General features: G+C 41.7%; 1 protein-coding gene across 1 annotated transcript; it reads right to left on the reverse strand.

Annotated features, from left to right (window-relative positions):
* Positions 1 to 12,074: 12,074 nt before the first annotated feature.
* gfra3 (GDNF family receptor alpha 3) lies at positions 12,075 to 41,735 on the reverse strand. The gene is made up of 8 exons (XM_020611272.1): positions 41,587 to 41,735; positions 40,549 to 40,886; positions 30,723 to 30,794; positions 27,781 to 28,135; positions 26,407 to 26,516; positions 25,463 to 25,597; positions 23,950 to 24,080; positions 12,075 to 13,503 (listed from the first exon to the last, which is right to left on the reverse strand). Exons 1-8 carry the CDS (start codon positions 41,733 to 41,735, stop codon positions 13,288 to 13,290), a joined length of 1,506 nt encoding a protein of 501 aa, XP_020466928.1. The 3' UTR covers positions 12,075 to 13,287.
* Between the last annotated feature and the right edge of the window lie 12,861 nt (positions 41,736 to 54,596).

Here is a 54,596-nt window from a genome sequence, read left to right on the forward strand (position 1 = left end):
CTCCATCTCTAAGGCTTGCAGGAGAAGATGGCAAAGGCAAAACCCCTCTGGAGGACACGTAGGGGGCTGACAACAAATCCCCCTGGAAGATGAGTAGGAGGCCGGCAATGACAACGAAACTTCTCTGGAGAACAGGCAAGTGGTCTGCTGGGAAGGTGGGACCGGTTTAGATGATGGGCAGGTGACAATCTTGGTCTCAAGAACACTCTCAAGACCACTTTCTGAAGGTCTCGGTCTCAATCTTGTCTTGGTCCCAGACAAAAGGTTCTCAAGTTTATATTTCAAGACCAATCAAGACCACAACTGTGGGGAAATAGCCTGTGATTTGTTAACATAATTACCAATGTTTTCCCTACTATATAAATATTTAGGCGTAGTGCTTTAGTGTTTTTGTGGAGCGTCTTAAGTTGAATAAACGCAAAAAAAAAAGGCAACATACTCTGTCACAATGACAGTAAAAACAACATGTTTTGAAAAAAAAACTTAGAAAAAATCAGCTGGACTAGGTTTCTAGGTCGAACCTAGACTTCAACTTTCTTTCGACCTAGAAACCTAGTCCAGTTGATTTTTTCCAGCTTACTATGACCTGGATGACTGAGAATCTGCACAGACAACTCTGTTTTGAGATCTCTGCCCAAATATGCCCACCAGGACAATAGGCGTCAGTCCAGAGGGGAGGATTCAAAGACAGGTAACAACGCTCACAGATACTAGGCTATAATGACTCGTTAGGGGACATTGTTGGCCTTCAAAGGACTGAAACACCACTGATGAGGATAAATATCTCCGACTCAATGCCAGTCAGGCAGAACTGATGAAGCCTCTTGGATGAGAGGTGAAACATCTTTGACCTAAAAACCTAGTCCATTTGATTTTTTCTAAATGAAACATATGCTGAAAAAAAGAACATTTTGCTCGATGTTAGTTTGTACCCCGTGCCCCCCTATTCTAAACCCCTATCATAAACTGCTCCTAACCACTCTTTGCCCCTCTTGTCATGTCCTATTTCACTGTAATGACATGAACTACGGATGCATGATTTGGGCAAACTGTACAAATTGTAGCACAATACTGTGTTGTACAATGCTGTACAACAACCGATTTACAAATAAATTTGACAATCCAGTAAAGTGCTCCAGTTATTGCTTATGTCACACAAAGCACTAACATTACACAAAGTTTAAATTACTTCAAAGTTAAAAATATATTAATTTACTATAAAGGGAAAAATAATGGCCATGCTAGTTCACTGTTAACAAAACAAACACTTTAGCTTTAGATGCTAACACATCAAGAAGGAAGAACACCACATCTGAATCAAACCTAAATCCTTTGGCTGCTTTTAATTCTTTCCATCCCAAAAACCCTGGTTTTTGCTCTTTTTTTGTCACACTGTGCAAAAACTTCACTCAGCCACCGTTTCAGACTTTCAGCTGACTAGAGGTTTCTTTGTGACAGGATATTTGAAATGTTCTACTCAAGGCTCAAAAAACATTTCATAATACCTTCTCTAGGTAGCAGACGATGTTGATTTATAGACCAGACTTTGAATAACAACAGTGTGTCATGGAGGGGATAGTACAGAGGAAAAACATCACGTCCTGTCCCATTTTCACTTGATTTATCAGACAGTGTGTAAACTCTTAGTTAATGCACCGAAGGTGCCTACCTTAGACTTAAGGTAGTTTTGGTCTAAGGTAGTGAATGTGATTAATTGAAGGTTCTTACAAGTACAGCAATGCAACCGCATTTCTGCAAGTGTGTGTGCGTGGTTTTGCTTGTTTTCCATTGTGCCAACATCAAATGAGTTTTTAGATATCAGTGTGTTTTCATCAGTCTCACACTGACAGCCTCTATTAAAAAACCCCTTGGACTCATTCCCATCACAGTTTGACAGGAGTAATTCCCATGGCACACAGGATGACAAGATGAGGAGCAGACAGGAGTTAACACAGATCCAAAATTAATATATTTTTATTAAATTTGATTTATTTACCACATAAGGCCAACATTAACATGCAGGTTCTTGGAGGTAAATTGAAGCTACAGGACAAATACTTCACAGCATTGGACTGAAGCTGCCAAAAGAGCTCCACAGAGTTTTTTGGTCTCAGAACTAGAATGTTTAGTGAATTGAAAGCATGAATGAAGGTATTGTCACTGAGGCTTGGCACTTGCTGTATCAGGCCATTTGTGTAGGCTGCAATCTGTCCTGTACTTAAAACTACAGCCTGAAGGAAAATCAATCTGCCTGTAAAGTCAGTTCAAATTACAGCAATCTTTGCTTGTACTATGTGTGCGTTGTTATGTATGTGCATGCTTATTACTGTGGCCATATGTTCGAACAAGCGTCTTCCCCTGTGAGTGTGAATATCACTCTGCCGTTTGGTGACTTGATCAGTGCGGGCTTTGCAGATGCATAAAAAGGTTTAGTCCTCACTGTCTATCTGTAAGCACCGTGTCTAACTTGTTTATAGCAATAGTTAGTGTGTCTGTCCCTGTCACAATCCTGCAGGTGTTATATAGTCACAGTTGGTCCTGAAATCCTAATGCTCTTTCTCAAAATGTTTTACTATTTAGAAAATAGAGAAAAGCAGTTTTGTTATATTTTACCACTATCTGATTCATGAGACTGAGTCAAGAATAATAAAGAATTAAAATTTAACTATTAATGACCTCATTAGTTAAACCTACATTAGTTAATTTTTCAGCTACAAAACAAATAAAAAAGGAACATAATATCACTTATATTTGCAAAAATATGTATTGCATATGCTGACGATATGCACTAATCACATCCATTTGGAGTGTGTGGATCAATGTGATTCCAATATTCACTCTCTTTTAGCTCTGCTTTTGGTCTCCACCAATTCCAGAGGGTAATGCATAGCTCATTCACTGCTAAACGCTCCACTATGTGTACCAGATAGTCTCTAAATGTGTCTGATTGCTGTTTGCGTCTGAACAGTAATAGATCACAGGGGGTTATCAGTTCTTTTTCACTGGAAACAGCAGCCATACATAGAAATAGATGATAACTCTGTATGGGGTCATCACTACAACTGACCTCTTTTATTTTACTACACATAATTATTTGATAAATTTTTATATTCAAATAACGATTATTGCAGCTTTAAGATTTTTTTTTGCCTTCCTGCTTTGTTTGAAAAAAACAAAACTAAAACTAAAACTAAATGTTCCTGAATAGCCAGCTGCACCTCTGTCTGACTCCTCCTCTAATATAAATTTATATCATCACTGCTGTACATATTATGCAGTTATTAGGTTTAATCGTTTTTTACATTCACATGGAATAAACAACGTAGAGATTGTAGCTCATTATACATAGTCTTTGAGTTTTGGGAGCCACATTTTAATGGACGCCTACAGTGCAGATATGAGTGAAATGCTTCATCTATGGTTTACTGTTTTAAACATCCTTGTATTTGTAAATTAGAATGTGTGTTTCTTTTTTTGTTTTGTTTTCCAAGAACAAATTTGGATGCTTCACTTCAAGTTAGATGTTGAAGCCCTAAACAGGCTATATATGAAATCCAAACACCTAAATGTACTGAGCTTACTGTATATATGAGCAGTGACAGCTGCACAAACTCCATCAGCTGAAGTATGTGTTTGTCTGGAAAATGCTAGTAAGTGGGCTTTGAGTTGCACTGAGCAACTCAAGGACCTACTTGAAGAGGGTGAATATTTATCCTGCCAATTACTTTTTAATAAAGATTCATTTATACAGATTTGTTTTCATATGTTTTCTTGTTAATCACTATGGGTGCAATTTTGGTGTGAATATTTTCTTACTTTAAAGCATCAACTCTATATCTTTTGCTTTGTGAATGAGTAAAATATGAAGCTCAGCACTTTGCCTCAAAACATTTGTGTGGGTGTGAACCTCAAGTGACACTTTAACCTCACAGTTACTTTCAAATCCAATGTGCTGCAAATTTGAATGTAAATCTGCTACAAGAGGTCATTAGACAAGAACAAATAAACTGGGAGTCAAGGTAAGGAAGTGTCAGCTTGTACATTTATTTGACTATTCACAGGTGAACACAGCAGAGGCATGGAGTTTTTCATATCCCCTCAGGGGCACATTCAGCAGGGCAAAAAGTCAATGAGTCATTAGAAATAGAAGTATATCATGTGGGGCCATACTATTCTGTATATGCCCCCACTGTTTAAAACCAATCAACCACTGATCTCTAATGATGGGAGTCAATGTTACTTCTGTTTATTAATTTAGTTGGAGGTCATGTGCCAAAGGAGCAACGTTTCACCAACATTCCAACAGGCAGAAAGCACAGGACAAAGGAGCGCTGGATGGATGGCACACTGAAATGGGAGAGAGTGGGGAAAGCCCTGTGTTAATGTGCCTCCCTCACTCTGGCACTGTACATTGACATGCTTTACACAGGAAGGGGTGGGGAAGGGGGGGGTTCAGCCTCTGTCTTTAAATGGAGTACATTTTTCTCCACCTGCTTGCCTCCCGAGTCCAGGCTTTAGTTCAGAATTAAAGGGAAATTTACATTTGACAGAATGAAAGAGAAAGAGAGATCTGTCCATTTTCACACAGAGGAATGAAAGAGCGGAGCAGAGTTCCCTTCAAGTGACAACTCAATCCATGCGGCTGTCTCCTTTTTGGAGAGACAACTTTTCACTGAATCAGTCTGTGTAGCCGCTTGCTCATGAAAGCAAGTCTCATTTCTGAGTCTGTGACTGTGTGTGCGTGTGTGTATGTGAGAGAGTGTCATCGCCTCAATCTCCATGGGGATGATGTCCCATTCAGCCAGGCACCTGCCAGGATAAGAGGTGAGGGAGGAGGGGGCTCAGTCAGTCAGTCAAGCATGTGGGGAAAAAAGCATCAACATGACTGTTGTGCCCTCGCCAGGTGTCAGTGCACTGTAAAGGATCAGACTTCCAAAGATCATTCAGCTCCATTTACCTTTTGGAATCACCCACAGTGCAGCAACCTAGGTGAGACTAGGGTAACCATGGCAACACTTGCGAACGCTTGTGACAAGCTTGTACATCTGCGTCGGCTGGAAAAAACACTCAGCTACAGACAAAATCACTTTGCAGAAACACATCTGAAACATCAGTTGAGACGCAATGTAGGAAAGTGATTTTCAAGTCCCATGAGTCCATGAAAAGATGCCCAGAGGGTCCTAGAGGAAACTCCAGGAAGATCCAAACAATCCATTCAATACATATTTAATTATACTGAAATGGTTCCAGTCAGCATGTACGTGAATGAGGCAGTTATACAACTGTATATTGAAGCATAAATATTCTTATATGGGTTATGGAATTCAGTGAAATTATACAAAACAATGCAAATAAATTAGCAAATGAGAAGGCATTGTACACACACTGTGACACCAACAAATCAAAAGTGCAAATCTGGCTGATTGACAGTCCTGCTTCACATGGAACACCAGAGCTTGGATTAACTGATACACCTAGTCGACAGCGACCAATAAGTGTGGGCTGACTCTAAAATGACAAAGCTACTTTTTTCTCATGTCAGATTCCCTAAGAAAATAAAGGTTCAGTGAAACCTGCATCACCCTTAAGAGTCTACCTAGGGTGCCACTATGTTGCTTTTGAAATAAGACTTAACACAATTCCTTCTCATCAAAAAGTAAAATTTTGATTTATTAGAAATAAAACACACACTTGATTAGTTCAGTTCATTCAGTGGTTTTGTTGCTGCAGCCTCACTTAGTCTGGCATGACCAGTAGCTTGTGGTGGCAAATGTTAACATTTGCTGTGTTACCCACGTTGTGCAGGCCCTTTACAATTTGATCTCAGTATAACTGGCCGCCATAGTGACCACTGATAAGCAAAAATTACATAGTCGAACTTAAAGTAGTATGGCTTTCAGTTGTTGAGTGTTTCAGAGGTGTTATCCTAACAAGAAAACACTGTGGATACTGTGTGACATTTAAAGAATAGAAATGTAATTTATATATATATAAGACAAGTGATTCAATTGAGCTTATTCTAAATAACTGGGATTTTTGTGTCTGGACAGATGATTTGCTTTCTGTGCCACAGTCACGTTTCTATTGATCTCCATTGCAATGGGATGGAAAGTGAGGATATTTTCACCTGTCCTTACTTTCTCATGTGAAAGACAAGTGTGTCTCTTCTTGTTCTTGCTATATAGTGAGGACCAAAAAATATATTTTTGTACACATTGAGGACATTTTGGCTGGTCCTTATTTTCTGAAACACCTTTTTGAGGGTTAAGGATTCAAGTTAGAATTAGGTTTAGTATTAGGGTTAATATAAAGGTCAAGGAATGCATTATGTCAGTCAGTGTCCTCACAAAGATAGCAGTATAAGTATGTGTGTGTGTGTGTGTGTGTTATGTAGGCATTAAATAATTCTGCCTCCTAACTGTGGTGTTCAGTAATGTCCTGTGATACATTGTATCACCAAAGCTGTTTCAAAGACCACTTAAATGTTTGAGGGGACTTTTTCTTTAACTTTCCTTGAACCCATTGTAATGGATTGAAAGCAGGGAACCAAGAAGCAGCAAGTGTCAATGGCAAAAACTGCAGGAATTTCACTGTGTGGCTGAGCATCTTTGTTTATCTGTGTGCATAAATGAGAAATGAACAAGTGTGTGTATGTGTGTGCGCGCACACATACCTAGTATTACTCAAACTGTGGGGACCGAAACCTGTTTTCACACTCACATGGTGGGGACTCAGCCTGCTTTGTTGGGGCCAGATTGCTGGACTCCAACATGTAACTCATAGAATTTTAGAGTTATGAGTTGGTTTAGGATTGAGGTAAGGTTAATGTAAGGTTAACAAGAGGGTATGGGTTATGATTAGGCAAGCAGGTCAGGTTAAAGAAATGAATGTAAGTCAATATAAGGACCCCATGAGAGATAAAAACAAGTGCACATGTGTGTGTGAATTAGAAAAAAAGAGGGACAGAGCAACCGTGTGTGTGTGTGTGTGTGTGTCTTTGAGTGCCGATGCGTCAGGACCTACAGAGTGTGAAATGGAGCAGGGAGGTTCAGGCTTCAGCCGTGACACACTGCAACACACACACACACACATCTCTCTCTGTCTCTATCTACTGCTCACTCACCCATCCCCCTCTTTCATTTTCCTCTCCCATTCTGCTTTTTCCACTTCCATTTCCACACCTTTCCTCCTCTTTTTTCTGCCTCTGCTCTTTTCTACTTTTTCCCTCCCCTCCCATCTCTTCCACTTCCTCCATATCTCTCTGTTTCTGTTTTATTCCACCACCTTATCTCTCTGGATAATGCTCCCCTGCTACGGAGTTTGTTTTCTCCCCTGCTCTGTCTTTATCTTCCGTTTCTTTGCCGTGTATGTGGAGTAGCATGGCGAGAGAGAGAGAGAGAGACAGACAGAGACCCGAAGAAGAGAGACAGCATCCCCATGTCAGGCCAATGATGGATTAGAATACTAAAATACTGGAGAGAGAAAGCAGACACTCTAGACACTCAAATCTGACATGGTGTGTGTGTGTGCATGCACTTTTGTGTGTGTAAATCTCCCGCACGGTAATAGAACAATAAAAAGAAGGCTTCTTTCCAAACACACACACACACACACATCCTAGTCCTCTCTCACGTTGGAGGCTTTCTTTCTCTAGCTTGCTCTGAGTTGATTTAATGCATGGCTTCTCTGCTTGTTTATTTCAGTACATATTAATGTAAATCACTGGTGCCCACTCCCTTCTCGCACTCACTCTCCGCTGTCCTCCTTTCTCCCTCTGTCCATCCCTCTTGCCGTCCTGCCACCAGGTGTCAGCCCCGATGACAAACAGTCGAGACAACAATTAAAATGAACAACGGGGTCCGTAAAAGGCCATCACTCTGGCCCCCGTCGGCCATGTCCATCACACACCCACCCTCCCTTGCTGATCTCAATTAACCCCTACTATTGGGTGGCAGGAGGTGGGGCTGTTGGGGGTGACCTGGCTATCTACAGGACAGAGAAGGATGGGTGGAGGGAATGATTCTGAGTTCAGAGCAATGTGCTCATTGCCCTGTGAGGTGATATTCTGTACACCATATGCTCACTTCTGTCAAATTTAAAAGAGAACTACCTTGTTGCTAGAGACGGAGCTCAGTAACCACTGCTGCTGCCCTTGAGCAAGGCACTAATGTTCACCTTCAAAAATAGTTCCATCTGCCAGCCTATGTGGAATGCATACAGTGATGATACTGGACATCAAGGCTCCAACCTTGTCACACCCCACAAGGAAATACCAAGATCACCAAAGCAGAGAGAGGGGAGTGACAATAACAACTTGTCCCCAATGGGAATGAAGACTCAGAGCTCACAGGTGGACGCTGGGGTGGAGGTAAGACTTTTGAAATGCAGTAGGAGAAGTGTCAGCATAGCTTTCAGGTGAGTGGAGTGGCAGCAAAAAACTGAGGGCAGCACTGACAGCTTCATGTGTCGACCTGATGAGCAGGGTGTGATAGATTTATCTTAAAGTGGGAGGAGTACGCCTGTGCTATGTTAGCAGCACACTTAATTTGACTGCTTGCAGATTTCACTTGTGTACACTCCCATTTTCAGTCAGTTTGAGAATTTGATGTGGTCACAGTTTTTCAATTACATTTATCACATTACCTTCATTTTCTAATAACTTCTTTCAAATACTGAAAAGCATAATTGTTGAAACATCTTAAAGACCTGATTACTCCAAAAACAGCTAAATTTAACTGTGCATTCTCACGAAAAGGATGGTGCTAAAAGACCAATAGTGTAGTGACTCTCGTGGCTAGGTGGCCAGCTGGTTTAGCTGGTGAGCAAACTGCTAGTCAGCCAGAAGCATGATTGGGTTTGTCAAGTCAAGCTAGGCCAAGCTAGCTGGCTTGGTATAGTAACTGTCAGTCAGTGTTATAGCACTCAGGTCCTGGTGTCCTGATTGTCAGGACTTGTGATTCGACTTATGAGGACCCGTACTTTTGTTGTTGTTGTTGTTGTTATGTTTTGTAATAGGGGTAACACGAACTTGACTTGCATTCCACTCGGACAATTATGTGGTTCCTTGAACTTGACTCAGACCCAAACACTGGGGACGCGAGATCCAACTTGGACTCAAGGTTTAGTGACTCAGCTACAACACATCTGTCTGTTAGCAGCAAGCTAGGTGACTTTGTTGTTACCTAAGTGATTTGCTTGGATTTGGTTCAGCTCTGTAAGCAGGCTGTGTCAGGCCTCCATCAGTTCATATCTCAGCCTTTAACAAATCTGCTCCGATGAGTCTTGTCTAACCAAATACCGCCAAACATTTTGGTTAATGGAGATTGTTGGAATGTTACACAGCCTGATGTCTGTATACATAAAGAGTAATCACAATATACTATACTAAAACATACAGTATAATCAGTAGAAATGGCAGAATTCTTTTTAGTTTAAATATAGGGCTGGGATTATTTGTCTCATGAAAGGACCATCAGTGTGTTCTCTCAGTACTCTCTGCCCACTGCTCTTACACTGAAGATGTAAATGTTTTAAAACAAATAAATGCTCAGTACAGCTGATTGCTGTAGTTTTAAAAAAATATATTTTACTTGAACTAGTGAACTTGTTGGGGGCTATTTTCAGTGGCGGATTAATTCACATTCTGTGTTCTGTCTAGCTTAATGAAAAACAACGGCGACATTTGCAGTCACTACAGTGAATGAATATTTCATTGTAATCAGTATTCTCTGTTAGATTACAGTGCCTGATTGCTGTTTATGACTCTTAGGTAATCGGCAAACTCCCCCTCACAGAACATCAGTATTTACTGCTCAGGCTGCAGAATGCTTAAAGATCAGGAGAGCCGACAGAGCTTCACTCTGTTTCTTATTGCTGTTTCACTGACTGACAGATGCTTTGTCTTAAGGGTTTGTTCAGACAGAAACACCTTTGAGTTGGCAGTTGTATGCAACAGCAGTGGCTGAGGTACAGTAAAAGAAAGAGAGGTTAAAATACACCACAGACCTGTCGCCTCTACCTCTCTGTCTCCATCCTTTCATTTCCTGTGGCTTCACAAAAAAGCCTTGTCCTCCTCTTTACCCTTTCTTCTTATCACCTTTATCTTTGCTCCTGCCTTCACTTTCAGTGATCCCCGTTTGTTTCTACCACTTTCTACATTCTTCCTCTCCTTCTGTTCTTCCATTTCTCTAAACGTTCTTCTTTCTCCTCTTTGTTATCCTGTCTTCCCAACTTCACTCTCCTCATCTCTACTCCATTCTTCTTTTCTCTCCTCATTTCCTTTCTCATTCCTTTCTTATTTCTCTCTCTCTCTGTTGCTATTTTCATAAGCTGTATCAGTTTCCTCTGTCTTTCTTGACTTTGGCCCCTTCTTTCCTTGTTCTCATCCTATGTCTCTGGCTGTCCTTTTTTGTTTATTCTCCTTCTTTGCTCTTCTTTTCATCCTCCTTTTCCATCTTCCTTCCTCTCCTTCTGCTCATTCCTCTTGGCTTTGTGTAGCCTATTCTTGATGTTCGTTTTTTTCTTCCATCTCTCACATCTTCTCTTTTGCTATTTCTTCTCTTTCATTCCCTTAGATTTATCGATCCCCTCATGTTTTCTTTGCTCCCTTCCACATTTCCCTCTTCTTATTCTTCTTCTTTGCCTCTAATTTTCTCTCTTGTTCTGTCCTCTTTTTCTTTCTCTTTCTTCTTCTTTCAATCCATTTGTCCTTATTTCTTTCCAGTTTATTTCCTACTTTGCTCTTTTCTTTCATGTTTCCACTTTTACCTTTTCTCTCTCCCTTCTTTAGTTTTCTCCTTTTTCTTCGCTTTTTGAAGCTTTCCTCTTCCCACTCCCTGTCCTCCAATCTGTCCTTTCTCCTGTTTCCCTCTCTTTTCTCCTCTCATCTCTTTCTTTCTCTTGATGTGCCCCCCTCCCGTCGCTGTCTGCCTCTCTGTCTCCTTGCCCTTCACCATCGCTTGTGCCCCTGCAGATGGAAGTAAATTTTACGCATTCCCCAGAAATAGGAAAGGAATGAGGAAAAACGGGGAAAAAATTGTGTCAGCAAAAGATTTATAAGACATAGAAAATCAAGAGCCGGCGATTCTCTCTGCTATGTTTTTGCTCCAGGGTCCTTTCTGTTCTCACTATACTGCACTATTTCTATTGCTGCCTGGTACCCCCACCTCCAGCACACACACACACACACGCACACACACACACCCCAGGAGCCTGTCAGATGATAAAGAGATGTTGCCAGGGACTGATTATCAGCCTCCCAACTAAGAACAAGTAAAACATCAAATGCACAAACAGCACACTGGGACTTGGCCTTATTTTTTCTTAATTTCTCCTCCGTACGTCTCTCTCTCCCACTTGCTCTCTAACTCTCTTCATTTTGTCTCTGTCAGTGTCAGAAGTAGTGTGTGTGTGTTTTTTGCCTGCTGGGGAGCTATTTGATTTGTTCTGCCGTTTTAGAGCTTATATTGTGTCTGGTGTGTTGTTTTTATTATGACGGCTTTATTCATATCGGTGCCTGTGGCTGTTCAGGTCCCAGTCCTGACTCACCAGGGAGGGAGATAGGGACAGCGATAGAGCAATAAAGCAAGAAAAGGCTGCATCGGCTCAATACACGGCCGGCAGTATGTGTGCAAATGTATGTGCGCATGGATGCCTATAGAGTATGTGTGGCTATGCTGACTTGGGTGGTAAAGATGAAGTGCAAGACTCAAACTATAGCAAAAAGCTTTATACAGTCTTCTTTGTAATCGTTCTGCCTGATCCCTGTGTGCACGCAAACACACACATCGCACACTTGGCACCTGATGTTCATTAAACAGTCAGAGACAAGTGTCATTTGTCATTCAATATGGCTGTGAAACAGGGACAGCAGCAGAGAGACGAGGATCGCTCATACATCACCAGGATCAAGTTTTACTGATGTATATCGACAAGCGCTGTTAGGGCGACCTGTGGACGGGTAAGCTGCAACTAGTGGGACAAATCATCATCCATCAATAAGTTAAAAGAGGAGGGAAAAACAGATCTGACTGCAGCCATGGGGCATTTGTGGGGTATCCGGACCCAAGCACTAGTGTGTACAACTGGTCTACTTTGACAGTGTTTGCTATAGGTGCTTTCCATTTTTGTTTTAAAATTAAAAAAGTTTGGAGAGTGGATGAGAATCATATACAGGATGTCCTTTTCAGCCCAGTTAGCTATATATATATGTTAGCATGCTAAAACTTTTGTAGCATTTGTATGCCCCATATGTTTTATTTGTATTTGGGCAACATTAAGAACGCACCACCCAGTTGATAAGTTTCAATAAGTTTGAAATAGATTGGAGCACGTTTCTTGACACCAACAATGTGACTATACTGCTAACATACATCTGATAATGGTGGCTGGTTGATGAATGAATATATTAACTGAATCCCTTTACATAAAAAGTAGTAAGTGATAAATAGGTAAATAAATTAAACTTGAAATATAATATTCCAGCAGTAGGTATCAGCATAGTGGTTATGTTTGTCTCTTGCTAAAATTTTAACGTTTCCTAATATGTTTGCACCCTAAAATGCCATGTTTGTTTGAACCCTAGCATGTGGTATGGTAACATGACCAGTAAATGGCATGTGGTATGTACAGAATCAGATTTAACATATATGCTATGTGGGTCCTTTTTTAAGCAGTAGCATTGCATTTCATCAATATATTTTATTTGTAATGAACTGCCAGTGATAGTGGCGTTGCAGCTATTTTGGCACCGGTTTATAGACATTTGGCGATTGATTTTTTTTCCCACATAGCTGTCAAAAATTCATGTCTACTACTTATGATTGAAATTAAAATGTTCTGCTCAGATGGTTTCATTTACTACTGTATGTGTGTGATGTGACAGACGCAACATTACCTACAAGCCAATGTTTTATCCTGCCAACACTTTGGCCTGCTAACATTTGCATGCTAACAAGTGAGCAAGCCACTCAAACTAATATAAAATTTCTGGACCAATGACAGGAGCCGCTACATTATGCTTATTGGTTGACGGGAGTGTGTGAATGCCCTTTCACAAATAGCTGCAGTCAGACCATGTTGACCAAAGTGCCATTTTCAAAGAAGGAGGGAAGGAAGGAAGCACAGTGAAGAATTGCGGGAATGCTACTGACAAAGGGTGAAGTCCATTTCTTCATTATGTTTCCAATAATTTTACAGGAGTCAGTCCAGGATTGTTGGCAGGTCCATTATATGAGCGTGGGTGCATGGGTGTGTGTGTTTGTGTGTATGTTCTCTATATCCTCTGTTCTACTCCCAGCTGAAGGATGTAGATAGGAGCAGCAGGAACAGTATTATGGGTTTAGCAGGGCTGGTTTTGAGGGATGCTGCACCCCCAGTCCCGAAGGAGCCCAAGTTGGAGATCGTGGCCCTCTCTGAGTACAGTTGGATGACGTTAATATCATCACCTTCATCTTCCTCCTCCTCTGTTTGTGTTACTTCCTCCTCATCCTCACGCTCCACCACCTGACAGGGAAGAGAAAATGTCAGTGAATGCGGGGTGGGGCCATTTTCAGACATTTTCACATTTTATAGTGTTAAAAAAGCAGCAGATACACATGCACCTAAACTGTCATATGTTAAATAGTGAGGATCATGTTTGACTTGTCTAAAATCTGTTGCAGATATTTATGCCTGGTATTCATGTTAAATGTGGTAATTCATAATTTGCATAAGAAGTGGATTATAAAAGAAACTTCAAATAAAACAAAGGCCTTTGGGCTTTGGACAAAAGGGGCTCTGCTGGGAGAACTAATCCACGATTTGCTTATTTGTCTGTGCCACAGAGCTCCACCGTTGTTCAAAATCAATAAAAAATACATGCGAGCTCTCTACTTTGTTTACAATCTACTAGCTCCTCGTGCTTTCATGGAGAGCTCGTGCATGGGCAGTTGAGTCTTGCTTGCTTCAGAAGCTGTAAAAAGTTGTTGGGAGCTTTGGGGGAAACACTTTTAACAGTGATGCAGGTCTAGTGTTTTGTAATGAAGCAACATGTCAACCAATGCAGCAGTGTGTTTCACTGATGTGTTTTTGTGGAGGTCTGTGGCACAAATGAATAAGATAATCCAGGTTAGAGATCAGACATGAACTGCAAGTACATGATCAGCCTTATCTTATAAGGATAATAATAAGGATAATCACCTTTATTGGCCAAGTATGTTACACACAAGGAATTTGTTTCTGGTACAGAAATAAATATGAATGGCCGAAATTATAGCACCTAGGGAGGAGGTTCTCTTTCAAATATGTATTATTTGGTCTATATTTCCTGTCTAGTTAGCAAAACTACAACTGGCACCACTACCCATACCAACAGTTGTGGCCTCAATATAGCTAGCTGTTTGTTTCTATACTACCTCTCACCTTTAAACTTGTCACAAATACATTTCCAATTGTAATATATAATTAAGAACTATTCCCTATTCCCCCCACCCCGCATGAATATGACAGGTGGGGAGTAAATAGTTAAAGTTGTATGTAATTAACCAAATCACAAGATAAATGTAACTGAAATCAGTTAAAAGTTTCCTTCTGAAATCAGGAAACAACTCTAATATTATAGAACAGTGTAAAGTTTGTGTAACCAGTAACGCGTCGGCACTGAAATGCGTCAAACCTGAGGAAGCATCTACAAATAGCTTAACCACAATCACTCACATAAACTACAAAATAACATGGCCCGCCATGTTATTTGTGTGTTCAAGATAAAATTTAGCTCTATATTTTGCTCGGTGCCCGTCTGGTAGGCCACATATTTTTAGGACTTTTCACCTTTTTTGCCTGGTTTAAAACATTTGGCAGAAAAGTAATCCAAAAGAAATCAAATGTAATAAGTTACTTCTGTGAAGTAAATTGTTACATTATCCATTACTTACCCTATTAAGAGGGTAACTAGTAATGTCTAACCTATTGTATTTTAAAAGAAACTTTCCCAACACTGATGACTGGACAGTACCTATCAGCTGGTAGCCAAACAGCTGATGAATGAAAGAGTGATGCCAAACATGACTTGCACACTCTTAACTAACGCTACAGTCCTTTAGACCGACAGAAATCAGTTATAGACCGACTGCATGATAAAAATGTTGTCATTTAATATAACCTGGGGTTTTCAGAACCCTCCACTATCAGAATTTCATTTTTTGCAACCAGAGCCCATGATACAGATTCCAGTCCAATATAAAAAATAAGTCACTGGTGTCATGTATTTTATCACGTTTAAGGTTACAATCATACTTTTTTAAAATGTGTTTTGGTTTGTGGTTGACATGAGCATGTTTGTTTTGCTATTCAACATGTTGTGCTCATCACGAGAATTTTGTGTTTAAAACTTTAAAGCTGCTGATGAATATCATTCACTGCAGTTTTATGAGTGTTGGGTGGTTAGGATGCCCAGATGTTCATCCTCAGAGTGATATGCACCAACATCTGGAAGGGCCCAAGGCCTGTCCTGTGTTGCTGTGCACAGATTGTTCTACTGATAATGATACTCTGCTTTATCATTTCATTTGAATTCTGCCTCTGATACATACTTGCTGTAAGCAGTTTGGATTTTCTGCCTGCCACTGTTTGACTTCATTTTAACTTTGCATCATCTAGTCTCACTGTTGCAGAAGCTGTAAACAAGGCAGTGATGTTGCTGTCCTTCAGGGTGCAGACACAGATCACAGTTAGGTTATTTTCACTTCTGAATTCATGTGAAAATAATTGAGTTCATTAGTAGTGAAACAGAATCTAATACAAACTGTGGATAGTGTTTGTCAGTCATACATGAGGGAATGTTAAAAATATTGTCTGACCAGAGGAGAAAGCACCTTCTTTCTGAGCTTACATTACCCTCCAGTCTGCACAGTTATTCATAGTCACTATCTTTTATTGAGGATCTTGTGATTTTTCTTTTGATCTGCTACTTTTATGACTTATTGGTGAGGGATGTAAAAACCCTCCTGAAGAATATTAATGATATTTCTCTGACAGTAATTAGAGTAAAGAGAACAAACTTGGGTTATTTTTAGGACCAGCTTAAGTCCAGAAAACATATTGTATACAGTGTTGTTACAGCTTGTTTAATATCAGTGTTTGTTGTGAGTTGTAATGTTCAGTCGTTGCAATAAGAATATCTTACCTGTATAAGGAAAACCATACTAGCACAGGTGTAAATCAATGCAAACGCATTGCTACAGCCTGTGCTGTGAATTGAAAAAAAAAAAAACTAGTTTTCAGAAGCAAAACTGTTTATAACTGTTCCCAACACCTGCAGTCACAGTGATAAACCATACATGATGACTCTTTCTCGAAGGAATTCATGGTGGAACATGAACAGGAAAAGAACATTAAAGGGAACGAAAGAGTAAGAAACCAGCTACTCTCACAAGCCCTCAATTTTTGAACCTGCCTCCTGATGTGAACTGGTTGAAGGTGTGCTCACTGTCTCATCTGTGAATCTCTGTGATCTATGGTTTTCCAAAACTCCCTTCTCTGCGTAGGTATGCAGAGATGTCCAGTGTATCTTCAGACAAACAGAATTCTAGCTGTTTGATGACCCGTTCAATCGCGATCAAGAACAAGAAGACGCATTAATACCAGATGGAAATGCAAAGGCTTATGACCAGATGTCATTATGCAGATGCAGATCATATTTTAATAACAGCTTGAACTATGGTTTTAAATTATATTTGTTAATTGCATTATAGATTGTAAATACATATCATGGAGTGTTTTTGTCTACTAATGATCAAATTCCAGTTTTTACACCGACTGGAATGGCCCTTTTTTTTTTTTTTTTTAAACAATCAAAAACCAAATCAGCCAAATTATTTTTTATACTCAAATATAATTCTTATATGTATTCTGCCTGGCTTCACACTTGGAAAAGCTTTCAGCCATGTCAAAACAAAATGAATGTCTTTGTAAATGAGAAAATTAACAAGCTGCTGATATGGAAGATGACATCAAAAACTCCAGCTCACAAAACATTTGATTGCATTCTTTGTGGAAATGTAACATTTAATACAAAGAGCAGTCATTTGTGCTTCTAAAATGTGACATTTTCTTCCCCCCCACCATTGCCGGAGTGGATACTTTTTTGAAGTGAAACCTTTCAAATTCTGGAAAAATCGCTTTAGAGGAACAAGCAAAAGCTGCTTGGAGAGACAAGATGAGCATCTGACTGGCAGGTGGATGAGGTGATGTGGAGCAGGTATGGGTGGAGGAGGGCAGGGATACAGTGAAGGGTTGAAGACTAAATGAAATGAGAACAGTAAGAAAAGAGTAAATGACTAAAGGAAGAAAAGGTAGGACAGAGGAATTGAGTTAAGGACAAAAGGAAGAAAGTAAGGATGAAAGGGGCGATTTAGGGGAAAAAAGCGGGGGGAGACATATGGGCATGAATAAATTCATACTAATGAAGCCTGACTGATGCACTGCTTCCAAACAACACCTCATCGAATCCGCTCCCTGAGAGAGAGATTGAGGAAGAGAGAGAGTTGGAATCCCCTCTTGTCTGGCAGCCCAGATTATCTCTGGCAGTGAGGCATGCTGGGAGTCAGGGAACCACAGCTACAGCAGATTGTGGTCTGGCCAAGGTAACAGCAGCCAGGGCCACGATTGGATTGGACCACATTTAATGGTCAGAGTTGGACAAGGGCAGCCAGGAGCTATGGTGCTCTCATAACATATGTGTTCACAGCAAATTTCAGCACGTCAGTGTGTTTGTTACTGTCTGCACATTACTGAGCTGGCACTTTCAAACAGGACTGAAATCAAAACAATTCAGAGCCAAGGCTTGACTGTGCACCACAGACTGTGTGAAGCCTGATAGGCTGGTAGGGAGAAATTAAATGGGACCCGGTCAGGACAGTTGAACATTTGTTTGCTCATAGCTGAGGTCTAACCCTGAACCCACCAGTAGCCACCTGCTGACGACCAAATTGCAGTACCACGTGTCTGGGTTATGAACTAAAGGACAACTTGCTGAGATTGGAGTATTTTCAAGATCAAGATCAAAGATTTTTATTGTCAATTCACTGTATGTGCAGGACATACAGAAAATCAAAATATGGTTTCTCTATCACCTAGTATTGAATGCCATTACCATTTAGGAAACTAAAATAAAATAAAAGTAGAGTAGAAATAGACTAAAAACAATAAGAAAATAAAGTCAAGGTGATTAGGATAAAGCTAAACAGTATAACCTAATAGGCTATGACTCAAACATGTACAATCAGTGACAGTAGTGCAAATAATAAGAAGATTGTCAGATGGTTGTGGGATTGAGATGCACATGGACAGTGGTGCAAATGACCAACAGCAGCAGATATGATGGTAAAACAGTCAGCAGCAGATTACATGTAATATAACAAGAAGGGGGAATGTACTGGGTTTGTGCAAAATGTTCTGTGGTGGGTCACAGTCCAGGGGCAAGGGGGGGAGGTAATGGACAGCGTTCAGCATCCTCACAGCCTGGAGGATGAAGCTGTTTGTAAGTCTGGTGGAGTGGGCCTGAAGACTCCGATACCTTCTCCCTGAAGGCAGGAGTCTGAAGCGGGGGAGTGTGGGGTTGGAGGTGTCATCAGCAATGCTGATGGCTCTGCGGGTGAGGCGGGTGTTAAAAATGTCCATAAGGGAAGGCAGAGGGGCGTCGATGATCTTGGCTGTTTTCACTATGCGTTGCAGGGTCCTTCTGCAGGAGGCAGTACAGCCTCCGTACGACACAGTGATGCAGCCAGTGATGATGCTCTCAATGGTGCCCCGGTAGAAGGAGCACTTGATGGGGTTGTGGGACACTGGCTCTCCTCAGTTTGCGGAGGAAGTAGAAGCATGTTTGACCTTTCTTGGCCAGTGATGTGGTGATGTTGGTCCAGGAGAGGTCCTCAGAGATGTGCACCCCCAGGAACTTGGTACTGCTCACTCTCTCCACTACAGTACCGTCGATGGTCAGTGGTGTATGCTTTAGAGGTTTCCTCCTGAAGTCCACAACAATCTCTTTAGTTTTCCCCACACTGAGGAAGAGGTTGTTGTCCTTACACCACTGGACCAGTTGGCACACCTCACTCCTGTAGTTGGCCTCATCATTGTTGCTAATGAGGCCAACTACAGTTGTGTCATCCACAAACTTGACAATGTGGTTGGTGCTGTAGGTGTGCACACAGTTATGGGTCAGCAGTGTGAAGAGCAATGGGCTGAGCACACACCCCTGTGGAGCCCCTGTGCTCAGTGTGATGGTCTTGGAGATGTTCCTACCAACCCACACATTTTGTGGCCTCCCTGTTAGGAAGTCCAGCACCCAGTTGCAGAGAAAGGTTTTGAGTTCCAAGTGTCCAGGTTTTTGTATAAGCTGCTGGGGAATTATTGTGTTGAATAATGAACTGAAGTCTAGGAACAGCATTCACACATAAGAGTTGTTTGAATCTAGGTGGGTGAGGGCTGGATGGAGAACTGCAGTAATAGCATCCTCTGTGGACCTGTTTGACCCGTATGCAAACCGCAATAGGGGTTATGCGCAACTTACTTCCGTATACTGCAAAACAGAATCATCTGTTTTCGGTTTGCGACTAGTATGAAATATGGCACTGTTCTACTCAAGATGTCTCTAAGAAGTACCAAAGATGAAGATCACGGATGTCCACCGAATATGCAGTTCGACGTCTAAAACACCGAGCAGCAAGCTGGATAAGGGGTTTAAGCTATATGCTTCTTCATACATCCACGACTACGAAGGTAGAGTTATGTATCGGTTATCTTACAAACGGAGATGTAGCTAAGCTAGTTCGTAAGCTAACTAGCTAATGTTATCAATATTTACACCGAGCATCTGTCTGGTACACCAAAATAATGTAATACACTACCGGAAAGCTAATAGTAACTAAGCTTGTGTGGTGGAAATGCTAAATTTATTATGGCTAGCGACAGACCTGTGCTGTTACATTGATAACCTAATATATTTTTCAGCAGTATCAAATAAAGACACAGCGACAGGTGCTGTCAGCATCAGAGCATCATGTCACAGGTCTATGAAGAAAAACGAGAAGCCCCATAGCCTGAAAGTAATGTTGGTGAATGGTTGGCTGTTGTGTTTGTCCCCAGTGTGTTCCAGTTAAGGGACAATATGAATATGATCTTGAACATGCTCCTTTGACTATCCAGTCACAATGTTCTAGAGCTGTCATATTATGACATGTGTTGGACTCAATTCTACACATGCTTGGTAAATGCATGCCACGTTCATTTATGACGTTTGGCTACTTTTTTAAAAAAAAAAGGATGAGTTGAGGGATGGGTTGCCTTGTAAAGCTTTGAGGGTTCAAACAGACAGACAGTACATCAACATCTGGTGGCTTAAAAAAATTAGCAGACTAGTACTGAAACACTGTACAATATTTTTGTTCAAGAAAAGACATGTTTCTAGCAATTTGTGTGACATGAAAATAATTAATACAGTCTACATTTAAGTAGTTCACTGAGTGAACTGAAATAAAACAAGCTTCAGAGCTTTATCATCTGCCCATCTCTAATATTCAGGTCACTGGGGTGAAGTTAAGTCTGACAGTCCTTCATTGTAACTGGTTGGGTGCGGCTTCTTTGGAATTAGAATTATTGTGGTGGCCTTGAAACACGTGGGAACAACCACTTGGCTCAGAGAGATGTTAAAGATGTCCATGAGGACATCCTGGAGCTCCTCAGCACAGTCCTTTAAACCATGACCGGTTTGTTATCCAGTCCAGCTGCCTTGCATGGGTTGATCCTGGAGAGGGTCTTCTTCACACTGGCTGCAGAGACACACAGCCTGTTCATCCAGGGGAGGGGTGGTCTTCTGTGCTGGTGTGTTGTTCTGTGCTTCAAAGCGGCCAAAGAAGTCATTGAGGCTGTTCAGCAGAGAGATGTCATTGTCACAATTCCAAGGTGGGGGTTTATAGCCTGTGAGGGTTTGGATGCCTTTGTATGCTCCCTTGCATATAGTGTATACAATGTCCAGTGTGTTTTCTTCTTTTGTTGGAAAGTTCACATGTTGGTGCAGATTGGGCAGTAAAACCTTTAAATCTGTATGACTAAAGTCCCCGGCTGTGATGAGGAATCCATCTGGGTGCACTGTCTGTTGTTCACTGACGGCCTGGTAGAGTTCATTCAGTGCCTATCACTGATGTTAGCGGTGGGAGGAATGTACGCAGCTATCAACAGAATTACTGAGTACTCCCTACATAAATAGAAAGGCCGACACTTGATGATAATAAACTCCACCAACGGAGAACAGTGTTTATGAACAACAGCAGCGTTCCAACATCAAGCAACGCTAATGTAAACACAAACTCCCCCCTCCACGAGTCGGCTCGGTGGCATGTTAGCCTGGCTAGCTAGTAGAGTCCAGAGTGCTGTCATTTAGCCATGTCTCCATAAAAATCAAAACACAGCTTAGCCTCACAGATCAGCCGTGCAGATCACAGGAGCTGTATGTGGTCTATTTTGTTGTCCAGTGAGCGAAATATAGGTAAAAAAAATGTGTCCATATGAGAGGTTTTCATACTGTGAGGGGTGCACAGGAGGGTTGAAGGACAACACAGAGGAAGCCAGAGTTTGTGTCAAAACATGTGCTCCTTCTCTTAGTTCTAATTTGAACACAAACACACATACAAATATTTTTACATTTAATGTGACCTAAACTGCTCATGGGTATCAGTACCTTTGTGCATAAAACATCCAAAAATTCTCTAGGAAATGGCAGAATAAAGATGTTCCATACAATTCCAAAAGCTGTCTGAGAATCCTCATGTCTTTAAGTTTTTGTTTGACATTAAAGTAATCCGGTGACAGTTGTCTGTATATTCAAAACAGCTCACCCTAGAGATATACAGCGAGCCATATCTGTGTGAGGCTATAAAAGCCTTTTCTTGTCTAATGCCTCTATCAGCACAGATACATCATTTGTCTGCGCTTTCAAAATCTGTTATAAATAACACTATCAGTCTGTTTAAAGAGTAAAAATGACTCATTTTATGTTGGGTTTGGGTTAAAATGACATGGTGGTGTTCTTCCCATGCCTGTGTGGGTTGCTGAAGCAACTGATGCTGTCATTTTTCTTGGGAGGAGTGTCTTGGACAAACTTTGTTGAGCCTATGATAAATATAATTTGACAACTAATCAGACCAAGTGGGATCAGTTTTGTTTCAGTCAGGGTCGGTTGTAATGACAGTCATTAAATAAAAGCATAACCCTTCTGATCTTGGTCTCATTAAAATTCTATAGTGTACACTAATGTCCAGTGAGTTGTCTTTGTATTTACTCAGCTGATCAGTACGGCGTATGCTCGCTTCTGACTGTCAAAACTAAACAGTCTCCTCATGTGCAACTGCAGGCTTCTGCCTCCTACCACTGTTGACAGGTGTCCGAATAAAAGTGTGTCCTGGTTATTAGCAAGTGTGTTTAAACCAAAGTTCAGCATATCTCCCATGCTGCTTTGAACAGTTTGTTTGGATGACCAGTGGAAACTGTTGGGTCTCACTTTGAAACTAAAGCCATAGATTCCTCCACAGGTCAGGCATTCTGCAGGTTTACAGGTGAACAACTCACATTTGCGTTTACTGTGTTTCTGAACTCAACTTGTATTTGCAAGCTCGCTTCCATCATCTGGACTTCAGCAGTCCTGAAAGCATGTCTGCTGTTGGATGGTACACACTCTTTTGAAGGTTTGCCAGAGGGTTTGGATAACTCCTGCCCCAGAGCTACTACTTTGATCTTCAAATCACATGCTGACTCACAAATGCTGTTCAACTACTACCGTTTGGTTTGACCTTCTCCTGAGGATGAAAGCCGCCATGATCTATCTATCTGTTAAGTCAAACTATTACTGAAGGCACATTTAAAAATAACTTCATTTTATTTTTTCAAAGTTACAAGTTCCCTTACTTCATTTCCCATTTTCCTGTTTGCACGTATGGTAATAACTATGCTTGTGTAAAATACCTGCATTAATGCATTATCTCTTGTTCTGTACAGCAGTGGCCACAATTCAGAGCTGTTTTACATCAGCCCTATATTAATCTGCTAGTAGCAGACTAATATTCTCTGTCTCAGCACTTCCTGCAGCTGCTTCACAGTAAAAGCCTTCCACTGGAATCTAAGTGAAACTGTGAATTAATATTAAGTACAGAGTATGAGCATTAATATACTGCAGTCTCCATGTCAATCATTTTTATGTCATAGCAGTATGACTGCCTAGACAACACTTAGACCTCCTGCGGTAATTCTTATTTTTCTATTTGAAAACTGACATTATAGAATTTCCATTATGTAAGATACAAGGGTGAGATGGAGGATCTAACAGATTACTTCTGGTAAATATACAACCCCAACTCAGAAAAAGTTGGGATGGTATGTAAAATCAAAATTAAAGCTGAAAATAGTGATGTGTAACTCACCTATGTCCTGCATTACATTGACAACAACACAGCAGCACATTATTTGATGTGATACCTCATCAATTTTATTCTTTGTTCAAAATAAACACTCACTTCAATCCTGATGCTGCAACACATTCCAACAAAAGTTGGGACAGTAAAACATTTACCATGGTGTGATGTTGCTGTTCCTTTTCACAACACTTAAGATGTTTAGGGACTGAGGACACCAAGTGAAATGTGTCAGGTGTCATTTTGTCCCATTCTTCCTGCAAACATGTTTTGAGGTGCACAACAGTCCTGGGTCTTTGTTGATGCAATTTGCGTTTCAAAATTCTCTCAAGGAAATTCTTAAAAATTCTATATAAGATAAAAAGCCCCAAACCAATACAATAAATAAACAACATACTTTCTGATAGTGGTGTGATTAGCTCAAAGATAACAGAAAAGGCCTTGGGATAAAAGTCTGAAAAGTAATTTAAAATGTGTAGGCAATTAGCAAGATGAGCTGAAGTGTACTCACAATGTTGTGTTCAGGCAGGTGGTTGTTGCTCAGCAGCACAGACTCGTGACCTAGCGGGGAAGGTCTGGGAGCAGGGGGGGAGGCGTCTGCAGGCAGGGAGCTGGGGTTCCCCATCCAACTGATAGAGTTACCTGCATGGAAAAACAGCCCCATCAGTGCCATCAGTGCGTGTATGCGTGTGTGTGCATGCACTTGGTTAGCCTGCGTGCAGTAATGCTGCATCTGTGTGGGTGTGAACCTACATATCTATTTGGCAGCTTTATTGTTTGAGCTGTCGGCAGCTTGATAAATCAGCAAGCTTTATGGGAAGTGCATTGACACATCAATCCAGACTTTAGCGTTTGGACATACAGGCTCAGTGTGTATCGATGGCCTTATTGACAGCCACTACGACTGAGTGACAGCTGGAGGGCTCTACCCTCTGACTCCTCTTCCTCACACCTCTTGACTGTGAGACTTTTATGAATGCTAAGGCTGTCGCATGTAGCTGATATATAAAGAGGTAGAGTTCAGTTCATGCTGTGAGCATCGCTGCAGGAGCCAGACACCCAGACAGATTTGGCAGACATCATGTTGAAGTCATTTTTTCCATTTATTCCCTTTGAGCTGCTCCTCTGAGTATCTTTGATGGTGACATATTAAGGCTGTTTTCATAAATATGATTCTCAGATGCATTATTTAAAACAGGCTTTATAAACACTACATGGACAGCAGTAACATTGGAAGGTCTGTTGAATGTGACTGTTTACATCCCAAACACATCATAAAATCAGAAAATCCTTATGTTTTGTTTGTTTGTTTGTCTTAGAAAAGTAAATGGTTGCATAAAATGAGATTAAGCTATTATTGTAGAAAATGTCCTTAAATAAATGAGATTCTTATAGGTAGGGAAGTTCTAAGGAATTCCTTAACCCAAAATATTCACTGCATTAATATTCTTAGCACCAAAGATTTTGGAAAAATGCTTCAAAACTCAACATTTTATGAAATATACATATTCTTTTCATTTACTTTGTGAGCAGGATATGAAGCTTTGTTGAAAATGTATAACCATGTATACATATAACTCTGCTTTTCATATAAGAGTTAGATGAGAAGTTCAAAATCAATCTGTTAAGTAGGATACAGGGCTGGAGTCAGGGAGTGGTTAGCCTCGCTTAGCATAAAGACTGAACTCAGAGCTCTGACAGGCAGGCTGGCTCTGTCAGAAATACACCTGCCAACTCCTCTAAGTGCTCACTGACTAACACATCTCTTTAATTTAGTGTGTATAAAAACAGAAATGAAAAAAAAAATTGGATTGGAATCAGGATTTCATTTGGTTGAGCAACAAAGGTCAAAGAAGCACACAAGTTACTAATACCACTGATAATGCAAACACAATATTTTAAATTGTCTGAAAACTAATCGAAATATCACTAAACAAATTGGGTTTAAAGGCTAATAAGCCACAAATCAATAAACAACAAATCTGGCATTCTCTGCTGAGAGCAGTATATGAGGATAGACTCACGCAGGCAGGAGTTGTGGGTGAACATATGCTGCAGTCTCAGACACTCCTGCCACTGGTTCCCACTGCCTTCACAGTTACACCACAGCGACACGTCAGCAGAGCTGTTACTGACATAGTTGGGCGTCATGATGGTACCTGCAGGTCAGTGGAGTGTTATATAATAAGGTACATGTCATGTTTTAACCCAAACAAATCTTTATTACAGTAATTCAGAGATGTAAGCTAAATTGCCATGTCAGATAGACTGGCAGCCTCTATCTACACTGCATTTTACACCGCAAACAAAGCTAAACCATGACCTGCAGAAAAAATATGAAGCTGTTGCTGTGACCTTCCCTGAAGGGACTTTTTAAAGCTTAACGATAGGGTTTTCTGCTAGATGGTATCTTGGCAATTTTTGCAGCCAGACAGCCCAAATTTAGAAATTAAGCTGGATCCTGGGTGAAACTCCAGAAGCAAACACCATGGCCGGTTGTGACACACAAAGCATACCATTTTTATGTACTGAAGAAACACTTCAACGTTTTAGGAAATACACCGATCTGTTTTCTTTCCAAGAGAGATCAATACCAATGTCATGTTGGTGTCTCATGTGTGTTTTGAGCTGAAGCTGTTAGCCAATTAGCCTAGCTTAGTATATGGGGGAAACAGGACAAAAACAGCTAGCCTGCCACCAAATATAAAGCTCTGAAACAGATACGTTGTGCCTCAGCTGTTAAGTCTACAAAAAGCAGAAATGTAAAAAAGACACTTTGTGGTGTTGAGAGTGAGTTAGAAACACCTCTAAATATAATGTAGTCCAGTACAACACCACCTTTAACTATGACCTCAATAATAATGTAGTCCAGTACAACACCACCTTTAACTATGACCTCAATAATAAAATAGAATTGAGTTTATTATTGTACATTTATTTCACTATTCCCACCCCTTGTGTCCCATACCAATGAGTCTAGCATAGGCTCGAAGGCAGAGGCCTGGTGAGTCCTTCGGGCAGCCACTGGTAGTCACCGGAGATGGCTGGCAGTTAGTAAGGAAATCGGCCAGTCTGGATCTGGCAACAACACAAACAACAAGTCAACATCAATTACAAGAAACAGGCAGGAAATTTAGATAAGTGTGTGTAAATTTAGGTTCAACAGATTTAGAGTTTTCAGTTTTTTATTTTTATTTTTTTTTATGTATTGACATATTCCAGCACTGTCTCTGTCTTCTCATTATCACTTTCCTCTTGATACTTGCACTGTTCACTCAGCTTTTTTAACTTTTACACAGGACTGGGGAATTTATGTGCATTTTGAGAAGGCAATACCATTTTTTGTCAGTTTTTAATATCCACACATTTGTATTAAGTATGACTATTTTCCCTGGACATTAAACATTATATGGCAGAAAAGCCTCTAAAACTGCAATCAAACCATGGCACACTAAATATAATTATCATCATCATCATAAAGTCCTGGTCAGGCCAGCATTCAAAAGAGTGAAATTTTGATGAAATTTATTCATTGCAGTGCAACATCCACAATCTCCAAATCCATTCAGAGGTGCAAAGTAAATCCACCATATTTATTTGTATAGAATTCAACTTTGACTTTTGACACATGAATGGGCAAGGTGGACCAAAAGCAAACCACCTTCATAGTGCTAAGTGCTGAGGAAGTAATGAGTTGGAGATTCCTAAACAGATACGCTGACCTTCACAACACATGCCACTGGGATTCAGGCACTGATGGGAAGCAGACGTCATGGTAGCTACATGAAATTTACTGGAGTAATTTAGCACATCTCTGAATTTTCACACTTGCATAACTACTCTCTGACACTACTGCTAATTGAGTTAAAAAGCTTCACCATGGCAGAAAAAAATCTGTGATTATATACATTATGTTGCTGCTAAGTGTTAATACTGTGACTCTTAGGCAGCGCTGTGGGTGATCAATTAGCCACTGACAATCTGTTTATAGCCTGCACCACCATTTTGAGACAGCAGACTATATTTCTTGATTATTTAAATCACCCAAATACTCAATTTTTCATCATATTTTTTAAAGTCAACACAATTTTACAGTTCATGAACAGAGCTGGAAGGAAATTGAACGATATGGAGATACTACTATAATTACAAAATATATTCACACAAACATGGATACAATCCGTATGCAAGCAATGTTACAGTACATAACACTGCTATCAGTTTCACAATAATTATGTAATCTGACTGCCACATATACTGTAATGACATTTTACAGCTATTATAAGTGTTAGAATGTACAGAGAGAATCAGCCCTATTCATTTGTCTGGCTTTATGCCTAACCTGCAGAGGTCATCTCGGCGACAGAAGCTCTGCTGGTGGAGGCAGTTAGGTTGCAGCCCTTCCATCTCCTGGTAGGAGCAAGAGGGTACGATGGTTTTTCTCCTCCTCTCACCACACAGGGTGTTGGTGCAGGGGCAGAAGAGGACACCCAAGCTGTACTCTGCAGGCACCCGGTCCAGGAAGCGCCGGAGGGCTTTATGGCACTTGTGCTGGTTGCATCGGTTGGACCCTGGTACCCGCTTGGTGCAGGCCAGTACATACTCTGATCGCAAGGAACCACACTTCTCATACAAGCCACAGTCCTGCGCTGCCTTCAGGCACTGGTTCTCAACATCCAGTTGCATCAAAGATGAAGCTGAATGAGTGAGGGAAAGTCACATTAGCCAAAAAAGAAAATGTGTGTGCAGAAAGGAGTAAATAGGGAAATACTAAAGCCATGCCTTATACAATAATTGCTCAAAAAGTGTATATTACAGATATTAGTATTTAATCTTTGCACTGGGGACCTGGGGCTATGGAGCTATATTTTACACAATGTTTAAGGGAGGAAAAAGAAAAAGCACAGTATGTGGGAATGTAGCAGTACACAAAAATTATGGCTTGGTTCAGTTTCAGTACAGTAAGGGGAGAAATGTAATTTTATAAATTAGATTTTACATGAAACAAAATATATAACAATAATAAATAAAAATAAAAAAGACAATACTGCTTCAAACTACTAATAAGTGCTCCAATAACCAAGTAAAGACTGTTTAAATGATGCAGAATGCAGTGTATGTACTACTGTCATTTTTTCATTGAACCAGTGATATTTGTGTTTGTGTGGTACTACAAGTTTGACATATTGCCAAAAACATACCCGATCAACACTGAAGAAACATTAAGTGGCAGAGCAGGGTGCAGTAAGGGCAGAGATACAGCAAGCTTTACAGAAGGAAGACTTGTGGAATCACGTTGATTTATTCGGTACTTATCATTTGTGGGTTAAAACTGATAACTGTGGGACTGACAGTGGGTTTCAAATTTGGCCTTCTTATCTTAAAGAAATATGGCTATTCACTTTATTAATGATCATAATCCTTCCTTTCTACCCATCCCATAAAATACACTGCTCAAAAAAATAAGGAAGCACTTAATCATCACAGTATAACACCAAGTCAGTTGAACTTCAGGGACATCATTCTGTCCATTTAAGAAGCACAAGTGATTGTGAATCAGTTTCATTGCATTGGTGCGAATAAAAGCGACACCAGGTGCAATGAAGAGGCAAAAGCAAGACAACCCCCAACAAGAGAATGGTTTTCCATGTGGTGGCCACAGACAAATGCTCCCTCTTGATCCTTCCTGACTGATTCTTTTCAGGTTTTGTGTTTTGCTGGTGTCCTTGTCACTACTGGCAGCATGAGGCAGTACCTGCAGCCCAGTCAGGTTGCACAGGTAGTCCAGTTACTCCAAGATGGCACATCCATACGTGCAGTCGCAGGAAGGTTTCCTTTGTCTCCCAGCAGAGTCTCAAGAGCATGGAGGAGATACCAGGAGATTGGCCGTTACTCCAGGAGAGCTGGACAGTGTAGAAGAAGGGCAACAACCCAGCAGGACCGGTGTCTGCTCCTTTGTGCAAGGAGAAACAGGAGCAGCCCTGTGACAAAATGACCTCCAGCAGCTACTGGTGTGCATGTTTCTGACCAGACTCCATGAGGGTGGCATGGGGGCCTGATGTCCATTCAGTGATAGTCTGGGGAGGAATATCCTTGGAGGGCCGCACAGACCTCAATGTCATAGTACTCTGAATGTGAGGTACCGGTATGAAATCCTCAGAGCGACTGTCAGACCTTACACTGGTTCAGTGGGCCCTGGGTTCCTCCTGGTGCAGGACAATGCCCGGCCTCATGTGGCAGGAGTGTGTAGGCATCTCCTGGATGATGAAGGCATTGACACCATTGACTGGCCTCCATGTTCCCCTGACCTAAATCCAACCGAACACCTATGGTACATTATGTATCAGGGCATCTGATGCCACCAAGTACCACCACAAACTGTCCAGGAGCTCACTGATGCCCTGATCCAGGTCTGGGGGGAGATTCCCCAGGACAATATCTACTGACTCATCAGGAGCATGGCTAGATGTTGTCAAGAGTGTGTACAGGCACACGAGGGCCACACACACACATTTCTGAGTCACATTATGAGTTGTCCTGATGAAATTCACACAACTTGGATGTGGTTTCAATGTTTCAATTTGATTTTCAGTGTGATTTTGAATACAGCCTCCTTCGGTTGATGATTTTGGTGCTACTTACTGTCATTTTATTCAGAAGAAGTAAAGGTTTTCAACTTGAATAATTCCTTCATCAAGATCCAATGTGTGATTTGTGTTCATAATTTTTTCTGAACAGTGTACATTGAACCCCCCCTAAAAAAACTAAAAGTAAATATATCACTGACTTTAACAGTAACCTAACAAAAAGGAGAATAAATGAAATAAATGGTATTAAAATACAGAATACACAGCGCACCAATAAGATCAGATTCTCAAGTTGATTATGATTTATAATTATGTGGAACTTTTATAAATCATAATACTTTTTGGCCTACATCATTTCTTTTTTGTGCACATATACATTGTTTTATGGATCCTAAGCACAGCTTTAAAATGAGGTCCCTGGTCACTAGTTACAATGTTTTCATTGATTGATACATATTGATTATCATGTCTGAGGCTTAGGAATTCATTGAGCTGCTTTATTGGGATGCCTCTGTGTGACTGGTAAGACAGAGCTATAGAGATATCTGCCATTAAATACTCCATGTGAGACAGTGATGGACACTGCCTCAAATTACCTAATCATAACAAAGACTGCATGAGTGACTCTGTGTGTGTGTGTGTGTGTGTGTGTGCGCACGCATGTGGTGCATGCATGCACATTTCACAGTTGTTTTACCTGCCACTAAGGAGGCCATGCGAGTATCTTTAGGTGTGTCATCATAGGGAGATATTTCCAACTCATCCTCCCCTGGAGAAATGGACCACACACAAACATTGGCAAACAAAAGAATTATTTCTTTTACAATATGATCCACAGTTGTTCAGAAATAACAAAGAATAAAACCGAGCAAAAAACAGCAAAAGGAAATTGAAAAACACCAACGAAACTCCATGTGACCTCCCTCAAATGCACTGTGACAAGGTTATCCATGTAATCTGAATGAGGTCGTGAACTGCTCTGAAAAGATTAATAAAAAAATTAAAGAAAGAAATTGTGTAATGTTAATTGTGCTTATAAAGCCAGTATGAAGGTAAATTTGAAAATGCAAATGATGAAAATGCGCCTACTAACAATGACTTGTAGGTCATTTATGAAAAGTTTTCTGGGCAAAAGTAAAAAAAGAAAGAGCAAACTAAAGAAAACAACTAAAACTCATATATAAACAGAAAAGAACAGGACCTAGGATTGAACCTTGGGGAATTTTACAACAGGTATCTACTTTCTTACAACAAATGATCCAAGAGAAAACACTGTAGCAGGTTAAAAGTGCAATCAAGTCTAGAACTGTGCTAGAGACCCCAAGATAAAATTCAAACCTTAAATGAACGACTCTTCTGAGGCAATGGTCATGGAGTACAATAATGGACCATTTCCTTCCACTTAAACTATCTGATATGATTTACAACTTCTGCACAGTACTCATCCCATGCTAGCTCTCACACAGCTCTCAGATCAGGAAAAACTGGAGCCAATATATTTTGATGGAAAAAGATACACCAGGTCCTAAAATATTTTGCTCTAACACATTAACTTTATAGTTGATTAATGGAGTTACTTTGTCAGAAAATTTCTGACCTGATGATGCATTTTAACCAGATACAATGGTTGTTTCTGAAAAATAGTTGAGGTTCTGTAAATAGACAAAGATTTAGTAAGCATTCAGTTATTAAAAATAAAAGTTTTAACGAATGCTGTTTGAGACAGGAAAGTGTGATGCCATTAAACCGCAACATTTTCCTTTACAATGACAAGGTGATCCTGATTGGTTATGTCATCAAAAGATAACAGTTTTTGGAGGTGCTGTATCAGAAAGCAGTGACACACAGAAAAGTAAAATGACAATAGGCAGTGTAGAGCACAGCAGAGAAGGATAATCCTACAATGATAAGAACATTGCAAGTGCAAACATGAGTCTTCTACAGACTTAACAGTATGTTCAAACCACCCATTCCTATAAATATGTCCAACATTATTAGCAGCACATCAAACATAGTTAAGCTGGCCTCACCAGCATGCTGCTCTGTGTGACAAGGAAATGAATATCTGATATAGTCTATTCTATCTTTAGATTTGTGTGGTATATTTTCTGACTGTAGCAAATTGACATTTACTTCAGAAAAGTTCATTAGGATGGCAAAGACCTCCCCCCTGCATCCCCTGCAGTGCAGAAGGGTCCATGAATAAAAGAACTGCCTACGTACTTTGAAAATTTTTACTGTTCTTGCTTGCCTTCATTAGTTTCCTTTCTAACTTTAGAGAATGCCCCCCACCTGTAAAATGTCTGATACCCTCTATCTACAAACAGTGGATTCAGAAAGTATTTAGACCCTTTCAAGTTATCCACATTTTATGTTTCAGACTCAATACGAATTCAGCTCATTTTCTTTTTTTCCTCATCAATCTACACACAATATTCCACAATGATAAAGCACAAACAGGTTTTCTGAGTGTTTTGAAAATGGATTCAAAATAAAAAACAGAAATATCCCATTTACGTAAGTATTCAGACCCTTCACTTAGTATTTGGTTAAAGCACCTTTTGCAGTAATGACAGACTTGGTACACCTTTGTTTTGGAAATTTCTTCCATTCTTCTTGGCAGAATCATTTAAGGTCACCCAGATTGGATGGGGAAGTTGGTGCACAGCCATTTTCAGGTCTCTCCAGAGATGCTGTGTTGGGTTCAGGCCTGGATTCTGACTGGGCCACTCCAGGACTTTCACAGAGTTTTCATGAAGCCACTCCTGTGTTTTCTTTGCTTCAGGTTGTTGTCTTGTTCAAATGTAAACCTGCCATCCTGAGATGCTGAGAACTCTGAAGAAGGTTTTCCCTCAGAATTGCTTTATATTTATCTACATCCATCCTTCCCTCTATCCTGACTCTGAGTCCCATTCACAGAAAAGGATCCCCACAGCCTGATGCTGCCACTACCACTGTGTTTGACTGTAGGGATGGTATTAGTGAGGTGATGCTCAGTGCCTGGTTTCCTCCACACATGCCGTTGGGAATCGTGGCCAAACAGTTCAGTGATTGTTTCATCAGACCAGAGGATTTCACTTCTCATAGTCTGAGAGGCCTTCAGGTGCCTCTTGGTAAACTCCCAGCAGGCTGTCATGTGTCTTTTAGTGAGGAACACCTTCTATCTGGCTGCTCTACCATAGAGGCCTGATTGGTGGAGTGCTGCACTGATGGTTGTCCTTCTGTAAGGTTCTGCCATCTCCATTTAGCAATGAACCTGCTGTTTTGCACAGTTTATACTACATACTGTATCGTCCACTCATCCAACCTGATGACTTATTGTCTGTTTATAATATGTATAGGTTTTTGTTCATAGCGTTTGTGTTTATGTTCCTATTTAAATAACTTTAAATGCTGTTTTTACATTCCCTAAGGAGCTAGGTGCAATTGCAATTCTGTTCTGCTATGCACTGTAATATGTATGGTGTTGAATGACAATAAAGTAAATTTGAACTTGACCAAGGCCCTTCATCCCTGATTACTGAGTTTGGCTGGGCGGCCAGGTCCAATTCTCTTCCATTTGAGAATGATGCTCTTGGGCACTTTAAATGCTGCCAAAATGTTCTTGTATCCTTACCCAGATCAGTGTTTTGACACAATCCTGTCTTGCAGGTCTGTTGGACAGTTCTCTCGATCTCACAGCTTTGTTTTCACTCTGATGTACAGCATCAGAGTGAGACCTTATATAGACAGGTGTGTGCCACTCCTAATTATATACAATGCATTAAATTAGGCACAGGTGAACTCTAATCAAGTTGTGGAAGCATCTAAATGACCACCGGTAGGAGTAGGATGCACCAGAGCTCAATTTGCAAATGTCATAACAAAGGGTCTGAATACTTATTTAAATGGGATATTTCAGTCTTTTATTTTTAGTAAATAAATGAAACACTCCAAGAACCTGTTTGGCCTTTGTCAACTTTGTCATTGTGAAGTACTGTGTGTAGACTTATGAGAGAGAGAGAGAGAAAGAACTGAATCAATTTTAAGATGAGACTGAAACATAAAATGTGGAAAAATTTAAAGGATGTGAATACTTTCTGAATCCACTGCAGATACCTTAGATCAGGGGTGGCCAATTCCAGTCTGGAATTGGCCAACCCTGCCTTGGCATGCTTTAATTATACTTCCCACAGTAGGTATGTTTACATTACATTTACTCGGTGATTCAAAGGAAAGGTTCACTTTATCTCATCACTGAATAGGAGACCTCCTCCATGCAATCACCATGTTTACATTCCTTTATTCACTGTAATAGAGAGCAGTGACCACGATGAGAAGCAGATTTGCTTTTGCAAAGGCTTCACAGATTACTAAGCCTTTCTTTAACTTCCTTGATATTGTCTTCACTATCAAACTCCACCATCTTCAAAACTTTGAGGTGAAAATACAAGCAGCCCAATCCAACAGTTATTTGTGTCTCAACATGTTATCCCCACACTTGTGACAGCCACAATGTGTAGTTACACTTTTGAGGTGGTTCACATCAGGCATGTGTGGATATGCCAGCTACATACATAGGCTCTGTAGCTGTGATGTAAGGCAGAACCAGTGCAGCTGAGCCTTATGGAAACATCATTATTTGGTTTGTGACCAAATACCTGCAAAGTATTTGACAAAAAAAAACAAACAAACAAACAAAAAAACCTCTGACCGGCTGGTGGTCCTAGATAAAAAGTCAGAGTCTCAGCAGAGCGATCAGGATTCTGTCAGAAACAGCACGCGTAATGTGGCCGAAAAGTGTTAGGTGAACTCAATTAAATGGCCAGACGAGGAAGTGTTGAACAAAACCGTCTCTTTAATAAGAGAGCTAAAACTAAACAAAACCATACGAGACACGGTGAAAACACAAAACTCATGTCCTTAACAGTCCAAGGTCAGAGCCAGCAAACACATCCAACAGAGGTGATCCAAAATACGTAGTCCAGAGGGAAGTCCGATATCATACACTGTGGCAGTCCGAGACAAGAGGGCAAAGCAGAAACGAATATACCAAGGTAACAGTCCGGGTCAGAAACACAAAATACCAAAACCGAAGAAAATGCTGGAAAGTCAGAGCTGGGGTCTAGAACAATCTGGCAGCGTCCTGGTGGGAGGACGCTGCCTAAATAGAGGTGTAAACAATAACGAAACAGGTGAAACCAATGTGAGTGATGAAGAACGTAAAAAGACCGAAACTAAGGTGAAACAAAAACAGGAAGTAACGTCAAAATAAAAGCTGGACAGGAAGCAGCGGAACCGAATCATGACAGATTCATCCTCTGAGAATAACTGTATGTAATACTGGTGCATTTTAATCCATCCAATGCCCATTGAAAAATGTCAGCCAAAACAAATAAATGTCAATTTTTGGGTGGTGCTAAAGGGAGTTCACTAAAGTTGGTAGGATTTATTTTAAGGGGTCCATGAATGTCTGAACCAAATTTCATTGCAAGCTATGTTGACATATTTCAGCCTGTAACAAATATATCTTGAACAACTTGACTGACTGGCACTAATGTACCTAACAATTGCATTTCATACAAGCCTGACCCATCTGGAGCATGCTATTTGTTGATTTTAGTTCTGCTTTCAATACAATAGTCCCCCACAAACTGGTAATCAAGCTCAACAACCTGAGATTAACCACCACACTCTGCTCCTGGATTTTGGATTTCCTCACTAACAGACCAAAAAATGTGAGGGTGGGCAACTGCACATTATCCACTCTCATCCTGAATACAGGAGCACCACAGGGCTGTGTCCTCAGTCCAGCCCTCTTCACCCTGTTCACCCATGACTGCACCCCCACCCATTCCTCCAACACTATGGTGAAGTTTGCTGATGACACCACTATAGTTGGACTGATATCTGGGAATGATGAGACACAATACAGAGAGGAGGTTCAACACTTTGTTGAGTGGTGCTCACACAGTGACTTGGTCCTGAACAATGTGTTACAGTGTGTTACACCAGCTGCACTGCAGAGAACTGGAGAGACCTGGCCCAGATAGTCAAGACTGCACAGAAAACTGTGGGAACTCAGCTCCCCAATTTGGAAATAGTTTATTCTAGCTGCTTACACAAGAGGGCTAGCATCATCATTAAGGACTCAACCCACCCAGGTTACAGACTGTTTGTCCCCCTGCCCTCAGGAAAAAGATACAGGACAATGAAGACACACACTAACAGTCTAAGGAACAGCTTCTTCCCCAGAGCTGTAGCCTGTGTTACACCCCCCTCCCTCACGCACACACATACCCAATTCCACACACCCACCACTGCAAAAGACTGAAGACTGTAATAACCAACCTGTTTCCCACCCCACCACCACCCCATTTCCCCCCAAGTTGCTGCTAATGCACTTAGCACCTTACATCCTACTGACATTAACTAGTACATTGCATTGCACTGCTTTCCATCATGCAAACACCACTGTACACATATGCCATTGTATATATTTGCTGTTGGGATCATTGTTGTTGCTTATATTTACATTGTAACTATCTTGTTTTATTTTGATTCTTTTATTTCTGCTGGCTGCTGAGAGCTGCCTACTACAATGACAATAAAGTCTCTATCTATGTCTATCTAACTACGAGTCCACAACCACCTTCCTATTCAGGGACCATAATGGAGAGAGAAGTGGTTCGACTATGTCACCCATGCAGGGTCAGGAGAGCCCAGAAGAATTTGATTTCACAACATGCACAATAGAGCAGTTAATAAGATGCCAGAGACAACTGTTTGAACACTGTCGGCTTGGTGTGTCACAGGCCCAACAAGGGGATATCTGACCAATTCAGTCCTTGGGGGTGCTGTGAATGTTCTAGTGCTCATCCCTGTCCTGTTTTTGGTATTATAATATACCTTTGTACAATACATGTGGTCACCTGTATGCAAGCCCTTATGTAGAGGTAGTTAAGTGAAGTGGTTACAGGAGAAAAAAAAACATTACTGCTCATCAAAATACCAATTGATCCAACTGATACAGTCAGGTTAGATTTGCAACCTGTGCCTAATGGGGCACCCCTAAACCCTATGGTGGCAGTAATCTAGATGAGGAAACTGCATGATTAAGTAAAACTATCTTGCATTTGACCTTTAATTTTTATTAATTGGCTTCCACAGCCTCACTGTGAAGGCATGACACTCCAGGTCTCTGGGTTATTGCCTAAGAGGCCCGAGGCAACAAACACAAACAAGTAGGGATACACTGAAACCTATACTGAATGTGTTTTCTTGTCTTCTTTCTTTTTTATACTTTCTGTAAAGCATAGAACCAGATCATTTAAGAATCCTGGTCATAAAAACACTGACAATGTTTTCTCCATGTTGTCACCATGGTTAAGCCTGAGATGATTCATCACATTGGGTTTATAGATTCTGCAGAAAAGTAGCAACTTTCGAATACATAAGAAGGATTTCCACAACAACTGCCCAGCTGTGTCTGACTCAGACAACCCCGACTGTGCTGGCACTGATTGCTACATGTGACAGTCATGTCAAAGACAGAGCTGTGTGTTAAGGATTACTGGCTAGGTAGGACCCAAAGAGCAGATGCGGGAGCAGGGATGTAATTCATGGGGGTTTTTAACAAAAAAGGAAGGAAGTGCAACAGAAGCAAACAGTTACTCAACCCAATCATTTACAAAACAAGCCAACTCACAGGGATAACCAAACAGAAAATATCCGGGAAGCACATAAACCAAAAACAAAAAACAACATGTCAGGCTGGAAGCAGAATTAGCCCAGGTCCAGGGCTCAGGCAAACAAAAACAATGGGTAGTTAACAGGAAAACCGGAGAAGGGAATAAACAGGATACAGATGACAAGCGTAGCTGCTGGGATGAACAGGCAACAGACCACATACAATGAACCAGCAGGTAACAGAGGTAAAAGGAAGAGTATATATGTGCAGAGAACCAGGTGATATGGAGTGACAGGTAAGAATGATAAGCAATGATTAGAACCGAGGTAAAGCTGGGACAGGTGAGGTGGCACAGACCAGTAATCCAAACCAAAATAAGCACACAAAACAGGAAGTGTGATCCCAAACCATAACACTGTGTACAGTAATCTTGGGTAAAAGGAAGTAACAGAAGTAGTGCTCAAAGCTCATATGATAATTCAGTACCTAAAATCTGATGAGTCGCTCTAGGTACAGTTCAGGTGTGCCATTTAAATTACAATTTTATGGTGCTTATTTAAAGGGAACTTCAATGATAGTAGACCGTTTTTATGATAGCATAGACAATCTACACATTGTGGACACAATAAAGGATCAGTTAAGAATGATAGCACAGCAAATCCAAAGTCACCATGAGCTCATGTTGCTGAAGGCAGCTTTTGTCCTAACGTGAAACCCATTAGCAGCATCTTGATTGACTAGTGGACGAACCGTTTATTCTTGCAAGTTATTTAAACACACTCCAAAGTACAAATTCTAGCTAGAAGGTAATAGCACGTAAAGTGTTTATGTATGTAAATCCTATTCCAGGCTATATATTTATGGTAATGACACACTAGAGCAGCCTAGCAGCGTTAGGAACTGAAGAGTGTGTAATTACACTAATGCTCCACTGACTAATAGGCCACAGGGGAGGAGGAGTCTGCTGGTCTGCTAGTGTTAGCTCACTTATGATTGCACACATCACACCAGTATTCCAGATATGCTGGTGTGTGTGTGTGTGTGTGTGTGTGTGTGTGTGTGTGTGTGTGTGTGTGTGTGTATGTCTGTCTATGGTTGTGTGGATACACTTTAGTAAAATATCATTGTTTTGTTTTGATCAGTCCTCCTATGTTCAGAAGGCCGTTTGCAGCTTCAGACTTGATTTTAGAGTTCAGGTTAGAATTAGGTTAAGATCAGGGTTGGGGTTAGACATTTAGTTGTCATGGCTGAGGTCAGGGTAAGGGGCTAAAGAACACATTTTATTAGTGAATATCTTCACAGCTATACAAACATGACTTGGGTGCGTCTGTCTGAGTACCTGTATTATGCAAGTTGTGGGGACATGCAGTACATCTGTTTAGACAGTCATTGACCTTCCTTTTTAGAAAGTATTTGTGCTGCTACATTATATTTCTACTCCACTACATATCAGAGGGTAATATTACACTTTGTAATTCAATACAATTATTTGATAGCTATAACTACTAGTTAATTTGCAAATTAAAAAATTACAAGCAAAACATGATTAGTTAATAAAATATGTTTTGCTTGTAATTTTTTAATTATCTCTTCCTGTCAACAAATTCCATGTACAGAGTCAAACTAACACTGGAATGTGTGTATCTGTCTAAAGAACTGTTGGACCATAGAGTACTATTGTTGTCCACAGACTATTTAAAACATATCATTGAGCCACACTGTTACACTGGATGATGTGTTCCTTCATTATTATGAACAGACGCATTGGAGTTTATTTTGGCTCAATCCCTCAGTCCTGCTGCTCCACATACTCTCCAGGGCACTAAATGGGGATTAATCCACTGCTGAAAATAGTTCCCACAAATGCACTGCCTTAGTAAAATTTGTCTTCAAAAACTACAGGGTCCAGCATTTTAAAGAAATTGGCAAGCTTTTATTTAAGGGGAACATGTATATTTCTGAGGTGTTTTTAACTATTTACGTCCTCCAGAGGAATAACTGGACAGTTCAAGGGAGCTGGAAAGTACTGAGACAGACTAACACATTGCTGGCCTCGGCATTTTCGTTAGATTTGTTGACAGTAACAAAATATAGAATAATGCCAACCTTGTTCTGCAAAGTGAGGCTTTCTATCTTCTGCTAAACAGCTAGGAGGCCCCAAGTGATAGTTATAGAAAGCGTGGTTTGCCCCTAGTTCTGCAGAAATCTTTTCTTTCTACTTGGAAGCAGAATTCCACAACAAGTTCAATATCACGTTTATCATTTTACAGCACACCTGTGGCTCAGGTGTCATAAAAACACCTAATGTGTTCGCAATTGCCCTGATGCGACATCAGTCAGACTGAACCAAAACAGTAAAGAACAGAAAAACACAAAAACATTCTGTAGAGCAGAGGGGGGAGCTGCAGAGTTGGTAATAATTCAGTTTTTAAAGTGTATGTGGCCTTTTTCACATTACTGTGCAGCCAAAATATTGTTTTGTGTAGCTTTAAATCCCATGATAAGCTTGTGACCTATACATGATGTACTTTGCCACAGACTCTTTGCATTCAGGGAGAAACACTAACTTCACCCACATTCATGTATAATCTAAATGGATATAGAAAATCAATTGACTAATGAAAAAAAATCTAATTTCTTATGAACAACTCATGTTCTTGATGTGGTAAAGTATAAATAACAACTTAATATTTCATAATTCTACAAATAAAATAATGCAGTGAGGTGTGAATGGCAGAACATATGTTTAATGTGGTTTAAGTTGGATAATCACTTAACCCTAAATTACAATGTGCAAATAGCTTTGTATATGCGCCCACATCCACACTTTCACGTATGCCCTTCCCTGACTGACCTTGCAGGAGGTGAACACTCCAGTATATGCGCAGGCATTGCTCCTCAGTGCGAATGTCACGCGGGCACTTGCAGGTCAACAGAGCAGGATGTTTGACCAGTAGAGCATCCTGGCTCTCCAGACACTCGCCTGCTGCCTGGTCCCCCAGTGGGGACACCGCAGCGTCTGCTGCACACAGCGCCAAGCCCCGGTACAAGGCCTTGCACTGGGGATCATCAGAGCACGCCTTATGAGCTTCAACACAGTAAGTGGGGGAGGCTATGGATGCTGAGGATGGACACAAACCTAAGAAAAGACAAAAGAGATGGAGGAGCACATTAGAAGAATAAGAGGTAAAACTGAAGCACAAAGAGGGAAAGAAGGAGGTGTAAAGGTCAGTGTGAGAAATCCACATTGTTGCAACAGATCTGGTTCAGGGAGCTTAGTGTGGAGAATATAGTAACAGCGTTAGGTGAACTGCTGGAGCTGGTGAGCCAACAGCCATTTTCTTTCTACATTTCTGTTTGGCAAACCTGTTAACTTATTGTAGCTTGGTCTCTAATTAAACTATGTAAGTGAATACTACTAAAATGCAGGAAGAATGGCGTCGCATATGGCTGCCTTAGTAGCACTCATGTGTTGTCTTTCCTTATTTTGTCAGTCTGCAACCCATCCCAGATTACCTTCACCAGAGAAGAGCTACTAAAAAATCAGACAACTCATTTCAAATACCTTTTCTCGGATTTTTGGTAAAGCAAAAAGCTGTGTGGATATTCTGGTCCAGTGCAATGCCGGCAAGGGAAAAGAGTGACAGCCCTGGTTAAGTTATGACAGAGAGGGACCCGGACGCTGCTCCCATCTGTCCCATCTATCCATCTGACAACATGGCACCCTCCGCAGCAGATGTATTTGATGTACTTGCCGGCTTTTTCTTCTTTTTTTGTGTGTTTTTCGCTCTTTCTGCAGGGCACAAATGTCATGCACTGCTAACATACAACAGACAGGCACTGCTGGATATCGCCAACTCAAACTGCCTTTTGGAATTTGCTGGTTTCATACCACTGGAGATACAGTTCATTGTGCGCCACCGCCATGATCACCGCCACCCCCAAGAAGGTCCCGAAGTACCGAGCTCGAGTGAGCAAGCCAACACCAGGAAAGCGCACCGGAAACAGAGAGGCAAGCGAGGCAAGAGGGGAGGGCTCCATTCTAGTCTAAAAACTTGTGCTAGCCAACCACTGTTACCCAGCCTTTTACTAGCTAATGTACCGTCTCTGGAAAACAAGCTGGACAAGCTAAGAGCCAGGATTACAACGCAACAGGAAATAAGACAGTGCTGCAGCCTGATTTTCACCGAGACCTGGCTGTCAGACAAAGTCCCAGAAATCCGCCATTCAGCTACAAACACACTCCGGGCATTGAGGAGGCCAGACGCCAGCTTCTGGTAAGGCCAAAGGGGGAGGTGTGTGTCTGTTTATCAACAACTCATGGTGTGGAGCTATATGGACTGTTTATAAGCACTGCTCACCAGACGTGGAGTTTTTAGTGCTGAAATGCTGGCCCTATTATCTACCAAGAGAATATAGTAGTGTGTTTTTGGCTAACGTGTATGTTAGCCCAAGAGCTAATCCCACAGCAGTTCTCAGCAAGCTCCACGACATCATCAGCACACTAGAGACAGCGCACCCCGATGCTGTATTTATCGCTGCAGGCAACTTTAATCGGTGCAATCTACGGACTGTACTTCCCAAATATTACCAACATGTGAAGATTCCCACCCAGGGCAGGAACACTCTGAATCATGTTTACAGTAACATACGGGGTGCATACAGGGCTGCACCCCGCCCCCCACTTTAGACACTCTGATCACATCTCTTTGTTCATGTATCCAGCTTACAGACAAAGACTGAAACAAACAATCTCTGTCACCAAACAAGTTAAACTCTGGACCCCAGAGATTGAGGGTGTCCAGAGTTTGCCAGGACTGTTTTACCTGGACAGACTGGGATGTGCAGCCACCTTGGAGGACTTTTCTGTCAGCATACAGGACTATGTTGAGTATGTGACCGGGTACATTAGTACTTGTATTGACAACATCGTGCCCAAGTCAGGAGGTTCCCCAACCAGAAGCCCTGGATAAACAGTCAGGCATGCCACATGCTGCGTGCTTGCTCTCTTGCATTCAGATCAGGTGATGAGATGGAGTACAAAGCTACAAAGTACAGACTGAGGAAAGTAATCACAGTGGCCAAGAGGCAGGACATGTCACAAAGGGCAGTGTGAGCAGCCTCCGTAGGGATAAGGTAGGGACCCAATTAAAGAGCCAGTCTCGGGGAGTACCAGAATGTAAAAATAGCCCGTGCAGCAGAGCTCTGGAGTAAAGGAGAGCAGGCAAAGCAGGCAAGAACAGGGCAAGGCAGATATGCAGGTCAGGAGTCCAGGCGGGGCGGTCAACAACAAGAGAGCAGTCCAAATAACAGGGGCAAGGCTAATAATTGTAAGTGGTAAGTACAGGCAAGGTTTTCAGATCTCAGAATATCAGGCACAATAATGCTGGAGAGTCTAGGCTAAAGCAAAGAACAATCTGGCAGGTTACTGGTGGGAGAGGGCTGCTTAAATAGGGGTGAAAACAGGTGCAAGTAATGGAGGAGCAGGTGCAGCTGATGTGAGTGATGAACCAAAGCTCCCGGTAGGCAGGGTGAGCCAGGAACAGGAAGTCCTTTCAAAAGAGGAGTGGGGTAGGACCATGACAGTACAGGGAGAAGCTGAGTGGTCTCTGCCGACTCCGGACAGATGTGGCAAGGCCTGCAGCACATCAAAGACTACAGGACCACCAGCAGCATCATCAGCTCCACAGACAGCCTGCCAGATGACCTCAACACCTTCTACACACACTTTGAGACCTCCAGCTACAGCACAGAGGGGAAGCACACACACACACACACCTGAAACCTCTCCTCCCCCCTCCACTAACTGTCTCAACAGGTCAGGTATGCACAGTCCTGAGAAAGAGCGACCCCCGCAAAACAGCAGGACCAGACAGCATCCCTGGGAGGGAGCATGTGCCAGCGAGCTGGCCTATGTTCTCACCACCATCTTCAATCTTTCCCTCAGCCAGAGCATCGTTTCACCTGCTTTAAAACCACAACTATTGTTCCCCTTCCCAAGAAGAGCCTGGTCACCTGCCTGAATGACTACAGGCCAGTGGCACTCACCCCAATCACTATTAAGTGTTTTGAGAGAGCTTTGCTGGCCCACATCCAGAGCAGTATACCACACCCTGGACCCCCTGCAGTATGCCTACCGGCCCAACAGGACCACATCAGACGCCATCGCGGCTGCCCTCCACTATTCCCTTTCTCACCTGGAAAATGGAGACTCTTACATCAGGATACTCTTCATTGACAACAGCTCTGCCTTCAACACAGTTGTCTCCCACAAACTCACCTACAAACTGTTTCACACTGGGTCTGCACTCCACCCTCTGTGACTGGCTCCTGGACTTTTTGATTGGTAGGCCCCAGACTGTCAGGATTGGCAGCAGGATTTCAGCCAGCATCATCATGAACATTGACACCCCACAGGGATGTGTCCTCAGTCGCATCCACTACACCCTGTTCACCCACGACTGTGTCACCTCCCACAAGGACAACATCATCCTAAAGTTTGCGGACGACACTGTAGTGATAGGTTGTATCACTGGCGGGGACGAAGCAGCCTATAGGAGGGAGGTGGCTGGTCTGGTGTCATGGTGCAAGGACAATAATCTCAGCCTCAACACGGACAAGACAAAGGAGATGATAGTGGACATGAGGAAGTAGAGGAGATCTCATCAGCCACTGTTCATCCGGGGGCTCGAAGTGGAGAGGGTGAGCAGCTTCAAATACCTGGGCGTCCACATCAGTGAGGACCTCACTTGGACACTTATCACCACACAGCTGGTCAAGAAGGCCCAACAGTGGCTGTACTTCCTGAGGAGGCTGAGGAGGTTTGGCATGTCCCCTAGGATCCTTTGTAACTTCTACAGCTGGTCAAGAGCATCCTGACCAGCTGTATCACTGTCTGGTATGGCAGCACTACTGTTATAGACCGCAAGCGCCTGCAGAGAGTGGTAAAGACTATGGAGAAGATCACCAGGACTCTACTGCCCTCTCTGCAGAACACTTACTACTGCAGAGTGCGTATAAAAGCTGCCTCCATCCTCAAGGACCCCACTCTCCCTGAGCATGGACTGTTCACACCTCTACTCTCAGGTTGGAGTCTCAGAGGTGTGGACCTCTAGACTGAAAAACTCTTTCTTTCCAAGTGCCATCAGATTCCTAAACAGCTGACTCAGGAACTACCTCATGTAATTCCACCTGTACCGTGTACACACTCAGTTTGTACATGCACAATTGCACACTCACTGCTGACTATTTGCACACACAGCTCCAATGTAGCATACATTCTCTCTTCACTACATGGTGTTCTTGTTGTATTTTTCATTATGCTTTTTTTCATTGGCTGTTTTAAAGTGCCTTAGATTTTGTGATTTAGATTTTGTCACCTATGTATCTACTTTATATGTAATTTATATTGTGTGCCATTTGTGCGGGCTGCAAAGGAAGAATTTCATTGTACAGTGAAACACATTTCCTAGCTGTGCGTATGACAATAAACACTTGACATTGACATAGCAAGTCTCCACTCCCTAGCCAACAAAATGGATGAACTCCTTCTCTTCAACGGGACTAACTGACTTCTCACGCTCTGCTGCTTTATGCTTCATGGAGACTTGGCTTAGCGACTCCACCTTGGAGACTCTATTAAACTCCTAAAATTTGCAGATGACAACAGTCATCGGTCTCATGCGAGATGGTGACGAGTCTGCATACAAACAGGAGGTGGTACAGCAGCCCCTGTGGTGCGGTTGCAACAACTTTGAGCTGAACATGCTCAAAGCAATGGAAATGACAGTGGACTTTAGGAAGAGCCCACACACCTGGGAAATATTGGAACCCAGCAACTCCACTGCCTGGCTCCACTATTTTCCAGGACCTGAACTGGACATCCAACATCAGCACCATCATCAAGAAGGCACAGCAGAGGATGTACTTCATGCAACAGCTCAGGAAGTTCAACCTGCCCCAGGAGCTGCTGATACAGTTCTACAGAGGAATCACTGAGTCTCTTTTCTGCTCATCCATCACCTTCTGGTTTGGTTTAGCCATCAAACAGGACAGGAACAAACTACAGCAAACAGTCAGGACTACAGAAAAGATTGATGCCAGCCTGCCCTCCATGGAGGACTTGTACAACTCAAAGGTCAAAAGGAGGGCAGAGAAGATTTCTGTAGACCCCTTACACCCTGGACACAAACTATTTGAACTCCTTCCCTCTGGACAGAACTACAGGTCAGTGTACGCCAAAACAACCAGACAAGGACAGTTTCTTCTCCCGAGCTGTCACTGATGAACAGTTACGTAACCCATGACTATATCACAGAATTACCACCCTCAGTGCAGTAATAAACCTTTGTCTATATCTATCTGGAAACCGGCATCTACACTGTGTAGGTATGTTTTTATTTTTATATGTACTTTATATTCTCCTAATGTGCATTCCTTTTTCAACATGGGGCTAGGACCCAAAATGTAAACCAGGACTAGGCATAGAACTTAGAAAGTCTTTATCAACAGACAAGAGTACAGAGAACACAAGTGTAGCTGTAATTCCGGGACTCAAACAGATAGGAAGCTGGAGATACAGACTGAGAAGATGGCCACCAACCCAGGCAGGGAACTGAGAGGGCCACTCCAGAGGATGGCCTTGGGACCAGATGGGAAGGTGAAGTGACCAACTGGAAGAACGGCCACTGCACCAGGCAGGGGAATGAGAGGAATGCTCCGGAGGAAGGCCCCAAAACTTGGAAGGCTGTAGAGAGGACTGTTCTGGAGGACAGCACCGAGGGAGAAGAAGGGAAGGCTGTTCAGGAGGATGACCTCCAAGCAAAAAGAGGTCACTTGGGAGGACAACCCAGATGCCAGGCAAGGAGCATAGGAGGCCGTTTGTGATGACGGCCTCAAAGCAGGAGGATGAGGCCACCCGGGAGGATGACCTCAGGATGGGTCAGCTTGCATTGGCATCCAAGCCAACCCAACTCAGAACTGGAATAGATGCAGCGTCGACTTCCAAGCCAACCCGCTCGGGAAATAATGCAGCCATGACATCAGCGTCCCAGCTGACCCGCTCATGTTCAGGAACAGAGTCAGCATCAGCTCCCTTGCTGTCCCAACTGTGAACAGGAACAGAGGCAGCGTCAGCACCCTCGCTGACCCACTCAGGAACAAGTGGCATCGGTGTCAGTTGACCCGCTCAGGAACAGGAACAGAGGCAGCGTTGGTGTCTTTGCTAACCCTTGGTGGAGATGTCTTGGTCGGTGCACCAGAGCATGGTGGCTCCAGTGGGGATGCTCTCATTGGCACACCAGGACCCAGTCACACCACAAGGGATGGGTAGATCAAAAAGCTGGAGTCTTGGAATGGGTTGGTTTGTTTGTCGTCTCTGACCTCTCCTCCTGGAAACAGAGTGTGACATCTCAGATGCAGCACTGTCCACTAAGATGGGGTAGTTGTAGGAGAGGGGATGCTCCATTTGAGCCTTGAGCAGAGCTCTAATAGAGTGACCGTCCAATGTGCTCAAGTGGGTCTCGTTGAGCTGGGGCCAACAAACTGGCCAAGCTGATGAGATAGACACCACATCCATGTTGACTGAGCGGGAGGTGGGCTGTGGTGTAGAAGCCAGAGGAGACCGCGAGTACAGAGAACATAAGTGTAACTGTAGTAGTGGTAGCACTCAGGTGAGTCAGGCAGGACCTCCCGAAGGTGGTAAGCAGAGGCAGGCAGAGTGACATGGGCAGAGTGGAGCTAACGCTGCACCAGGGAGGACCAGAGCCAGGCTGTGGTGAGGGGGGTGCACAGGTGAGTAGTGGGGTAAGGTGACAGACACAGGTAGGCAACAGCATTGCATGCAAAACAGGAGCACACAACAGGATAGGCTGTGACAGGAGACACAGCCAGTCTAGCTGGGGATTCAGGAAACTCACAGGTAAGGTGGCAGAGTCAGGAGAGTCGACAGCATGCGGACGTCATCAGGAGCAAACCAAGCAGGAACGAGAAGCACAGGTGAGTGGCAGATGAAGGCGCACACAGTGTACGAATGTCATTGGGAGCAAACCAGGCAGGAACGAGGAACAGAGTGAGTTTCTTCAGCATTGTCAGGATCATTGTAACATCAGTGGACCAAGAGACTGAAGGAAAAGTAGGAGCTATATAAGGGCTGTAGACTGAGAGATAATGAGCAACAGGAGAAAACAATGACCGGTGATCATGTACTGAGGTAAAGCTGAGGCAGGTGAGGTAACACAGAGCAGGAAGTCTTTAACGAAAATAAAAGCTCTCAAACCCAGAAGTAGAGCTAAACCAATTACATTTTCTTGTTTGCACATTCTTTCTCTTTTTTTTTTTTTGTTCTCTCGGTCTTATCTTGTTTACTTGTTGCTTTATGGAAGAGCATTGCACATACACATTGAGAGCCACTGTACCAGAGTCAAATTCCTCATGTCTCCAACACACCTGGCCAATAAAGCTCATTCTGATTCTTATTCGGAAGATGTATTGTACCATCAACTCCTGTCTTTTACATGTCTACTAGCCATTGCCCTTTTGTGGAGCAGATTTCAGGTTGAGAGAGTTTCAACACAAGTGAATTAAGCAGTGCAGCTACAATAGCTTCCTATAGTTTGAATTTTGTGACTCTTGCTCCCCTCAAAGGTCAACACTTGTGCCAGTTCCATCGGAATGAACTGATTTGCTGTACAATCTTGCTTGTCTAAATACTTGTGTGACCAGGCCTTTAGTCAAGAATGTGCAACATCAAATCTTATCATGATAGTATGTCACTGAGAAATCTCTCAATGTGATTATAAGGCAACAGGTAATAGAAGAATGCTAAAAATGCAAAAAAAAATTAATAAAGATAATAACAGTGATGATAAAAAGTTGAAAATGTGTCCATTCAAATAGGAAAAGGTGAAGAAAAAGGGAGAGGGTAATTATAAATATACTATATGCATATATACACATTACAGCAGAAGAGCTTTCAGCCTGATGTAAACAGTGGTTATATTTACAATGCATTGCACTGGCGTGATTGTTGTGTCTTGTCATACAGTCATGGGTTAACTGTTCATGAGAGTGATGGCACGAGGGAAGCAAACGTCCTTGTGTCTGGTTGTTTTGGTGTACATTGACCTCTAGCACCGTTCAGAGGGGAGAAACACATTGTAGATGTGGCCCAGTTCCATACAAAATCAACACAAAGATTTGACTAGATGCAAAGTATCTCTAGGCAGCTGGTGCAAGTTAAAAATGTTGAGTGAAACTTAAGCAAAAAATGTGCTCTCATCCTGCCCTGAGGTTTTACAAATCTACTTAAAGAACACAAAGAGATTGGATGAAAAGAAGGAATGGAGGGAATTAAAGGAAAGAAGAGTCAGATAAGCTCACACACTCACAGTCAGCCAGCGACAGCTAACATCTGTACAGCTTTTTGTTTGGAGTGAATAAACAGACAGAAAAACAGTTCAGAAGTGCTCTGTGTTCTGCCTAAACATATTTTAACAACAGCAAAAGCAGTGAAAAATCATAAAGTTACCAACCTGACTCAGTAATGTCATTTAAAAATACCACAGTATATCTAAAGTTTTTTGTTGTTGTTTGCTTGTTTTTAGGTTTAAACACCATCCTTCATAAACCACAAGTTATATCAAGCCAATTTTGTAGGTGCAAAACCCCTGAGTATCCAAATTAAGCAAAGGTGTGTTTTATTTTTTTAAGAATTTAAATACCTAGGAAACAAAAACTTATAAGCATTTCAAATTGTTGAAATAACACCCAGAACATTATTCAGTTGTGATTTCATAGCAGATATCAGCTCCAGAATGTAGTCAACTGGGGATGTAGCAGGATGTTGTAACATAGATTATATACACTATACTAATACTCTATAAATATGCTAACACAAAAAAGTCCATTAAAAAAAGTTCAGGATGGAAACTACATTCCTTTAGTAAATGTCACTGAGTCTGTGCACGTGTGCGTGTGAAAGAGAGAGAGAAACTTACACAGAATTACTTTATATATCACTATTTTATCTGCACTGGTGCTGTTACAAAAAAAAAGACTTTCATTTTAACCTTTAGTGCTTCTTCAAACTGAAACTAGAGAAGAACATTTATTGTCTGTCTCAGCTAAAGTCACTGTCTACTCACCGTGTTGCACAAGATTACGTAGATGATAAGTACTAAGTCATTGAATTCTAATTCGAATTGTGCCGTAAGTTTTAAAAGAATCTCTGACAGAAGGTGCACACAGTACAAGGATGCTCTGGCAAAAAACACTCATACAGTATAGTCATTTAGTGTGTGCTCACACTAAACATGGCTGCCTTGTACAGTGTCCATGCACAACTCTCCCCACCCTCTACTCCTCTGCTGGTCTGTGCTCACACTGCACTTATAATGTTAAGGGTTGGAGCACGCTTACATGATCACCATGCAACCTTTTGTGTTCAAAAGAATTGCTTTCACATAGCACAAAACGTTTGACTTCCTTTCCCAGGCACGGTTAACAATCACACTATGCGTACCATGCCTGAGTCCAGCTGAACCGTGCCATGGTACACTGAACAGCACAGAGCAATTACACTAGACAGCAACCTGGACTTTGGGGGTCAACCATGTTGGGCACAGTGCTGATCGCTTAGTGTGAGTATACCCTTAAGGTACTTAATGTGCCACTTGACACTCACTGATAGACCAATTGTAGTAGTTAGTAGGTTCTACACATGATATGCATGTGTTCTACTGGAATAGAGGACAAAACACTTTTTCGACGTGAGCAGATTCTAGGGAAAGGTGGGGCATCTTTTCCATGTTGCTGTATGACAGCATTGTTTGTTATGATCTGAAGATGAGTCAAACCTTTTTCAAGTAAGCATGTCTTTGGGGAAATGTGCTTCAGACATTACTACTGCATTATTTATAAAATGTCAGGACGGCATTTATTCTCAATATAGGCAGATCTCTTTCATACCTGTAACATGGATACAAGAACAGGTTAACAAACTCCAAGATGGTTATTATTCATTACACTGCAAAATATATGAGCCAAAAAGGCTGGGTTTTCTTTTTACTATGTAGCCCAGTCCATGTGCTCATGTCTTTCTCCCGTTGGCCCCATCTTCTGTGTCCATAGACTTTATAGTGGTAAGATGTCATGCACATAAAAATCTTTTCTAGGCTCTTAGAAAAATTCATAATATATTAAGTAAATCTGTTTTAAAAAATCAGTTTTAGAATAATCGTGATTTTTAATTGAATGATCCAGTAAGATTGGGGCTCGAAGCACAGGCCGAGGTGAAGGTGTGGCAGCAATCTATGACTCAAGCCTATTAATCAGCCCTAGAACTAAACTGTCAAAAGAATTTTTAATGAAGCAACGAAGTCACTGGAATCATTTTAAGTAGTTTACTTTTCTTGCAGCAAGGAGACAAGTCAGCATGAGCATACAGTACATAGCTGTCTGAGTGAGGTAGGTTCATACAATGTAATATGCAGTAAAAAGGCACGCCCTGATAGCGCAATCTAGAAGCTAATCATACTAGAACACATGTTTAGCCTGCGGTTGACAGTTGTGTCTCTTTTTGTCTGGAACATTCTGTAGTTGAGTATATCACAGCACACAGAGATTCACATGAAAGATAGAAAACATCCTTCAGGCCTACACAGTCAGTTTCTCACATGGCACATCTCTGTTCTGAAAGTTTAAAACACATTAAATCATGTTTAATAACAGAATTTTTATAACATAAACATAGTTATAACTAATTTGAAAGCCTCGCCCTGAGTCTCTCACACCCAAACTGGAAACCTCAAAAGCCAGATCTATTTGTTATTGTATACCGTCCACCTGCTCCTTAATCAGAGTTTTTAACTGAATTCTCAGACTTTCTGCCTGATTTAGTGCTTAGTACAGATAAAATAATCATAGGAGGTGACTTTAATAGTCATGTAGATCAGGGGTGCCCACATTTTTTCACCTTGTGAGCTACTTTTCAAATGACCAAGTCAAAATGATCTACCTACAGTTAAAATACTAAACATATATTTATTTATACCTTATGTAAACACAATATATGTTGGCGCACCACTACAGTTCAGTACTTTTTTGGTCATTAGTTTACTCTGATGACTTGCACTGAATGGAATCAGCCAGGGCTGCATAGTCCGGGCGGTAGCTGCTGGTAGCCAGCCTCCAGTAGACTTCCAAATGGTCATCAGTCATGGTGGAGCGGTATTTGGACTTAATAATCTCTGTGTGAGAAAATGCTGACTCACATAAATAAGCAGAGCCAAATAATGCAGCCAATGCCACATTTCCTCATGTTTGGGTACTTTTCCTCTGTAAGTTCCAAAACGGTCCATTAGCCCTAGACTTCAGCTGAATGTCAGTTTGTAGTGTCAATATCTCATCCTCCACTCCAGACCAGTTCAGGTGAAACAGCGTTGCAATTTTTGATGCAAGTGAATCAACCTCAATACCTTCCCTAAATGGGTAGCACATAAATGTAGAGACTGGCTCGAGTGAAGCAAAGTCTTGAAAGCGTTTGTCAAACTCTGACCGACAGTTGTCAATCTGCTTTGTGTAGCACGCAATGTCAAGTTGCGCACATGCTTTCCGTTGCGTCTCCAGTTCTGATGCGAGGTTTTGGAAGTTCCCCAAAATGTTGCATTTTTTGTTTGAAAGCATTAACTAAGCTGATTATATTGACACGAGATCTACCAACACTACCTCTGTGATCGACCGGTCGATCACGAACGCCGTATTGGGCAGCCCTGATGTAGATGCTGACAATGACAGCCTCAACAGTGCATTCAGTTGATTATAAGACTCAGTTGGCTTTTCTCAAACTGTAAATAAACCCACTCACTGTTTTAATCACACCCTTGATCTTGTTCTGACATATGGCATCGAAACTGAACACTTAATAGTTTTTCCGAAAAACCCTCTTCTGTCTGACCATGTTCTAATAACTTTTGAATTTACATTAACGGATTATACTCTATGTGGGAAACAATTCCACTACAGTAGATGTCTGACTGTGCTGTTACCAAGTTTAAGGAAATAATTCCATCATTAGTGCCATGTGCCAACACAATGGAGGGAGGCCACCTCTACTTTACTCCCACACAGGTCAATAATCTTGTTGATAGTACTGCAGCCTCCCTGCGTAATACAATTGATACCGTTGCCCCTCTGAAAAGGAAGGCAGTGAAACAGAGGAGGCCCCATGGTACAGCTCACAGCTCTGCTCCCTAAAGCAGGCATCACGAAAACTGTCAGAAGAGTTTTTCATAGCCTGGAAAAGTAGTTTAATAACATATTAAAAAGCCCTTCATAGTGCCAGAACCGCACCTTATTCATCACTGATTGAGGAAAATAAGAACAACCCCAGGTTTCTTTTCAGCACTGTAGCCAGGCTGACAAAGAGCCACAGTGCTGTTGAGCTTAACATTCCCTTAGATCTCAGCAGCAATGACTTCATGAGCTTCTTTACAAATAAAATCACAACTATTAGAGAAAAAATGGGTCGAACCACTCCCACAGCTCTCGCAGATGTGCCATCTACTACAATGGCTTTAGAAACATCTGTAAGACCTCATTTATACTTGGACTACTTCTCCCCTATAGATCTCTCTGAGTTGACCTCAACAATTGCTTCATCTAAATCATCAACATGTCTCCTGGACCCCATCCCGACCAGGCTGCTCAAAGACATCTTTCCCCTAATCAACACATCCATACTAGATCTGATTAACCTCTCTCTATTAACAGGCTATGTGTCATGATTCGGTCCAGCTTTTATTTTGACGTTGCTTCCTGTTTTTGTTTTCACCTTAGTTTCGGTCTTTTTACGTTCTTCATCACTCGCATTAGTTTCGCCTGCTCCTTATTGTTTATACCTCTATTTAGGCAGCGTCCTCCCACAACGGCGCTGCCAGATTGTTCTAGACCGCAGCTCTGACTCTCCAGCTTTCCTTCGGTTTTGTATCTTGTGTTTCTGACCCGGACTGTTACCTTGGTATATTCGTTTCTGCTTTGCCCTCTTGTCTCAGACTGCCACAGTGTATGATATCGGACTTCCCTCTGGACTACGTATTTTGGATCACCTCTGTTGGATGTGTTTGCTGGCTCTGACCTCACATGTCTCTTAGACCCCATCCCAACCAGGCTACTCAAAAACATTTGACCTCTAATCAACATGTCCGTATTAGATCTGATTAACCTCTCTTTATTAACAGGTTATGTTCTGCAGGATTTTAAGGCTGCAGTAATTAAACCTCTACTCAAAAAGCCTACTCTTGGCCCAGGTGTCCTAGCTAATTATAGACCAATATCCAATCGCCCCTTTATTTCAAAATTCTTGAAAAAGCTGTTGCAAAGCAAGACTGATTTGTTTGAGGACTTTCAGTCAGGATTTAGAGTCCATCATAGTACAGAAACCAATGATCTTCTCCGAGCCTCAGATAAAGGACTTGTCTCTATACTTGTCCTCTTAGATCTCAGTGCTGCTTTTGACACCATTGATCACAGCATCTTACTGCAGAGACTTGAACATGTTATTGGGATTAAAGGAACTGCACTAAGTTGGTTCAAATCTTATTTATCAGAAAGATTTCAATTTGTTCATGTTAATGATGAATGTTCCACACAAACTGAAGTTAGTCACGGCGTTCCACAGGGCTCTGTGTTAGGCCCAATTCTCTTCACTTTATACATGATCCCTTTAGGCAATATTATCAGGAAGCACAACATAAATTTCCATTGCTATGCAGATGATACTCAGTTATATTTATCTATGAAGCCAAATGAATCAGATCAGCTGGTCAAACTTCAAGCATGTCTTAAAGACATAAAGGCCTGGATGACCTGCAACTTCTTACTTCTAAACTCTGACAAAACCAAAGT

The sequence above is a fragment of the Monopterus albus genome, unplaced genomic scaffold (genome assembly GCF_001952655.1).
Source record: "Monopterus albus unplaced genomic scaffold, M_albus_1.0 scaffold111.1, whole genome shotgun sequence".
Taxonomy (NCBI): Eukaryota; Metazoa; Chordata; class Actinopteri; order Synbranchiformes; family Synbranchidae; genus Monopterus; species Monopterus albus.

Excerpts from the sequence above, each read along its gene's own strand:
- gfra3 (XM_020611272.1), bottom strand. The coding sequence starts at position 41,735 with ATGGAGCCCTCCCCTCTTGCCTCGCTTGCCTCTCTGTTTCCGGTGCGC. Across the intron at positions 25,598-26,406 it reads AGCCTATGCTAGACTCATTG|GTACCATCATGACGCCCAAC; the intron begins GTATGGGACACA and ends ACTGACCTGCAG. Across the intron at positions 13,504-23,949 it reads ACCTGCCTGAACACAACATT|GTGGTGGAGCGTGAGGATGA; the intron begins GTGAGTACACTT and ends CTTCCCTGTCAG.